General features: G+C 32.8%; 2 protein-coding genes across 2 annotated transcripts; both read left to right on the top strand.

The window, feature by feature from the left end:
- Window positions 1-35,660: 35,660 nt before the first annotated feature.
- On the top strand, window positions 35,661-37,127 carry LOC118071085 (uncharacterized). The gene is made up of 3 exons (XM_035090040.1): window positions 35,661-36,027; window positions 36,463-36,636; window positions 36,838-37,127. The coding sequence occupies exons 1-3, from the start codon at window positions 35,661-35,663 to the stop codon at window positions 37,125-37,127; spliced, it is 831 nt and encodes a 276-aa protein (XP_034945931.1).
- A 719-nt stretch (window positions 37,128-37,846) lies between these two features.
- On the top strand, window positions 37,847-38,731 carry LOC118071083 (uncharacterized). The gene has a single exon (XM_035090039.1). It carries the CDS (start codon window positions 37,847-37,849, stop codon window positions 38,729-38,731), a length of 885 nt encoding a protein of 294 aa, XP_034945930.1.
- The last annotated feature ends 15,399 nt before the right edge of the window (window positions 38,732-54,130 follow it).

Raw genomic sequence — 54,130 nt, 5'->3', positions numbered from 1 at the left:
AACAATGCTTCAGATGTAATTTAGTATGCAAGAAATATAAATCGTTGTCAGAAGCATTGTTCGCAAAAATATTTAATTACAAACTAAAAGAAAATAAAAAGAAATTGTTATTGATTTAATTGTAACCAATCAAAATTAATTATTCAATTAAAAATGTAAAAGAAGGGATGTTGCTACCTGCTAGCAACAACCGAAAATGTCCTTTAAGTGACACTTTAGTTTTATCAATCAAAATATTGAGACGTGTTAATTGTTTATAATAAAAGTTATTTGAATAATTAATTGTGATCATTATTTAATTAAAAGAATACAAATTGGATTTAAAATTATAATTTGGATTTGAATATCAAAAGTAAGTCTTAATATTTATTTTTATTTAAAATTTAAAAGAAAGTGCAATCTCGTTTAAGAAATTATTATTTATATGAATTTAAAATTATAATTTGATTATTAATTTAATAAATTATTAATTGGCTTTAATATTAATTTGTTAATTAAAGAAATATCCCTATTAATTCTATCCCATTTATTAACTTATTAAAACTAAAAGAATATTTAATTATTATTATTAAATCCTAATGCAACAACCTCTTACTCCATCCCAGCTATTGCACTAGGTGTAGGCTAAAAAGGAGTGATCTTTAAGATGTCCTTTTAATAAATTATGACATCACACTTGTAATAAAACACTGTCTGAAGAATGTCTTTTCAAGTTTTTCCATACTCTCAACCCAAAAACATCTAATGGTTGAATTTATCCAGTAGCCCCTTCAGGAATAATCATTACCTCAATTTCTTTATCCGGTGGTTTGGCAGACGTGACAGCTTCAGAACAATGTCCAGACCACGAATCAATCGAATGTAAACTTTTTTTTCCATTATTCGGAATGAATACATCCTTCAACTAGATTTCGAAGTGTTCTAAAAAATATTAGTATATGAACTTCCAGAATATATCATATAATATAATATTTGAATTAAATTTTTTACCTGAAGTAAGTTTTCCAGATTTCGATATTTGTACGTGTACATTATCTGGTTCTTTACTTATTATTAGCGAAATTAAAACAGCAAACACATATCTTATTGACATCACAACATGGTATTCCATAGTACGAAGGCTCATCATCAATCAGACTGTATAAAATAATTTACGGGCTATTACACAGAATGCTAAGTTGAGTTATACACGTAGCTTTGTGCAAAAACGTCTATTAGTAACCGTTGTGTGTAAAAAAATTATAAATATCGACGACGTATTTGATAAACCGCCATTAACTGTTTCGTCAACCGTGGAGATCGTTTGTCCGTGTCACTCTGTCCTGACATACGTGTTTACAGGCCACTGTTTCATGTCAACTGCTTATTATTACCGTAGTTAGCTGCAAAACAATTTGTCAATGTACATTGAATCTACGTCCTTTTTAACAGGCAAGCAAAATTTAAATTGCGACGATAATAAGTACAAAGCAAGTAATGAATAATAATTTTGCTTTAGTAGAAAATATTCCGAAAACGATGAAATTGTAGATGAATATTATAAGACTTTTATGAAAGACAAACGCTTAAAATATAATAAAAATACATTTATGGGTGAAGGGCTTAAATTTAATCAAATATGTTTCAGTAAGAATAAAATTTTATTTTAATAGAAATAATAACTTAATATTGCCATTTCCAACTATTTTCGTCGTCAATGCTTCAAATACCTTATGTTATTTACAATTAAAAATGTACAATTACATTCGATTGAGAAAATTATTTGCTATGAGCACGTTTATATGCGGTGGCCATCATGTGCCGTTGCTAAGCACGGCTTAGCTCATGGAAACAAGCATAAATTTATTTTTTTTCTATACATTGATTAATTGCGGTGTTGTGCCCTCACTTGCACAATGTACTGCTCAAGTGCCACAGCTGCATGTAAAATGTATATATTCAAATAGTAAATAAATTATTAAATTATTATATTCAAAATTCTTTACCCCCCACCTGCGATCTCGCCGCTTCGCGCAGCGCTAAGCGGCTACCCCCACTCCTTGTGAAACTGCTCCGACTGTCATGAATTTATCCCCACTTTGCATAAGCTCTGATGTATTCAGAACATCGATTCTTAACAAGCTCACAAAAAACGATGGATAAAGCGAGGTTACGCCTAAATGCTTTACAAAATATAAACAACAGCAATCAGCATAAACGGCTAACAGTTTTCAATTTTTATCGTCTACGTTATTCGTATACAAATGAATTTACTCAGTTCTTATTCAATATTCGTCATCAATGAATATCTGAATTCGTAGATACGAAATATTAACAGTAAATTTGTGTTTATTTTGAAAATTGAAGAAAAAATTCATTTTCATTAATCAAAAAGAAATTAAATTAATCGAGCTGTAATCATTTGCGTTATATTATCGATTATTAATAACAATGAGCGATCAGTCAGAAGAAATAAAGATTTATGACATATGTGCATGTAAAAGTTGCAATATGACGAGATTCCGTGTTGTTAAAAATAAAAAAAAAAGAACATTTATGTTGTTTTCCAGATCCGAAAAAAGATCCTCACTAAAATCCAACATGGATAATCAGTTGTGGTAAGTAACCTATAAAAAAAATTTTATTTTCGTCCAATATCATTTTTAGTGAGGCCGACTGTATTTTTGAAATGAAGATTAAAATGCTTAATTTATTCTCCTTATTATTAAAAGTATATCGCAAAATATTCTCACCTAATAATATTTTATTTATTTACATGTCATTTCTCGTCTTTTTGATTGTCCTTCACAAATTATATCGAAAATGTTCAGTATATCTCTTTTGACCATTTCTAATGGGAACGAGTATTATTTTAGGATGGTTTGAAAAAATTTAATTTCTTATACTGACGATAATAAACTATTTTATTCTTTTTAAAATTTCATTTATTTTTAGAACATTTCTCGTATGACCGTGTGTTTTCGAGACATGCAATTAACCACACACAATGTCTTCTTTCCATCTGTTGCGAGAGGTTAATCGCAACCTGTCAACTAGACTCGCTCTCGTCCCAGCTCGTGCTCAGTCGAGCTCACCCGATCCGCTCGCCTTATCCTAGCTCTTCTTTTAGCGCTCAACTAATTACAGTTCATCTTTTTCAACCAAGCCAATGATAAGTGTCCTATTATTGTGCTAGGTCTACCGACGCCGGCTACAACGTGTTTGCAGCCATTAACGCTCACGCGACGCTCAAGTACACGGGTTCGATTACCGCTCTTTCTAGTTTCACATAAACTAATTGTTTCAAGCTCTTGATAAATTCTATTCAGGCTCAATAAAGTTTAATTAAGCTCTAACATTGTTAATAAGCTATTGTTAACGTGATAAATCATTTATTTTTTATAATAAAACAATCATAAAGCTTAAGAAAAGTGTCTTTTGTGTGTGTACACCTCTCCTGACCACATCCTACGGCGTAGCTCATCAGTTATCAATCTTTTGGCTCTAAATAATTAAAATAAATTAACTTAAGCAACAACTTTCGATTCTCGTAAAACACCATCATTATGAATATAATTCCATTTTCAAATTGAAAATTAAGTATTGTCATTACTGGCATTCTATTTGTTTTTTAATCTTACTTGCGCAAGAACAGACTAGGTGGATAAGATCAGAATTTCTTTCAACAATAATAGTACTGTTAGATATACATAAACCGACTCAAGTTCGAAAAGTAGACAATTAAAGTACACTTCAAAAAAATCATTTCTATCAGTGAAATATCAACTCGTTCTTCGAGTCACTTCCTGTGACTTTGGATGCTAAATTAATTTATCTGAACTGAAAATTTTTTTGGAAAGCTTCTTCTTGAAACTGTCGACTCTTCGGTCATCCCGTGCGATTTAAAAATAAATAAAATCTAATCTCAAATCCATTTGTATCCACACAAATGTTTGAACTCACAATTTTCACGTCACTCAGAAAAAATAAAATGACATCAATCTACATAGTTTGCAGTACTCAATTAATTGATTTGATTCAATTTTTTTGTCTCTGTCACGACAAAAAACTGTATTCGACCATTTCGTTAGCTTTGTTACGTTATCTTCTTCTTTCTTTTCAAATGTATTAACATAACCCTTTGTTTTTGGCTTCTATTTGTGCTTTCTGCTTTCCTGTCGGCTAGGTGGAACTGTGGAAGTACTCTTTTGAAGCGTGGAAACTACACGGAAAAATTTTTTTCGAAATATGTTCATTAACAATACTTATATCCTTATTGCAAGTAAATTTCTAAATGTATGAATTTATTTCTGAAAATATTTACCAACTAACATGGGAGTTTTTACTACTTGTTCGGTGATTGTTATCAACCAGAATAGTACTGTTTTCAAAATCTTTAGCTATTTGTACTAAAAAAAAAAAAATATTCAATTTTTTCGGCTAGAAAAGTTTACTCTAAATTGATTGGTAAAAATTCCTAAAATTGTTTACTGCTACAGCAATAAATAAGTGGAATGCTGACATATCGCTCTATCTTTTACGCTTTCATCTTGCCACTAGTTTTCTTACTTCTCTCAACATATAAAATTAATACTTTGAAAAGAAGGGAAGAGAATTCCTTCATTCCAAATGTTGTTTAGACATTCTCAACCAACGGATTTAACACCAACAGGAAGCTCAAAACGTAATGGATTCCCAATACCTTATAGCAATACTTCAAGTATCAATGCGCATATATTTAAAAGGCCAACTTATCAAGACGAAATATTTGGAGAGACACAGCGTGGGTCCAATGATGTTAGCTATACAAACAATACTTTCACAATATAGAAGATAATTCCTTACTTATTACTAGAAATTCATCTGATACAACCATCAATAAATTGGCAAGTGTGTCATTAAACAATCAATTAACGTCTACGCAATTACTGTATTCTTCTGCAAGTGCTGAAGCGTTCAATAATATTACTGGAAGGATAAAAAATACAATAATACCACTGAATGTATCCAGTAATACATTTACACAAAATGTAAAAATTGTGATGAAACGTCACATCACTACTCCCAATGTTACTGACGGTGTGAATGCATGTTTATCCACTGATAAATCATTATCTAAAAAAGTAAAATTATTCAATACAAATGATATAGATAGTAATGCTTCACTAGTACTGAGATAATTATTACGAGAAATTGCCGAAAATGTGGTATGTGCCACGTAAATAGTGAAAAATGTATCCTTACCAGGACAACCTTTTAGTACTACAACGCAGGAAGTAGAACTTTTAAGAAAAAATAGTGAGTGTTATAGAACTGAAAATCGAACATTGAAGAACTTCAGTTATTGAGGGAAGAAAACCAATTACTGGAACGGAAACTGCGTAAAATAACTGGTATAAAAACGCGTCAACAAAAGAAAGTTTCGAAAAAGTTTTTCAAGAAATCTGTCTAAGCACTAACAAATACAATAGAAAGAATCAGAGTTAAACCAGCTGCAAAAGCTTTGATTTCACTACAAGTTCATCAGCCAAAAGTGCCATATACTGATTATAAGAAAGCAATAGTGAAACAATTATATTATCAGTCACCAGAATCACAAAGAATCTGTAGTATAATTTTTGATGAAACTGTGATCAAAAGTTTCGAAGAATATTCCGAAAGAAAAGACCTAATTGAAGGATTAGTCGATTTAAGGGAATACGGCCAAACTGATAGGCGTGTCAAATCAGTATTCTTCTTCTGTGTAAATAGTGCAAATACCCAAAATCCATGGCGGCAACCAATAGCATATTTTTGATTTTCCACACCTTATCAAAAGGTTATTTCTACGTGGGAAAAACGATAAGAATACTCTACCCTTTGATTGCGATAAAAAAATTGCATTTCATTTGGATTTTAAAAATAATTGGATAGCTGATCAGCATCACGAAAATGGTTCGAAAGTGCTATCACACATATCATTGATACCTTTAAGACTAAATTCATTTCAAGCAATGAACGTCAAAAGAGCTTTTCAGGTACTAAGCCATACATTAGCAACGGCAATCACAACACTTGGAAAATCGGGGAATTTAGCAGGAAATACTTGGAGAAATACTGCCGCATTCGCAGAATTTATGAATTCAGCCATTGATGCTTCAAATTCATACAGTTTAAACATGAAAGCAGGTGGTAAATTACCAATGTCGAAAAAAAAATCTTGAAATTATTAAAATAGTGAAACATTTAAACATATGGAGTGCGGACTCGAAATTGTTTTATTACTACCAAAATGCCCACTAGGAAGAGAATTATTATAGGAAGTGCATTTCCAACATTTATTTTATGTTGTAAAATTTTGCACTTTCCTGAATCAAAAGAATTTTTCGCACAGATATCTATATTCTCCATTAATAGTCCTGAAAACAGAATTTATCATTCTGATCCACAAATTTTGAAGATCTTTCAAACAAATCTGAAACAAATTCTGAAAGTTTATTCAAAGAAGAACTAATTCTATTAACTGAAATAACTTTATTACCTTCTGAGAATTTTTTATCAAGAAGATCTTTAAACCAAACTCGATTGAGAAATCTAATTCCAGAATACATTCTTCTTCAATTTTAGCAAAAACAACTTCTAAATTAATCTTAATATTGGAAATCTTTATTTCTGGCTTTGACTCTGTTAGGGCCGGACAATTCAGAGCCCTCTATTCTCTGAAGTCGCCACTTTTACTCACTGCGGAGAGTATCTTTGATAACAGACATGTCCTGTAAAGGAGATTGTGCCTGTCCAAGATATCACTATGACTTTTCAGCTTCCAGATGTTTTATGATGCTCCCGTCTGTAAGCTCGACATTATCACTCCATTTCGGCGATCTTCCTTTTACTAAGTAGGCAACTGCGCATTTGTCTAACCAAAACTCCATGCCGATTGCACTGATATACTCGGACACAACCTCTAGGTCTGCTCGAAGTCTCTCAGGACTTGCCGCGTACACTTTCAAGTCATCCATATAGAATAGATGTGTGACTTTGTATACGCGGTTGAAGACTCGTCCAGCTTTATTTCCAGGCGTTCGGTGTAGAGTAACAGATAATGGCAGCAGTGAGATGCAAAATAAAAGAGGACTCAGGGTATCTCCCTAGTATACGCCTCTCCTTAATGGCACTGCTCTGGTAGACATTTTCGTTTTACCAGATGTTATGGTGAAACGTATCCTCCAAAGCGGCATTAGATGTTCGATGCATCTCACTATTTGTGGGGGTACTGAAAGGCATTCGAACAAGTAGAGGAGAAGCTCGTGTGATGTTGTATCAAATGCCTCTCTGTAATCCACCCAGGCCATTGACAAGTTGCGCTTGTGGTAGTATGCGTCCATTGTGACGCATCGGTCTACTAGCAAGTTCTCCTTGCAACCTGTCAAACCACGCTTGATGCCACGTTTGTTTATTTGTCTCCATACAAGTTCTATTGCAGTCAAAATCCTCTTGCTTAAGATCTTCGTAAACAATTTGTAAAGAGTATTCAGACATGCAATAGGCCTGTAAAAATGTCTGGCCGAGGGGTGATCCTCTCGTTACGGTAATGGAATAAGTCTGTACAGCCAGTTTTTCCTCTCCACAGGTGATGGCCTTCTGGGCGTGAGGAACGAAACTATCGATCTCGGTTTCGTTAAGCATCACAACCTTTGCAGTGGGCTAACCACCTCTGCAAAGGACTTTAACAGGTTCCTGGAAATATACCTGGAACGGCCCCCCACAACCGGCTTTCTTCGGATGAGGGCCATGGAACAGTTGGGAGAGGCCGTCCGATACGTTCCACTTTGAACGACCATGGACCACCCCTACAGCGTCTCAGGTGGACAGAGGAGCTAAGACAGGATTTAATGCAGTGTTGGAAAAGATGCAAGCCACAGACGTCAGGCTATGCCAGGCGCCTGCATACTGTGTGGCGCTTGCATCACAGGTGCGGTATACTCAGTCTCGACAGCGAATAGAAGAATAGTCAGACTTTGACTCTACAATATCAGACGCTTCAAAAACTGAGGACGAAGTTTCACTGACACCCGAGACAGCTGCACCAAGGTTAAGCATAATCCGGTTCTGCCCTTCTCTTACTGAAGAACCCCCATCTCCTCCCCCTGGAAGCGTCAATCAACAGGACTCCACAAACAGAGAGGGTAATTTGCTGTGGAGTATATATATAGCATGGATCCCGATATTTATTGTTTATAACAATTCAAAACTTTTCATTTAAATATTACTATGAGCAATAATTACTTGTTAGTAACAATGTTCAATTGTTATGGTCACAATTCCATATTATTGACAATTATTATTGTCTATTATAGCGTCTTTAATGCTGTTTTCTCGATCCTAACACGAGTTTAAAATTCTTTTATTGCTGATTTTGTTTTTTAAAATTTCTTTTTTTTATGAAATATTGTCATCATATTTTCATACAAGTATTTTGATTATTTAATATTCATATTTTTCAAAAGATTTTGAAATTTTGTCTAAAAAATGATATATTTTATAAATCTCGAAATTCAGGTAGTTCATCATTTTTTCCAGTTTTTTGATTTCGCATAAGACACTACTGGACCGATTTTGCTGTAAACTTAATCAGTTCTAAGTTGCGCAATAACGTGTCGAATACAGTTGGTTCCACGTCGATATCATTTTATGTTCTCGAGATAATCGAGGCGAAAAATAATTCCAAACGCACATACGTACATACACACACACAGACGTCCACTGGAAAACGGTCGTATTTGACTCTGGGGACCTTAAAACGTGGAGATATGTCAAAATTCGGGATTTGCAAAATTGGACCCATTACTCTAACTTCCCACTGGAAAGTTAAAAACATTCCTTATCATAATTATTGATTTTACTTCAATGCTCATTGAACTGTTATTAAGAAAAATCTGACTGTCATGGGGATTATTATAATATTGAACATGTTCATATTCAGGAGAGCAGTTGATCTCATTCATTATTGGGTTTTAACAAGAAATTTTAAACAATTCAATTGTTAAGAAATATAATTTCTGAAACATTAGTCCATTATATGAATTGTGACCTTATTCCAACTATTTCCATAAATACTTCTTGACCGGAGCAAATCAATTTATAAGGCCAAAATCAGACTTAATCATCTTAATTTCTACTTACTTGAAGAATAAAATAGTATAACATTGTAAAATAAGACCAAATAACAACTTCGGAAAATTAATAAACAAAGAAAAATGTTTATTAAAGATTGACAGCAATTAATTAGAAAGAAAGAATCCGTGCGGTCAACTCAAGTCTCAGTCAAAAACTAGAGATAAACAAACTCTCCCCTCGTTGCTATAAACAATCTAATCGTCAAGCTCATCAGATCTCATGAACTTCATATTATATTTTGGGAAAGGAACGTTTTCGTACCTTTTCATAAATTATCAGTCCATCTTTACTCTCTGAAATTGATGGTTTTCAAGACTTCGTCACTTTCCATGCTGGTGGAATCAAATGAGGGATCAGCATCAATTGTACAGCTACTTCAGAGGCTGAAATTAATCACAATTAAACTGATTCGTTCTCAAAAAAAAAAGAAGTAAAAATAGACTTTCAATAGATGATTTTAACTTACACTCAGTAATATCAGGTAAATTTAAAATTTGAACCAAACCCCTTGCAATTGTATCCTTGTCATTCACACGATAAATTGATATCAATTTATGGAAAAATGTATTCCATACATCAATATCAACTTTAACAGTAGATTAATTTTTAACAGTAAAATCATGCTCGATTAATATGTATCCTTCGGAATATTTAAGGATTGGCCACTCGTTAATAAAAATATCAAGACTCAGTTTTTCAGGGTTGTTTAATTGTTGAGTTCGAAGTGTCCTTGTTTGATCCCAATATTCTTCTACTTTTATCCAGGTTGAACTATAACATTGAAGCCACTTTCTGGCATTTTCCCGATCATCTGTGATAGCTAGAAGTAAAAATGAATATATTCAAATCACTTTTAATTCAGTATAAGGAATAAATTGTTACTACAAACAAAATACTTACTAACAGCTTGTTGCTTTTAGTTTTTTTTAGATTTTTCCTTTTTCAATCCTTGTAAAGTTCTAGTATCTTGTACTAGATTACGGTATTTATTAGGTATACTTCCACGAGAAGGAATAGATTTGTTCTTTACAGAAATTTGCCTTGTAATAGGTAGTTTATACCAAGTTTCTAATTCTTCAAATGGGAAAATGTTAACAATTCTACGTGCCAAAATTTCGGAACATTCGTTATTCAATCTAAAAACATTGACATTCTCCTAGTAAAGGAGTCAATTATAATATTCATAACATTATTGACAGATTTGAAAAGGATATCCCTCACTGAGACTGAGCTTATAAAGAACGAAGACATATCACCAATAGAATGATTTTGCCGTTCTAAGTAAGTAATTTATTTATCAAGTATTATAAATATTAAAAAATTTTAAACTTGTGTTAGGATCGAGAAAACAGCAATAAAGACGCTATAATAGACAATAATAATTGTCAATAATATGGAATTGTGACCATAACAATTGAACATTGTTACTAACAAGTAATTATTGCTCATAGTAATATTTAAATGAAAAGTTTTGAATTGTTATAAACAATAAACATCGGGACCTTTTCTACATATATGAGTACTTTTAACGCAGAATTTTTTCATTCACTAAAAAAATATTAGCAACCGTATCAGATAAATGAAAACATACTCTTTTCGTTTATAACAATTTCATTCGTTACAAAGAATGGTAAGGGGCTCTATTCGAATTGTTTTTTTAATTGTTTTCACTGGGAAGTTGGTCGTGTGGACCTTTCGGGTCGCACCTAGACCACTGCAGAGCACTGATATTTATTAAAATAAAATTACTTGAATCTTAAAAAATATTAGTTTGAAACGAAGAAAAGTGTAAAATAAAAGTAGGATGAAGCTGAAATAGAAGAAATATAGGATTAGAGTGGAAATAGGATAAAATTACCATAAGTTTAGGATAAAATTGAGAAATTTCCGTTTCACAGTAATTCTGATTTGTTGTGTATTCCGAATTTAATTACAATTTGTTTATCTTAAATTGAACTTCAGTATAGAGTAACCTTAGGATAAAAACAGATTTCATATTTCGACTCGGGCACTACAAAGTGCATAGATATGATGGCTTTGTGGTCGGAGTACCAGACATTTATTTTGCGCACAGGGTTTATTTCTTGTCATGGAATTTTTTTTTTTTCTTATTGGTTACAATTCAATGTAATTTTGATATGTAAAAAGCAGATTTAGAAATTAATTCAAATTTTTTCTTAATTCTGTACCTCATAAATAGCGAGAGTGCGAGCGAAATCTAAACATCGTTAAAAACTTATTACTCACGACTTTTTGATAGGTATATAAAATATTGTATAAAACAATGTATGCAACATTTTTATACTCTAATAGTTTGATACAGTACTTTTAAACATATTGTTGAGAAAATCTCAACTTGTGAATTAACCTAACCGTTTAAGGATAGGGATGATTGTGCCGGAACAGAGCAAACGGAAGTCAGGTTTTATAACAAAAATAAAATATCTTTATTTTCAGCACTAACAGGTACACTAAATACACTGACAAACTTGAGTTGTTCACTAGGAAGACTGAATGTCGCTCAAAATCACTGAATGTCTAATTTTAATTGCTGAATGTGAATTGAATGTCTAAAAAATACTCAACTTGGTGTGTTCAGTATTATTGACCTCCCACACGAGCTCAGCACGCTTCTCAGGTTGAGCAAGAATATGATTGTGCACGTGGCGTTAGCCTATCAATGCAATGCAAAATGCATCTTGATGAAATGTCTTGAATTACAATGAAAAGTCTTGAAATATTACTTGATTCTAGTTTTAGAATGAAGCTTGAATGGCTCTGATAATTTTCAATAGCACTAGTACTGATGATTGACTCAAACTTGTAAGATTTGTTAAGAATGAATAAGAATGGCGTGTACACGTGAACGAGAACAGTGAAAGAATGGCGACAGGAACTTCATTAGTCAAAGGGGACACTGAAAATTAGTCAAATGAGTGACTAGATTAAGAAATATTGATTATTTGGTCGATTGGATATCGACCCAGTCCCAAGATGGCCGCCGAAGTTCCTGTCAGCTGGCAAATTCAAACTGAGAATTAATTAATTCTCAACACATATGATAATGTAATGTTCAATTTTTCCTATGTTACCTGACCGTGCATCGAGATGAATGTAACTCTATTGTATTTTATTATATGTATTTAACATTTGCTTCAACATCTTTCAATTTATCTCACAATCTCAGAAGTATTTTTTGAATTTCATAGCCTTTCAATCTACTGCCAGATAAAAAATATGCTATCGGTTGCTTCCATGGATTTTGAGCATTTATACTATTTACACAGAAAAAGAATACTGATTTGGCACGTCGTCAGTTCGGCCGTATTTCCCTAAATCAACTAATCCGTCGTAGGATCAATTAGACTTATAACTAATTAAATCGTACTTTGTGGAATATTCTTCGAAACTTTGGATTAGAGTTTTATCAAAAATTACACTACAGATTCTTTGTCCAGCTAGAAGTTTCATTAATTGTTCACTAAACTTACTAAAAATCATATCACAATACCCTGGGCTAATTTTAAAGTCTTTTAACCAATGTCTTATTGAACTTTCACTCGGAAAATTACAACCTACTTTCCTCAAACTTCTCATTGCTGCTGGTGACGGATAGTATAATTGTTTTGCTATTGCTTTCTCAGTATATGGCACTTTCGGCCGATGAACTTAAAGTGAAATCAATGCTTTTGCAGCTGGTTTAATTCTATTCCCTTTACTGTATTTTATAGTGTTTGAACAGATTCCTTAAAAAACTTTTTCGAAACTATCTTTCGCTGACATATTTTTACATTGGTTATTTTACGCAATTTTCGTCTCAGTAACTGATTTTCATCCTTTAGTAACTTAAGTTCTGTTACAATACGAGAGCTGATCATGTCCCTCCGAGACGTCTGCATCGTCTCTAGGAACTACAGATACTCTCACCATGCTACCTATGGGAGCGCAAACTCCTTAAGCTGTTGCAGGACAATCTGAACGCCACCTACATTAGCCGTCGAGACAGAAGACTCCTCGATGATCCTCAAAGGTCATATGTTTCAACGACCAGAAGCTTCAACTAGAAAAGCGCTGCGCGAGCAGAGTGGGCAAAGCCTCAAGATGGAAGGGGATCCCGCTAAAACGAAGCCTCACGCACGCCGACCGGAGATCATTCAGTGGTAGTAGCGGAAAAACTGATTGTAACGCCTGCCTGATTCCCCATTGTTAAGACCAAATAATTGTAGATTAATTAATTGTAAATCTTGCCGTCCCGTACCCGGGTCATCGACTTGATTGTCTCTATAAAAATATTATTAAAAAAAATTCAAATAAATTACTATGAAGCTCGCTTCAGGACGCGGGGGGATAACCCTACGTATTATTGTTCGAAAATTAACTTTATAATAAAAGTCTTTTCTATCTCAATTTACGTGTGGAAAAATTATCCCGGTCAATCCCTTGCGTACCTTATTTGCATGCCTTACAGGGTAGGAGATATTTCGAGGGAGACGTGAGACTCTACTTTCCAAGGGCAAATTGTCCAACCTGTATTGCTGTGAATTCTCGTCGTCGTTTTTCGGCACGTTGGTTGTCCAAGAATCTCTTACATTGTTTTATCGATTTATTTCTTTGCTTATTTATTCATTTGAACGAAAGCTGTACTAAAACATCGAGCAGACTATCGCCGAAAGGTAAGTAAGATATTGCATTACATTCTCGAAGATAAATTTATAAAACATACTTCAAGGTCATACAAGATTTTACTCGCAGCAAAAACCTCTTCAATCCCTCGTAAAATAAGATACCTTCCTTACCTGACATTTACTGAAATAATGGCTGATTGGAGACTTGGTCTCTGGTGTAGATAAAAAGTCTGAAAACCGAGCACATCCATAGAAAATCCTTTCCCATCTTATTCCCTTGGATCCCACATCAGAAATATTCCCGGCTGGACATACAATCTTCCCGCGCCTTTTCCATTTTAACCAGCATACCCAACAAATAGTTCTCTAAAGAGCCAATTTATTTCAGTTCATTCTTCAACACTCGATTTTCACTTTTACAATACTTTAGATTTTTTTTGAGCAGTTCTACTCCCTGCAATAATAGTGTACTAGGAGGTTGTGTTGGTGTTGATACATTCTACAGTGTTTCAGTTGTACCTACTACATTTTCGACGATTTCTTTTGATAGCATTCTGGAAGCCGATGAGAAATTAGTATTTATATCATTTTTAATGTTATCATGTATATTAAGTAATTTTACTTCCTTTGGCAAAGGCTCATTCGCAGATAAACTTGCAACCACATCTTCAATGATCTTAGAAATGGTAATGTGATGTTTGTTTACAATTTCTATGCTTTGTGTTGACGTAATACTGGAAACTTTTATGGGTATTGGTGCATTTTGTATTACTTTTATTATATTATCGGATAATTCATCGCTGGATGATTTTACCGGAATTTCTTCCAACAAAGATAAACTTATCGCCATATTCTACTAGTACTTACTAAATTACTGTGAACTAAAGTATTGTTGTGATGTATTGGAATGGTATCCTGTTTTAAGCTCCCTCTTGCCGTAAAATCGGTTGATCGAAAATGACGAATACACACTTCATGACGTCGTATAGATGTCGAGGCACTTTTCAATAATTTATCATTGCCTGGATAAGAACAATTGTTTATTAATTTATCTATGAAGTTTAATTCAATTTGAAATTACTCAATGTAGGGTTAATCTTGGCCACTACATTACTCGAATAAAGAAATTGTGTAGATATACATTTCATTTTTTATACATGAATAATATTTATGGTAACCTAACCGAAGTGTAACTGAAAAGAAACATTTGAAACTATGAAACTAATCTCAGGAAGAATAAAAGCAATGAGTAATTATTATGCAATGAACAAAACAAAATGGAAAAAACCTCTAGGTAAATTTTATGTTGTGATGAAGTAAAATAGTGAAATATTGAATTTCGAAAATGGTGGAACGATACGGCTGAATTGTTACTGGAATAAATCATGGGTTGATTAAAACGATTTTTATGTTCACACGACCTGCAATATAATCAAATCTTTTCAGGAAAGTTCTCTATTGGAAAAACCCATGAAGAGTAAATATATTAAATATAAATATCAATGGTCTAGTGTTTGTGTTAATCATTTTATAAAGTTACTTATATAAATTTATCTATTTTGTATAATCTGTTTGAAATTGCAACAAAAATAACATTCTTTTAGTAACGATTGTTAACGATACTTTCGGTATCGGATCTCTGTAGGAATTTATAATTATAGTTTTAAATATTTTTTCACGACATTCAGCGAGGTCGTGCTTTGCTACGTTGTTAGTAGGACATGCCCTTCCTAAACCCAAGTAGAATTTATCTTGGGCATGCCTAAAGTTTTATTAGGCTTCTATTGGGAATCGTTTAGATCAGCCTAAATTAGGCATTTCCAACTTATGCCTAACAAATTTGTTATTTAGGTATTATAGGAAAAGCCCAAGATTTGCGCAATTTCGCTTCGCCTAACAACTTCCTAATGATAACCTTATTAACTTTCCTAACTTCATGTCAGAGTTAGGCATTTGTCAGGCATGACTGATTAGGGCCAACTTAAAATTACTTAAACTAAACCCAAATATTTGAATATTTTAATATTCTTCATATGAAGCACATTTAAAGTTAGCTTAGATGAAAATTGTGAATAGCCAGTGGAAGCCAGAGTACATTCGAAAATGTCATGAAACATATTAAATCCGAACCAGATGAATATAGTAAACTCTACTGCAATGAAATAATCCGGAGAAATTTCTATTATTCGAAAATGTTTACAAGTAATAAAATTCAAGTAAAAAATAAAGGACAAAAGATGCATAGAAATTCTTTAACCAGCTGCATGCGACATGATATTTTAAATAGAATATCTGGTTAAAATAGATTCATAGTTCATAATTTTGATCATTCTCTTGTAAGATTTCGTGAAGTAAAGAGTACGGTAAAGAACTTCAGAGTGCAGCCTTTAAATAAAAATTGAAATTAATTCGTTGTATTTCCATTACGATGTCAAAAAATTCATCACAAGAAAAACGTCGTGAATTGACGCGTTTACGTGTCAGAAGGTATCATAAAAAACGTCGTGAGTTACTTCTAACGAACGAAGAAGAAAACGTTCACAACAACGATATTGTTCCTTGTGAAAACAATGATAGTGTTCTTTGTGAAAATCGTGACAATAATAAATATTTGACAATTCCATCCGAGAAAGTGCTTCATGTGAGAGTGATAATAGTGTAGAACAAAGAGTCAGTTAGCATATTGAAGATTTATCAGAAGTCCAGCAAGCAGTAATTCAAAATGAAAATTCTGATTCAGAAATAGAAGACGAATTAAATAATACTAATAATTATACTTCAAAGTCGTTAGACGACCTTGATGATATACGGAAATGGGCTTTATTGAATACACCTATACCCCATACTAGATTGGAATCCTTGATAGACATTTTGAGAAGAAGAGCGTGTCCAACTCTCCCAAAAAATGCAAAAACATTTTTAAAAACTGCCTCTGTTGATCATAAGATAGAAAGTTTAAAGGAGCTGATGAATTTGTATATTTTGGAGTACAAAGTAATCTTCAATTATCTGTTGATACTAATATTCATAAAAATGATAAAATGGAGTTAATGTTCAATATCGATGGTCTACCATTATTTAAATCTACTAATAAACGAATTTGGCCAATACGCTGTAAAATATTTCATTCTCCAGACATTTATAAACCATTTATTATAGCAATTTATTGTTGGAATACTGAACCAACCAATATTAAAAGGTATTGAAGGAAATTTATAAAAAAGATTAATGAGCTATTGAATGCTGGAATTAGTATAAATAATAAAAAATTTAACGTATCAATAAAAACATTCATATGTGATGCACCTACAAGGTCTTTTTTAAAGTTGACTAAAGGTCATGGTGGATATAGTGCTTGTGAACGATGTACAGTACATGGGGAGCGATTCAATAACAGAACAATTTATTATACAAATAATGAAACTATTTTAAGGACTGATGAGTCATTTCGCCTCCAATGTGATCGTAATCATCACAACGGAGAATTACCTCTAATAAACATAGAACCAAAAATTGATTTGATAGGGGTAATGAAAAAACTTCTAGAATACTGGATTGATGAAAAATCAACAAGCAACATAAACTAAGTCAAACTTTAAAATCAAGATTAGCGAAATTATTGGAGAGGGTGAAAGTACCTGAACATTTTTTACTTTTGCATGTGACATACAGAATTTTGTCCTCAAATGAGCTAGCAGTAAATAGGTGTCAATACGCTCGATACTTATTATCAATGTTTGTGACTGTTGGAGTTATTTTATATGAGCCTGAATTTCTCATTGGAGTAGTGCATAATCTTCTTCATTTAACAGATGATGTAGAATATATGCATTGTTCTTTGCCAGAAATTTCAGCGTATCCTTTTAAAAACAAACTAGGCAAAATAAAAAATCTTCTTCGCAGTGGCAATAAACCTCTGGCGCAACTATGTAGGAGGCTCATCAAAATATCGGAGATTGAAAGTTATAAAGTTAATGTACAGCCAAATATTGTCATAATAAGGCAATTAAAGCCCGACGATTCTGCGAAAATAAGTATAAAACGAATAAAGTATAAGAACATTATACTTACAACAAAAATGCCTAATAATACTGTGTTATAGAAAGATAAACGGGTATCTCAAATTTCCGACATATATATACCTCCAAATGGTGACATATCATCGATAAGAATTACTGGTCGAATATTGAGAAAGCGGAAAGACGGTTATAAATATCCTTGTTCGTCAAAAGAGTTTGGAATTTGGAATGTCAGTCAACGAAATACACGGTATGTAGATTATATAATTACTGCAATCGATAAAAAAATGGTATGCCTGGACTTCAGCAATGAAATTGAGAAGAAAATTTGTGTTATGCTTTTGTTACACATGTAAAAATCTGAAATAATGTGAGTTGTGTCAGAGCTCTAAAGAAAGAAGAATTAATTTGTGTAAAATTTCATTGTGGTGAGGACAATTCATTTATTAAGATATAATGTTCAAAAAAGTGTTTTATATTTTCTTACATCAATATAAGTTTATTTAAAAAACTGAAAACACATTTTTGATATTCACTGCGTGTGAGATGTAAACATTTATTCCTTTCGTGGGATTGATGGATATCGCTTGCGAGCTAAGTTTTATACAAGCTGTGCTACAAAGATATTTACCGCGCTACAGTTTTTATTCGTCAACTAACAGTGTAAACTATACTTAAGAAGCACGTTGTTCTGTGTTCTATATAATATCATTGCGTTGATTCAAATGTGTTAGAAAACTGCTATTTTGAAACTGATCATTACGTGTTTAGCTATTGAAAAGGATACTTCTTTTAGTGGAGTAAAATAAGTATTGTCAAAAAAGTTAATTATATCTACAAATAAGTAAGTGATAGTGATTGTGCAAATAAGTTGTTTATTATTATTAAAAATTATTGAAATTGAAAATGTCAGAAATAAATACTGGTGCAGAGAACAGTGTAAAAGATAGTATCACTCGAACGTATATATACAAACTGGTTGCATTTGTTAAAAAACAGAAAAAAAATAATGGACATAGACATTATCCCAATTGATTGGATTTTTTATAATGACGAGACAAATACGATGCAATGCAAGTATATGCCTGCTCCTTTAACGGAAAAAAAGAAATTACTATGGACACGAATGATACAGAATTGTGCATGTCCATAAAGTAATTGGCCAAATTTTCTAATTGAAATTAGAGGAAGGGCACGTGAATATATTTTTACGTTTTGAAATTTTTTTAAAGTGTCATGTTAAATTATTAAATAAAATATATAATTATTTTTTTCACAGAAAATTATCATGAAGCTGTAAAATTAGCATCAGAATTAGAATATAAACCATCTGTATATTCAACGGAAAACGAAAGTTCAGCTGAGAAGAATGCTAATGACGATCATTAGTTTTTCAAGAAGCGTACGATACCACAAACTCTTCGCTTCGAGCATCTTGGATAGTGTCAGCAACGATTTCAATGAAGGTCTTCACTCAAATATTGGTAACTAGCATTATAAAATTATCAATTGTTTTTAAACTTTGACTGTTAATTTTTTAATCAATTCATTAGACTCGTAAAAATGAACGATAGTTCAAAATGTTTATTAATTAAACGGTTTAGTTATTTTGTTTTTTCGTCTATACAACATTCTCAAAATTATTACTTTATAGACATGGATCATTCATTATCTGAATGTAGAAGCAGCACACAAGATCATCGGAAAGAAGACAACGGATCTGTAAAACGCAAAAGATCTTATAACAAATGTAAGTTACACTCTCATATATTTCTTCATACATTACATATTCAATTACCTACCTTGAATACAAAGCTACCTTGAATTTAATATTATTATGCACAGCATCTCAACCCTAGTCATCAAGAAAAAGTTCGAGCTCTAATATAAGCAAGTTCAGGGCATAGAAATTCGAAATCATTGAAAAAAAGAGGACAACGAAGAAGAACTTCAAGTTCTGATGATACGAGCGTGGAATATGATAAACATATGAAAAGGTCCAAAAATGATATAAAACAAAATCCAAAATCAACGGAAATTAGAAGCCTAAAAATAACTCAGCTTTGAGATCTATCCGATGAGATCCGATTTTGCTGAGAACCTAATCAGTTCTAAGTTACGTAATTACACGTCGAATGCAATTGGTCCCACGTTGATATCATTTCTTGTTCTCGAGATAATCGAGACGAAAAATAATTCTGAACGCACGTACGAACATACGCACATATGTACGTACACACACAGACATCCATTGGAAAACGGCCGTCTTCGACTCTGGGGACCTTTAAACGGGGAGATATGTTAAAATTCAGGATTCGCTAAAATCGGACCCATTACTATAACTTCCCACTCGGAAGTTAAAAAGACTTAGAAAGATAGATAGAGAGAGAAAGAGAGAGGAATTAACACTCTGCGATGAGAAACGCTGTCTCCACAAGCAGCTTGTTTGACAAGCAACTTGCGGCTACCACTCCCACTTTTTCTACTCATGCTATTGGCTGTAGCAGTAATGACGGAAGAAACGTGGACTTGAAGCAAGTAGCAGGATGAAACAGCTCTCAATAATACATTACAAATAAGCAAAGTGTGAGTAATTTATTTTTCAGATGTAATCAATCATCAGTCATTGAATTTATAATTGTTTCAATCGTTATGTGTTATGATAATAGTGAAGAATAAATTTGCATGATTATACCGTATTTTTTTTTATGGCATATGGCTTGAAAAAGCATGAACTATTTTGGCAAAATTTTGTGTCTTGTGCTAAAATAGGACCCCGATACATGAGTGTACATGATCTTTCATCACAACGCGTACATGAACCAGCTTATATGGAATGTAAGCTACAAATTCAACAACAGCAGCAGGAAGTATTCAATCCTGGATCCAGTAAAGTGTCGTCAAGTAACGGTGTTACGCCTCCAGTTCAACCACCACCAATGCCAGCCATGAATGAAGCTACAACTCTAAGATCACGGTCAAGTCACAATCTCCATGACCCTTCTAGACTGGATACCCTGTCACCTAGTAGACTTTTCAATTAACAACAGTCATTGCCAAACGTGACTCCGAATCAGAAGCACGGTTATATAACGAATAATCTTCAAAATGATGAAGCAGGAAGATTTTTCAACATTTGAGTGTTTATAGAGATCAAGATCTATAATAAAACAACAGCCAAGTTCACCTCAAACTATGGATGATAGATATTTTTTAATGTTTATGTTTTTCTTATTTTTATGATTTCTTTGCATCAATTTAAATTTTTTATTTTAAAAAAATTACTTTCACCTTTATTCTCGACTACGAAGTGAGGAAACTTTTAAATTCACATTGCATGTTTTTTAGAAATTTATTACATCCTCAGAAGAATTAAAGAGGATCATAAAGCTCATTAAATCGTCCTATAACTAATATGAACCAAGCAAGAAATCGTCCAATATCAACATATATACTGCAAGGTCAGCAATCGACTTACCCTGCTAATCAAATACAACATAGTCCACCTTCCAGATCACAGTCATCTCGAGATATAATTCATCAAGAAGCGAAGTTACAAAAACTGCAAGAGGAAGTAAAACGTCGTGAATTAAGAGAAAGGAATAGCAAATAAAGATGAAACTGTTTAATCTAATCAAGAAAAGATACTATTAAGATCTAGTACAAATAATCAATCAATACGTGAATCGGTTCTGCCACAATCAAGCATGCCAATGACTAATCAAAGCTCTAGTTAGTGATTGGAAAATTATGTAGGACAAAGCAACAACTCTGTCCATTTACAGCAAATATCAAGTCCAGTATCTGGACAATCACCACTGTCGCCTCCATTCTCCACCATTTGGACAATTAAAAAATCTTCAGCCACGACTTAATGAAGATCAGAGAAGGATTGAAGAATATAAATGTAGAACAGAATATGATGAAAACCAAGATATGAGGCAATGAATTCATCAACAGCGGATGAAACAGTTGTATGAACAATATCGAAGTAATATAAGAATTCAACAACAACACTTACATCCAGAAATGTTGAGATGAAGTAATTAAGTTATGTATGGTCAAAGTTAACCTCTCTCAAAAACGAGAATAGTGATGCACCACCGCTTCCTGAAAGAGGCTCTATCAATGCAGTTATGTTCCAACAAAGTGTATTACGATCAAATAATTCAACTACATCAGCGAATGTTCTCATTGGATCATCTTCAATCAAACATGTATCTTTTAATAATCATAATGCAAATATTGAACAAATTCCACAAACTACTATACTAAATACTACATCATCTACTACTATGGATATAGAATACGATCATCCACTCCAATCCAATTGGACTATGTCTCCAGAGATTTGGCTTGACATGATGGTGTTATTTTTTCAATAATGAATTTTCAACGTATCAACAAACCTTCTGTGAATATAGTGTAAAATAATCATTCTTTTAGACTGATAAACTATATGAAATTTTCTTAACATAGATATATTTTTTTAATTTAATTATTAATGTCTTATGTGATTGCATAGAGCTTAACCAAATGTAAAGAAACAATTTTTACATTTATACAATTATTTGACACGATTATATTAGCCATTAAAGGAATATTCATCAAAAGTAGTTTACCGCAGATAACTTTAGTTCACATCAAACGTACACCAAATAAGTAATCAACAATTGGCTGCGAATAAATTAGAGCTGATATAAGAAGTTGGAGAAATAGGATACTATCAAAACATGGTATCTACATTTTTTACTTATTTTTTTCTGAGTGAAGATAGTCAGCCTGAACAGCTGATTAATTTCAAATATAATAGGGACTAGGACAAAGTTCATAGTAATATGTGTCTAAGTACATTATAAATTACATACCACAATTAGTGATCCATATTTTACATCTTATTGTATCTTTCTCAGGATCGGGAAAGCGAAATAATCGATGTTTTTTTCCAATGTCATCCAAAGAAAATCACGTATTTGTGCAATTTTTATATGCACATTTATCGTAAATTTTAAGACCATGTAATTGGTTATCCATTACAGTACAAAATTACAAACATTAATGTCTTAATGCTCATTAAAATTTCTTTAAATTAATTGTTAGAACAAAACTTATTGAAATATTTAGAATAAAACAAATTTCTCCGTGTCAAAGCGTATAGATTTGTCAATGTATCTGTTTATTATGAATAGGAAACATGAACTATCGGGCGTTTGTTGATATTTACGTATGACGAAGTAACTCGCTGTGACGATATGTGAAATGAAAATTAATTTCAAAATCATATATATTTCAATATTGTAACAAGACGAGTCTAAATTCGATGGTCCAAGAAGTTGTGCCCAGTTTTTAATTTTCACCACAACTTCAGGGACTATGGCGCTATAGATCCGTTCAGGGTAACGCCACCAACACGTCCGACGGACATCTACTTTCCTCCGACGATTACAAGACTCAAGTGGGCACTTGATGCATTTTACAACAAACGAACTCCACGTTCGATACTAGAACAAGCAGCGAAAGGATCACAAGATCAGTTCCTATATCAAACCTATTACGCTGCCGATCGTTATGTTAATTGTCATCAGACACAACATAATTATGCTCAGTGCAAACATATGGATATTTTGGGTCCATAAATAATAAACAAAATATGTTAATAAACCAATAATATTCTTATTATTCAAACGGTTAATTATTAATTAAACAATTCAATATAATACATATAAAAGTACTAAAAATCCCACAACTGTGGTGGTCTTAGACTCGCTTTTTATTAGCTCGCTTATCGACTGACTGATCCTCCTAGTTGCGCTTGCTGTCCACCAGAGGTTCAATTTGCTCTGCTCGAACCCCCACATCCACTCCCTTCGGAGTAACTTTCCGCGGGACGCTCGAAAGTTTTGTTCTTCTTTTTCCTGGTATATGTTCGGACAGGTCTGTCCATTGACGACGTCCAGTGATGAACCGACATTGGTTGCTCATCTTCCGTTGAGTCTAGATTTGTATTTAATGTCGAGGGTTGATTTTTTTCTGACGTGATCTTTTTTGATGAAGAGTTTGCCGGTGTCCCAGGCCTTTCTGTCTCTTTATCTGTGATACATTCTGGATCAGTTTTACTTATATAGGCTGGTTTTAATCTGTCTATTGAATAATTTTGAGGTACTCCATTCACTTCAAGACGATAGACTCTATCAGAAATTCTATCCAACACTTTGAATGGTCCCATGTAGGGTGGTTCCAACGGTGATTTTACATGATCACAACGTATCAGAACGTGCGAACAAGTTTCGATATCTTTTAAAATAAACATCCGTGCTTTCACATTATGTGCTGTTGCAGTTGGTCGAAGTGCTCGCATAAACTCTCGATGTTTTTCAATGAATGCTTGAGGGTCTGGAGGTAATTCTTCTGATACAAAAAATTCTCCTGGTATTCTAAGATTGATACCATAAAGCATCTCTGCTGGTGTTGCTTGTAGACTCTCTTTAAAACTTGTTCGTAGACCTAACATCACTGTTGATAAGACTTCCGTCCACGGTCTCGGTGAGCACATCAAAGCTCCCTTAAGAGTTCTATGAAAACGTTCTATCATCCCATTCGATTGTGGGTGATATGCGGTTGTTCTGTTTCTTTTAGCTCCAATAAAGTTTGCTAGTGCATTAAATAATGATGATTCGAATTGTGTCCCTTGATCCGTCGTAATAACTATGGGTGTCCCGAACTGAGCTATCCAATGATCGAATAATGCAACGGTGATTGTTTCTGCTGTCATGTCTTTAAGAGGTACTGCCACTGGCCATCTAGTAAACCGATCTATTATTGTCAGACAATATTTAAATCCATTTACTTCTCTCAGAACTATGATATCGATGTGTATGTGTGTGAATCTATTGTCTGGAACATCTATGTGATTGGGTATTAGTCTGTTATGGCGCTGCACTTTGGCCTTTTGACATGCCATGCACTCAAGAGACCATTTCACTGCATCCTTCTTTATACCTGGCCAAACAAATTTTTCTCGCAGTTGTTGTGACGTAACTTTGCGACTTGGATGTGATAAATTATGAATAGTGTCAAATGCAGTCTTACGAAGACTTTCTGGAATGTACGGACGAACGATGTTATGTGTGATATCACAGTAAATCTTTACATTAGGTTCCACTTCAATTTCTTGTAAATTAATTGATATTTGACTTTCAAGTATCTCTGGAAGTTCTTGATCTGCTTCCTGTGCTTGCTGAATTGTTTGTGCGTCAAGAATGCTCGGCATAGTGATTGCATTGATACGTGAGAGTGCGTCTGCGACTACATTTTCTTCTCCTTTCACATAGACTATATCTGTAGAAAATTGAGAAATGTAATCCAATTGTCTAAGTTGTCTCTCAGACGCTTTTGACATTTTCTGTTTAAAAGCATAGGTTAGTGGCTTATGATCGGTTCTGATCTTGAACTTCCTACACTCCAGGAGGTATTGAAAGTGTTTGATCGCTGAAAATATTGCTAAGAGCTCCCTATCGTAAGTGCTGTAACGTTGTTCTGTTGCACTTAATTTTCTTGAATGAAATCCAAGTGGTTTCCACACGCCCTTCTCCAGTTGTTCAAGTGAAGCTCCTATTGCTGTTGTTGATGCATCTGTTGTTAACATCAATTCTGCATGTGAAGATGGAAAAGTCATTTTAGTTGTGTTAGCTAATTTTTGTTTTAATTGCTCAAAACAACTTTCTGCTTCAGGGTTCCAATTAATTTTGGTTCTATCATTCTTTTTGGATGTAGTGATGTACTGATCAAGAGGTGTTTGAAATTTTGCCATGTCAGGAATGCATCTTCTATAGTAATTTATCATCCCTAGAAATCTTCGTAGCTCGGTCACTGTTTCTGGCTTTGGATAATCAATGATTCGTTGAAGTCTGTCATTCGTAGGTGAATAGCCTTGAGCACTGATAGCAAAACCTAAGAAGTTTACTTCAGACTGTAAAAATTTACATTTGTTGACATTGATAGATAGTGCATGATCTTGTAATTTTTTAAAGACTTGACGAAGATGACTACGATGTTGCTGCTCATTTTCTGACATTACCAGGATGTCATCAATGTAGACGAAAACACAATCCAGATCTCGGAAAACTGAATCGATGAAACGTTGGAATGTTTGTGACGCATTCTTTAACCCAAAAGGCATAAACAAATATTCGTATAGACCCCACGGAGTTGTAATGGCAGTCTTTTTGATATCCTCTTCACACATTGGGATCTGATGATACGCCTTTTCCAGGTCCAAGGTTGAAAATACTGTTTTTTTATGCAAAAGAGGAAAGAGGGATTGAATTTGTGGTGGCGCATATTTATCTGGTTCTGTCACTGCGTTAAGCTTTCGAAAGTCTCCACACGTGCGCCAACACCCCTTTTCGCTCTTCTGGACGACATGTATTGCGCTGGCCCAAGAACTACTGGATGGTCTAAGTTTACCTCTTCTTAATAAGTCTTGGAGATCAGTTTTAGCAGCTACGGCTTTGTCCCCTGATATTTTTCTATATCTTTCTGAAACTGGAGGTCCAGTGGTAGGAATTCGATGTGCAAATTCCATTTTGCTAGGTGTTATTGCATTTTCTGAAGGCTTAGTGATACTGATAAACTCTTTTAACAGATCAGAACAATTTATATCTGAGCTGACTGTTGAAATTCCAAGAAATTGTGTTTGACGAAGTTCACCTTTCGTTGATAATGAAGTTGTTGAATCTATTAATTGCTTGTTTTTAAGATCAATGAGAAGGTCATAATGAGCTAGGAAATCAGCACCTACTATGGGTGTGTCCACATCTGCTATTATGAATGCCCATGGAAAAGGTCTGCGAAGATTGAAATTCGGTTCCAATGTTTTTGTCCCGTAAGTGCTAATCTGTGAAGAGTTTGCTGCGTACAATGTAAAATGTGCTTGTGATCTTCCTCCACGAAAATATTCAGCAGGAATTATAGAGACTACGGCTCCTGAATCTATTAAAAATGTTAATTTTGTTGATTTGTCAAAAATATGAAGTCGGGGCTCTGCAGAAGATATGGTGTTATTGTTATTATCGCTACCATCCACTGCCCCTATGGTTGGCAGCGTTGATCGTTTCCCTGTTTTAGTAATGATGAGAATTTACAATTGTCTTCACATTTCACAGCTTTCACTCCATGCTTCAAGTGATACCAACAAATACCATTGGAATGAGGTGATGACGATCGCGTTGTTGAGGCCTTAGAGAACGACCTATGACGGCTCCGGGATCTACGTTCAGCTCGCATATCTTCAAGCTCTTGGAGAACTGATGTAAGAGCTCGTTTTAGTTCATTCACTGTTTCTTTTATTGAAGTTAATTCTAATGAGTCACTTGGTTTGCGAACATGAGATGTTGCCATGATGGTTGGCTCTTTCATACGTAACATAACGCGATCAGCTATTTCAGCAAGTGCATTTAGAGTAATTGTATCTGAAATTTCTAGGAGTGGTGCGATTTTTTGAGGAAGACGCTTCAACCACAACTCATGAAGGACTTCGTCACTCAAACTATCCTTTGCTAGATTTTTCATTTCACGTAACAATTCTGAAGGTTTTTTATCTCCAAGTACCATCTCTTCTAGCAGCGTATGCAGTTCCGCTTGTCGGGTATTTTTAAATCTATCGAGAATGACCTTTTTCAGGTACTCGTACTTATTTTCTGCTGGAGGATCTCGAAGTACATCAGATAACTGCCTTGCTGTTGTTCGATCTAATGCCCTCATGATATCATTGAATTTGATATCATCATCTGTAATTTTAGCTGCACGAAAGTCTGATTCTACCATGAGGAACCAGAAATCGAGGTCTTCTTTATTAAACGCTGGAAGTTCGGATCGTCTGAAATTGTAGTAAAAATTGGCATTGTTCTGCTCATGTTGCGTATGGATAGCCGCGTTGACTCTTGGACCATGTGGTGTGCTAGCTTCCAGCTGCGGATCTGTTAGATCTTCAGTAATCTCCCCATCGAAAGATAATAAATCTGACATTTTTACTTTCTTCTCTGTACCGTTATCCGTCATGATAAAATTTGAAAATGCTTGTTGCAGAAATTGAAACAATATGGCGGTTAGGTGTTCTAACGGTTTTTTCCCAGATCACGTCGGGGTCACCAATTATGGATATTTTGGGTCCATAAGTAATAAACAAAATATGTTAATAAACCAATAATATACTTATTATTCAAACGGTTAATTATTAATTAAACAATTCAATATAATACATATAAAAGTACTAAAAATCCCACAACTGTGGTGGTCTTAGACTCGCTTTTTATTAGCTCGCTTATCGACTGACTGATCCTCCTAGTTGCGCTTGCTGTCCACCAGAGGTTCAATTTGCTCTGCTCGAACCCCCACAAACAACCATTGAGGCCTGACATCTGCCTCGGTTGTGGTCAGCCCGGGATAACCACGACTGAATGTTTTGCAATAACACCACACGGCACTTGCACTGACTTGTTACGGAAAAATGTAGAAGAATTCATCTGTGCACCACCAGGATCATAGCAAAAGTTATGCGAAGATACTACAAAAATTTTGATAGGCGCAATAGTCATTCTAGTATTGATTATCTTTATGCTTATATTTTTGTTCGCTTTCTTAGGGAGCAATAAGGTTGTTGCACTTTCTCAGGAGGATTATCATTAGGTTTAAGAATTAAAGACTCTAGTTATGTTGTTTTTATATTAGTTAACATGTTAAACATTGAGTTAACGTTAAAAAAATCATATTCATAATGGTATTGTTCTTTGTGTTCGTCATTTTGTTATGTCCCCCTATGTCACAACTGAAGGTACAATGAGCTCCACCTAGCACACAAGTACCGGAAGGACCATTTTGGGGAGACGTCAGTCTGAAAAACCCCCTGGCACAAAACGGGCGTCCCGGGATGATTGTGACAAGACGAGTCTAAATTCATTGTCCATTTCGGACAAGTGGCACCATCCATGCCGGTCAGAATAAGCCTGAAGCGACAAATACTTATGCCGTCCTCTCTGGGAGACTTTACTTGCTGTTGCAGCGCCATCATGACTACAGTCGGTATCATGGTAACCCGCTCGACCTGCCAAGGTCAAATGAAGGAAGCAACATCCAGAATATTTCACTGGTCAGCGCTTCGGTCGAGCCAAGAGGTGAAGCCAGAAGATAGTGGAAGATGCCGCCAAAATCGTGCTACTAGTGAATTAGTGAACGCGCACAATGGAAGATCGTCCAAAAAGACATCATCCACGACGTAGCCAGACTCCTAGCAGACGGACATCCGAGTTGGGACGCCAGGGTAGTCCCCCGCAGCAGCCGCTATTCACGACTTCTCCGACAGGTGCAACAGCCAAGGTCATCACGGAACGACGAGAAAGATTTCCTGAGGATTTCCCGGCATTCTCCATCGAAGTATCATCAGGGTGAGCTCGGAATAATTACACTGTACCTATAAAAAGGGCATAGGGCGAGCCAACGTTAATTACTATAACTGTAAATGATACTTATTAGCCCTTCTGGCAATTGTTTTATTTGTCAACGTCGCCTCGTACCCGGCTAGTATTCCAGTGATTGCTGTAATCAGTATTGTTAATTACAAATTGGACCAGTACGATCAATCATTGTAACGCGTGTAATAACAGGTCCGCTTCAGGTCGCGGATTGATGAATCCTGCGAGTTGTACGTTGATATCTTTGAATAAAGTTTCTATAATAGTATTAGTCGTGGAAGAAAATTCCCTAGGGTTAAAATCCTCCTGCCTATTGAATGCAAATTTACAGGAATTGACTTCAGAACCTCCAAGAGATACTGGAGACCTCCGACGAATACTATCAGCGTGCCGACGGATATCTCTCACATCTGCATTCTGCGTGCGTGGTGCAGCTCATCGTCGTTGCCCCAAAATTCATATTATTCGCTCGTCATACTATTCTCTTGCGACATATATATTCTCTCGTTACATATTCCTCTTGCATAAATTACTCTACCACATCAAGTTCGAGGAATAACGTAAGTGAGGAACTACCTACATATATATATTAAGCAGAATTATAAAAATTACATTCCTCACTCTATTGACTACTTTAAGATCCGAGACCCTGGAATACCCGGCTATTCCGTATATATATTGTAAAATATTTGTATGTCACCATCTAATGACTATTAGACTAACGACAGTTTGTTAGTTAACGACGATTGCTTGACGATGAGATTGTTTGTAGCAACGAGGGGAGAGTTTGTTCATCTCCAGTTTTTGACTGAGACTTGAGTTGACCGCACGGATTCTTTCTTTCTTATTAATTTCCATCAATTTTTGATGAACATTTTCCTTCATTTATTAATTTTCCAAAGTTGTTATTTGTTCTTATTTTACAATATAATAGGAAGCTTTCGTTACGACGAAAACTTCTCTGAAGAGGTTAAAAGTAGATCCTGGAGAAGAGAGCCACAGAAAACCCCATCAAACTTTTCCCGCACTTTTCCCAGCGCGCTTCCTCATTCCACAAATACCTACCAGTCCCCTAAGGACTCAACCTTCAACCTCACCCTCAACCTTCAAAATAATACAGGAATCCCTCAATTCCCTAAAAATCCTAACCTTAACCAAGGTTTACCATAATCCCTCGCTTCTCTACTCTCCACTCTCCCATCCAACAAATCTATTTTGATTTCTTCTCCTGGTACGGAAATAACCCTCTTCACTAGAAAAAACCATTTTAATATAAATAAATAAAGTACAGAAGATTATGAAACATTTTGCACTACTTTTATACTTTTTATTGTATATGTAATGTTTTACAGATTTATTAGATCTCGAGAATAAAAATATAATTTTCGTTGATAAGACAGTTGAAAAGAAAAAGAAAAAAAGGTTCCCACTCCTCCTTGCCCCGTACCCGTGATTGGCCACAGCAGTCACGACAGGAGAAACGAAGTAGATGAGAAATGAGTAATTTTTTTCAAACGTACTTAATCGTTGGTAATAAAGACGTATATGAAATATTTTTTTGTTTGCTTCGAGTTTATTGTCATGAACGAAAATAGAGAACAAAAAAATCAGTGCCCACAGCAAAATTGTAAGTAGGAGAAGTCTATAAACATACATATTCTATGAACAATAATAACAGTATACTTAATTTTCACAATTCTGTTCTTTCAGGAGCAGATGAAGCGCTGATGGAAGATAAGGAGGCAATGGCGGCATTGAGTTTAGAGGACTACGATAAAGTTCAACAAGGTAAATGTAATTTTAATCTTCTGTAAAAACAATACGTCATCTATCATGATGGAAAAATACACTTTTTTTGAGACATCAGAGATTTGAAAAAAATTATCAATCGCCTCGTCCAGTACCAACAGCATCCGAAAACTGCAAGAAATAATAAAGAAGAGGAGAGAAAACAAAAAGATGGTGAGTTGCTAGAATTAATTAATTATGCTTTCTTATAAATAAAATAGCAAAAGAAAAATTACATCCTTTGCTTTGTTTAGGAGGTGGTGAAAGATTGTACGGGTGAAAAGGTGCTGGACAAAGCAAAAAGCAGTTGCGGAGACGACATCGAAAATATTCGACAAAAGTCAAGAATCTCAGATTTCTTGAGTCGGCAACTCTGCATCAATAGACTACATATAAGAAAAATATTCTATCCGCCATATTGTATTTTGTCCACAGTTAGAAATTTACATTTTCAAATTTTTCAAGTTAGTAATCGTACATAGGTCTGGAGTAGTGGTAGATACTCAGCGCCAAGTGCACATTCACCTTCTTTCTTTCTCTCTCTGTTTCTCACTAGTGCGCTCTTTCCCCCATGAGCGCCGAGGCAACCGACTACTCTTTATACGAAAAATTTTGTGTGACGTAATCAACGCATCTTTACATACAAATATCTTTATAATTACTAGACATAATGCTTTCATATTTAATAGGTAGTTATCTTATACCATAAGCTTCCGATCAAACGTTAAATGAGCATTTTTCGTTAATTATTGACGGAGTTATAAATAAGCCACGCCCCTAACAGCGATATTTCTGCTATTCAAGATTTTTTCGCTTACTATTTCACTCTAATTCATCGAGCGTGCTATCATGTGTTATCTCTTACTGAATGTGTCTTTTGTCACTCACTTTCATGTTGGAGTTACTACAGTGCCCTCTTTCTTGCCTTATGTATTGTTATCACTCTCTTTTACCTTAACTTTGTGATGTTTTCTTCTCCCTTGCCTAACAAAGAGACATCTATGTTCTAGAAAATGAAGAATGTTTCCCGCGTGTTGCATAACGATTTGAATAAATTTTTCTAGAAATTATTGATAAAAAAATGTTTTCAACAATTGAATGAAGAAATAATTGTTTGTTGAATGATTATAACAAAATAGTACTCGTATAATTGACGTTTTTATGTTGAACTTTTTTCTGTCTCGAAGAAATAAAAAAAAAGGCTCCGCAGAATCATAGAAAAGCAAAAAATACACTTACGTAACATAGGAAATAGCTGAAATAGTTATAAATTATGTTTTTATAAAAACATGTTTCTTGAAGAAAAATTCTATGAATGCATATAAAATTCCAATTTATCCATAGAATAATTTGTACATTCCTATCTTCTATCAATGTTACTAGTCTTTTTCAGAAATGTATTCGTAGGGTAACCACTGTTTCTTCGAATGATAGTCATTTCAGTAACAGCATTCTAAGCTTGTAATGATTCTGTAACATCTTTTATTAATGTGTCTAAGTCAAAAATTTCGATTTTCAAAAATTTTCAATAAGAAATATTTAAATAAAATTAAAATGTTATCGTCGTAGCAATCTCACAGTGAGTTTACAGAAAAAATTACAGGCAATCATAGGGACTGGTTATAGAAATGAAACTTAAAACTATCATATAACAATAGTTTGTTTGAATTTTTGAATAAATTGCAGTATAAAAAATTGAAAATTTATAATTTGTGGATTTAACTTATTGGTATTAGTCCACGTTCTAATATCTATCATAGCTTTAGACATACCATTAACGTTACCATATCGGTCACGCTGAAGATTTGGTGATGTGAACTTACAAGTTTGTCTCCTACTAAAAATTGCTCCGATGCGCCTAAAGCAGTTTTCACTTTAAAAAAAAAGTAAAATCCGAACAAAACAGGCATCTACGAATGCCTGTAGAAATTGGTGCCAAGTCAACATTCAAGTAAAATTAGTATAAATGAAAAAAAGGTACGATCAAAAAAATATGTGGAATCAAGTAAAACGCCAAGGTAGCCGCGTCTTTTTTTTGTAATCTTTTTCGAGCTAGTAACGTACTATTGCTAACTTGGCGTTCTACTTGATTCAATCTACAAAAATAACTGAAATCCTACCAAAACCGACTTCACCAGATGCCGGTAATATTTGCGCCAAGTCCACGTCCTAAGTGACTCTGATATAACAACATCCATATGTGATAGACTATTGGAATGTTTGGATACCAAAAATGATTGAAATCACATGGAATGCTCAGTCATGTATTGAATGGAATAGACTCTTTTTGCTTCCAATTGATAATGAAAAACTTAGGACTTTTTAGAAATCATTTTCATCTTATTAACAAAAATATTCTTCGAATAAAATTTTAAGAATTAACAGCGATTTTCGGAGTGATTTAAATTGAACGAAAATAATATTTATTTGTGAAAAAATTAATGAATTTGCCCAATTTGGATGATGTTCTCTTTTTAAAATACTTCATGAGCATTTATGATTTAAAAAAATTGACAAATATTTCAGTGAAAAAGTATACGGTCATCATATTTTATATTTTATTCCCGGAATTTTTAGAAGATATGTGAATGTTGTTATATCAGAGTCAGTTAGGACGTGGACTTGGCGCAAATTTTACCGACATCTGGTGAAGTCGGTTTTGGTAGGATCCCTACTACAAATATTAATGACTGTGACCGTATTCGCGCTAGATTGTCCCATGATGCTTAAAAATTTTTTCTTTCTATAGTGGACGTATGGTTTTTACATGTAGGAGACATCCAATCAGTAAATAAGTAGCATACGTCGCTACAACCCAGATTTTATATATAATGCATCTATAATTACATATGTAGATAAACAAACTACAATAACATATTTAATTTTATTTTTATATTAAATCACTCTTATCAAAATTATCAATGTAATACTTTTTATGATTAGAATAAGTTATCAATCATACTTGAGAAAATCACTTGTGATTAATAATTATCTCACAGTTTTAAAACACATAAATTGGCTTATATTTTATTTTATTTCCCAGAAAGTCTGTACCTGCAACTTCTTCAATTTCTTTTTGAGTAACATCGTGCATTTCAAATATAAGCTGTTCGTTTATTATTTTTTAGTCTTGCATTTTGTGGAAGAGGTAAAAATTCGGTTGTGATCACATTTTTGTATATCATTTTGTGTAATATTTCTAAAATCATCGAGAAAATGACTGTTTTATGAAATTCTTTCGAACCCGTGATTTTATTGTAAAAAATCACTCGTGACAACTTCCTGTAACTTTTCTTGGCTAATATTGCTCAGTTCATCAATTTCTTCTTGAGTCAATTCATTTACATTTGGTTTCACAATAAAAGGTTCACAATAAAGTGATCCTTGTTTGATTTGATCAACAATACTGCTATATTTATCTACTGCACTATTTTTCATAGAACACTTTGACTTTGAAATAATTGAGGAAGTCTTATGATACATATTTTGGGCATCAACATTCATTTCATTGATATTTTTTTCGCACAATACCTCCTTTTTATTTGAATTCATGGCAGATGAGATCAGTTTAATAATACTCATTTTACGTCTTTTAGAGTCATTGATGTAACTTCCTGCTACGGTACGTTTAAGAGTCGGCAAATCAGCACCTTGATCAACGACTAATGTTGCTATATATTCTGAAGCATTTGGAAAACCCAAGAGATTTGCTACCTCTGTTGGAATACTCCCTAGTTTTCCTTTACCAACGTTCTAAAAATTTTAATTCTGAGTTAAGAAATACTTTTTGGTTAGCTTTCTGATAATCTATAACATAAAAATGAATCGCTAAATGTGTTGGTAAGCGCATAACTCAAGAACGCCTGGACTAATTTGGCCAACTTTTTTTTTTAATATTCGTCAAAACTCAAGGACGGTTTTTACGGCGAGGAAATATCAAATAATTGCCGGAAAAACCCTAAAAACAGTCCTTTTCTTTATACCATACAAACGTTTTCTAACTAATACGTTGAGTCAATTTGAGCTTTATTGCTATTGTAGAAAGTTCACTGTTGTCTAAACAATGTAGGTGTGTTCCTAACATCAAAGCAGTGTGCGTTGGAGCACAGAATATAATAATGTCATGTCGCGTTCTGAAACTCAACAAAAGTGATATCGTGGACCCGACTAAATTGAACAGTCACAAAATGTAATAGATCATTAGTTATTTGGTTGGCTTCGCGATATTATTTCGTTTGTTTTACTTTAAAATGGATATTTTCCCGTCATTACATCAGACAAACACAACCGTTACCAAAAGTCCATGACTCCAAGTCATATCAAATTTAAAAAAAAAAATAGTTGTCAATTTGAAGTGTTGTTTCTCTTGGATTTTCTGTTACGTACTCTACTAAGTTTGCTCTTGTCAACAACACGAAACAAATTCGTATATCGTGTTTAATTACCTATGATCACTAATTATTGCATGTGGCATAATAATTAATAATATAGATATGCCTCCTGTAAGAAGAGGAAATTTAGGTAGAAGAACCCGAAATGCTGCAAACCAAGCTAATTACTGATCTAATCATACTGCACAAGAACGTGACGACCGAAATGAACGTGAAAGAATTCGGATATCACAAATGCGTGAAGCGCGAGCGAGACATTCAACTAATAATCGTGCAAGTTTGAATCGAGCTGCTTTCAGTTACGATGTGTCTATTGACTACAGTAACTATCAATGTGTTGTTATTGGTTCTTTGGACACGGTTTGCTCACATTGTAAAGCATTGAAATACAAAAACGAAGCCAATGGATTGTGTTGCGCAAATGGTAAAGTGAAATTGATACCATTGGATCCACCACCAGAGCCATTGTACTCATTGGTTTCAGGAATAGAAACAGATTCCGTACACTTTTTGACAAATATCCAACAATATAACGACAGCTTTCAAATGACTTCATTTGGGGCAACAGATGTAGTTCGCGAATTTTATGCCAACTTTCAAGGTATGTATTAAAGCAGTTAATCATAATTATTTTAGCGAATAATATTTTCTGTCACATAAGTTAAGATGTGTATGTATCACTAATCTTCAATTTCTTAATCATTAAGATCATAATCATCACTTAGTCATCATATTACTTGGTGATTTAGTTTTAGTGACACTTTCATTATTTTTAAATCCAATATAATTATTTGATGATAGATATTAGTTACAACTAAATATTACATATTGAGGTATGTTCACAGAGCAGGTTCACTGTTACCAGTGTCAGATAACAACTACAAATTCCTGCAAATTTATTTTATGGGCAATTCACCACAAGAAATTGATCTGCGTTGTGAGCATAACAATTTAGTAAAGAGGTCTATTATAGAACAATTACAAACTTTATTTCATGAACACAATCAATTGATTCTATTGTTTAAAACTGCACTAGATCTGATGCCATCTGATAATCACAAAATTGTAATCAGAGCTGATAAAACACCTGCGGGTCAACATGCAAGACGTTTTAATGCACCAACTACTGATGAAGTTGCTATTGTTGTAGTTGGAGAAGACTTGGAATCCTGTGATATTGTTTTACACCGTCGGAATGATCAATTACAACGTATAAAGGAAACACACCGCTCATATGATGCACTATAATATCCATTATATTTTGGAAAGGTGAAGATGGCTATGATTTCTCAATACAAATAAATCCCATTACAAGTAATTAAAATATTATTTTAGCTAAGGTGATATCTCAGTCACTATATTATGTATTTTAATTTTATATTTTAATTATTAAAACAAAATATATTTACAGGTTCTGAAACCAACAAAAAAGTCAGTTCAATGAACTATTATTCGTACCGCCTAATGATTCAGGAAAATGAAGACAATCACATACTGAAATGTCGGCGTTTATATCACAAATATGTTGTTGACATGTATGTTAAAATTGAAACGGAGAGATTAACATTCATCAGGTTGAATCAAACCAAACTGCGATCTGAAGAGTACATTCACCTTCGAGATGCGATTACTACTGATGGAAATGCACAGAATGTTGGTCGGATGACTATTTTTCCAGCAACATACATCGAAAGCCCTTGACATATGCACGAATGTGCTCAAGATGCCATGTCGTATGTTCGTCATTATGGTACAGCAGATTTGTTCATCACATTCACATGCAATCCGCACTGGATAGAAATCAAGCAGGAGTTATTCCCTGGGTAATCACCCATTGACCGTCATGATATTACAGCCAGAGTCTTTAGACAAAAGTTAAAATCTTTAATGGATTTCATTGTAAAACATTATATGTTTGGTGAGACACGCTGCTGGATGTATTCTGTAGAGTGGCAGAAACGAGGATTGCCACATGCACACATTTTGATTTGGTTAGTTGAAAAGATAAGGCCAAATGAAGTTGATGCAGTGATATCAGCTGAAATCCCTAATGTACAAGTAGATCCTGGATTGCATGAGGTAGTTATGAAAAACATGATACACGGTCTCTGTGGAACTCTCAATCAAAATTCACCGTGTATGATGGATGGTAAATGTTCAAAACGATATCCACGGACATTAATATCGGAAACAATTACTGGTAGTGACGGTTATCCACTTTATCGTCGCTGATCGACAGCAGACAATGGAAGATCAACAATTGTTAAATTAAATCCACAAGATATTAAAATAGATAATCGTTGGATTGTTTCATATTCACCCATTTCATCAAAGACTTTCAAAGCACACATCAAAGTTGAATCTTGCCTTCAGTGAAATCTATTAAATACATTTGTAAATATGTAACCAAAGGAAGTGATATGGCTGTGATTGGAATTGGTGCAGAGAATTCCAATGATGAAGTTACCCAATACCAAATTGGCCGCTATGTTAGTAGTAATGAAGCAGTTTGGCGAATATATTCCTTTCCTATTCATGAGAGACATCCTACTGTTGTTCACTTAGCTGTGCATTTAGAAAATGGACAAAGAGTGTATTTTACATTACAGAACGCAGAACAAAGAGCTGCTCAGCCACCATCTACTACATTAACCAGTTTTTTTGAGACATGCCAAAACGATAACTTTGCACAAACATTGCTATATTCTGAAATGCCAAAATATTATACTTGGAATCAATCCTCAAGGAGATTTATACGACGGAAACAAGGAAAACCAATTCCAGGATACCCAGGTGTGTATTCCACCGATGCGATTGGTCGAATTTATTCAGTACATCCAAGCAATGATGAATGTTTTTATTTACGACTGCTATTAGTCAATGTACGTGGCCCAACATCATTCCAACATTTACGAACTGTTGATGATAAATTGTGTGGATCTTACAGAGAAGCCTGCCAACGTTTGCAATTGCTAGAAAATGACGCTCATTGGGATCAAACTCTCAATGATGCTGTAATATCATCACACGCTCATCAAATACGAACATTATTTTCTATAATCATATCAACATACTCCCCATCAAACCCAATTGATTTGTGGAACAAGTACAAAGATTATATATGTGATGATATTTTGTATCAAATACGCAATAGAATGGGAAATTCAAATATACAAATCAGTGAAGAAATTTACAACGAAACATTGATTTCAATTGAGGACACGTGCTCGATGATGTCAAACAAACTATTAATTCAGTTAGGCGTGGCCTTGCCCAATCGTCCAATGCATGATGCTTTTAACTAAGAGTTGCACCGAGAAAAACTGTATGATCTCAACACTTTGAAACAATTAATTCAAATAAATCTTCCACTGTTGAATGAACAACAGAAGTATGTATTTAATACTCTGATGAAAGTATCTGTTCTGACTTTGAGTCGGCTGAGTGAAAAGTCGGGACTTTGTGGACTGTATTTTTTAGGATGTTTGAATGCTAGAACAGTCGGGACTTTTGAACGGTGTAAATGAGTTGGCTGACACTATTTAACAGTAACAGTTAACGATTTATTAAACACTAAAATCACACTAACAGAAAAATAACAATAAAAGAGTCTTTGAATTGTCTGTACAGTCTTGAGTTCACGGAAATTTCACACAGAGTTCACAAATGAGTTGACTGATGAGTAGAGGATCACAGGAAAGTTGTAAGTTTTCCTGTACTGGTCTCTGCACCAGAAGTAGCCTGATTTTTTTGAGTAGTCTGAGTTTCATTGTGTTGGCGTCAGCCACACAGACACAAGCGAGTTGTTCGTGTATGGATCTTGTGTGTGTGTCTGTCCATGAGGCCGTGAGGCGTCGAAGCCGACATCGTTCGCGCCGTTTGTAAGAAGATGCTGATGCGGACCAACATGAGCTTCCTGAGGATGTCTTCTAAGAGGTAGACTGCCTGATGAGTTCATAATCATCACTATAGATGATTAACTGGTGAGTTAGTCCATGTCTGAGGAGTTGTCTGGGTTTTCACTAGAGAGTTCGACTGCGTGAGCTCTTTGCTAGTACACACGTACCGAGTTGACTGTTACAACGAGTTGTCTGTAGATCTGCATCGTCCGATGATGCCCAAGAGTCGTCCGAGTACGAGCTACGTACGAATACTCGTAGTAACCGGCGAATACTGACTCATACATACCGTTTTTCCCGAAACCTCTGCGTTCTCGAAGCTTCGAGGCCCTTCGAGAAGGGATATATACGTCTAGGAATTAATTAGAGTTGTCTAATTGGCGAAAATGAGTTGGCAGGAGAGACCTCGAGTCATCTAATTATTCGGTGGGGAGAAAAATGTTAGGCCGTCGATAGAGTACCTTAGACAAAGTCAGAACAGTATCAAATGATGAAGCTGGAGGGATTTACGCTGGATTTGCCAGGATTGCCACCTCACAATCTTTAATTAAAGGTTGGATCGGCAGTTATAATGTTGCGAAATGTCAACCAATCGCGTCTTTGCAACGGCACACGGTTAGCGAAAAAAAATTACTAAACAACGTAATAGAAGCAACTATACTGAAAGGAAAGTATAAAGGAGAAGATGTTCTCATACCGCGCATCCCAATGATTCCGACTGATGTGCCATTTGAATTTAAAAGACTACAGTTTTCAGTGCGGCTTGCTTCTACTATGACCATAAACAAGTCCCAGGGGCAATCATTAAGTGTTTGTGGTATTAATCTGGAAAACCCATGTTCCTCCCATGGTCAATTATATGTTGCCTGTTCCCGTGTTGGAAAAACCATCAGATTTTCTTGTCTATGCGCCAGGGAATCAAACAAAAAATATTGTATATCATAAAGCACTACAATGAAAATGAAACTGAATTTTGTTAATAATCATGATGATTACCAATAAAGCGATTACTTACTTTTAAATGCTTCTATCTGTTTTATTTAATAATTATTTTTTATTCACAACGCCCTATCACCAGGGTGAAGGTTTTGTTCAGGAGAATTTTTGCCTCGACAGTGAAATAGATAGGAACAAAAAACTGTCATATTACTTGATGACCACATTTTCCATTTCTGTATTGTACGAAGAATCTTTCCATGCCTGGAGGACATAGATTCATATACTTTTCTACAATAAAACTCATTTCTGCGCTATAAAATGCCTTAGTAGCACCAGTTTCTGAGTCTGGGATAAAGATACAATAAACTGAAGCTTCGCGATTTATGTCATCTGACTTTATATTCAGCAGCTAATTCTTACGAAGACATCCATGCAATCCAATGACTAAAGCAACCTATAAAAAGATTTATTTTTCTCACAAGAAATATTTTTATCCAAATTATAATCGAATTTTATCCCAATTTATCTCATGTAAAAGAAATTTTTCATCCGGAGCAGTGTTTAAAAACTAATTTCTTCGTTTGTAAATACTCTTGATTTTTTCACTTTGTGACCTTTCTGTTTTCTTTTGAGAAAACACTACAATTCTATGGATTTGCTAATATCGATATTTTTTTTTAATTAAAGCATCGATTTTAATTTAGTATAAGTTGTCCATAATGTTGTAGCTCTGAAACTTTCAGATAGCATTTGGAAATATGCTAATAAAACTCTCTCATCAATATTTGTAATGTCCATTCGTAAACACCACTGTGTGAATTTAATGTATTGCGTTTCGTATAACCTCTTTGAGTTTTCAGGTATTATAGTTGCTCTTGCTTTATCAGCTAAATTATTTAATACATTACTATTATCATCAGACTCACTGTCAATATCACTATTACTATCAGAATTATTGCATAAATCAATTTTTTACAACTTAAAATATGATAAATATACTATCTTTTCCGCATAACATGCGCCCCGTGTGCTTATCAAAACAACAACAAAACACGTGAACTACTCGACTGTATAAAGTTCAGTACACGCATGCGCAACGTGCTTCTCGACTGTATAGAGCTCTAGACAGCCCAGAAACTACTGGCGCGTACGCGCATTATTTACCGATTGAGTGTCCTCTACATGTAAAAACGTTCATACGATGAAAAAGAGAATACGTGGTAGCTCCATGGTTAAGGCAGCAGACTGAGCCGGGTTTGATTTCGGTCACCATAATTTTTTTTTTCCTTTTTTTTATATTTTAAATTACATGTTATTGCAATCTATACATGCTACCACTTGAAATAAATGATATTTTCGATATTCTTTTTTATTCTTCTCAAAAGTAAGGAAGTTGACCCTTTATGTCATAATAGTCAGATTTTTATAAAACTTCATAAATAACCTAATATTCATATATCGAAAATGCTCTGTAAATTTCACTTAAGTTCAGAGCGTAGTTTAAAAGATATTTAATGATGAAATAAACATTGCTCTTATAGAGATTACGTCCGAATCTACACGGAGAAAATTTTTGCTCAAAATTTACCCTAGAATGAAGGGTAACCGTGAGACGTAGCGTAAATTGAGAGCAAAAATACACCTCCCCAGTATAAAAATTACACCGTTGCAGGATAGTTTTTACTCTTCTCGTGTGGTAAAATTTACCACACAAAAAATTTACGCTTGAATGGCGAGGAATATTACTCCTTTACTGGAGTATTTTTCATCTCATAGTTGAGAGGAATTTCAGATGATCGATAACATTCGACTTCTTTCGAACATCTTCAGCCAAAAAGCTGTTCGAAAATCTTAATGCGTATTTATTCTCGTATTTCCCTTCAAACAAATAAACATTGTACTCCTAAAGAGACCAATCTTTATTTTATCTAGTGGGTACATTTATTTAATCAATAAACCCAACTATCCAAGATCCATATCAATTATATATACACTTTATTTTTATTAATAAAGGATCTTTATTTATTTTTTCAATAGAATTCTTTTAACGATGTTTTCTTTCCGACAGAAAATTTTCAACCTCTGAGCAGGGTAAAAATTATGCTACTCTAGAGTAAAAAACATCTTGCGGTCGTTACGTCCCACGGTTACTCTTCTGTAGAGAAAATTTTACATCAGATTTTAGGGTAATTCTTACGCAAAAATTTTCTCCGTGTAGGGAATCATACAAATTTATATAAAATTAACAGTCATAAAACAGAGAATATTGCTTTAAAATTAAAATAGTTACTTTTCAAGTATTGCAAAATACATATGGGTAATTTCGTATAAATTGAGAGTCCCGATTAATGATTAAAAATTTAAAAAAAACAGTCGAAGCTATCGTTTTTTCCTAAACGCACAAATTAGTTAACGAACGTGGCAACGTCGTACTCGACACTCTGAAGATAACGCGATATTTTCAAATTCAATACAAAGGCGGGAAAATCTAAAACAGTTGAAAATAGGTTAGACCTTATTTATTGAAAACATCATAATGTATATTTATATTCTTATCATAAATTATTTGGACATTTCAACTCATAGTATAAAATATGAAATTTACTATAAAAATAACAGAGATAAATTTGATAAATTGTATAATTGTTATTAGCATAACCACTTACACTTTTTCCTACAAGATGAACATATTTTTAAAACACTACAGATCAACTTTTAAGGAAATAAATAAAAATAAAATACTTCAATTAATTTTTCGAGAAAATTTGCTAATTGCACAATTACTCTGTTAATATTAGTGACGCGGACAATTCCATTTATGTCTTCACCTAATAGAGTTTTTTATCCTAGAACTTTATCTTGTTTATATGCTTTGATTAACATTTCGTATGTGACGTCCGCGAGGATCATCTTTATTTTATAGAATTAGATACGCTATCGCGTAGGGGAATATAATTGCTCATAGTATTGACTATTTTTAGGTTGTTGATTTCTTGCTCTGTTATAGCTTGCCAAGTTTTCACATTATCAATTAATTCGTTCTTCGAAATTGTCATTTTCAATTTTACAACTATTTTATGTAAAATTTCTACGTCATAAATCGCATTATGTGCTCCATCTTTACATATGTCTAAATTTTCAGCAAGCTCACTAAGGGAATTAGCTCCTTTCCCCTTTGTATCTGTTTTTTACCTTATAATGGATGGCGAATCCACAAACCCATAAGGTACTGATTCAAAATTATCTTTTGAATTGAATTGTTTTATAGCTTTCAACAAATGACGTTGATAAAAATGGCTACACTGAGAGAAATTGGAATAGTTGCCACAACTATTTTGCACCAACTGAAAAAAAATAGTTCAGCGAAACCGAATTACTGGTTGAGGGAACTATTTTATCAGTTACGGCAACTATTTTTTAGTAGTTAATTATTTCAAGTTGAATCAACTGCTTTAAAATAGTTGGAACTTAGCATTATAGAAAAGGTAAATTCAACTATCACAGTAGGACTGTTAGAACTAAGAAATATGTGTTACAGCAACCATAATCAAATAATCAATAAGAAATAGTTGGCACAACTACTTCTAAATAGATGCTGCAACTGACCCAGATCATTTAAGCAACTATTTGGAATAGTTGAAGTAACTAAAAACATATCGTTACTGGGAATAGTTCTGCCAACGATATAAAAATAGTTGACAGTAACATTTTGTGAATAATTGCGACAATTATTTTTAAAGATTTATATTAACTTTAAATAAATCGATCGCGTAAATATTGTTGTTCAACTTTTAAAAAAAAGTTGACATAACTACTTCTTAATAGATGCTGCAACTCTTCACATACTTAAGCTTTCAACAAATCGTATAAATTTCTTTTGCTTTTGGTTATTATTCAAAACAGGCGCGCAAGCATCTGGTGGGATATCGTGTTCGTCATGTGATACCGGCATTATTTGATGCATACAGTTAAGACAGATTACAACAACGTTAGACGCCACCAGTATTGTTTGGTATTTTTTTGTGTCATATATTGTAATAACAGTGGAAATAGCAGTAAATTATTGCAGAGTTATAATTTTTTTCGAAGACATTTTCATCGTTATTATAAATCCTTGAAACCCTCATTCAGTATAACGAAATACAGTGAAAACAAATACACGTACGTAGTACGCGTTATAGGTTCTTTGTTCCAGATCATCCGTAAAGTTGACTCGGTTATTAGAATTTATCAACGGAAAAAGATGTTTTTAGGTGTAAATGCTTCTTTTGATTTTCTTTCTTGAGTATGTAATTATTCATTCCATGAATAACCTAACAACAACGACACGTACATTTTGATTTAACCAAGCCGACTGGCTTCCATTCTGTCAGAATCAACTAAGAAACGTTCTATCAACAATTTAATTAAAAATGAATACATTGGAAGAACAGTTACAACGATATAACCAAAAAAATGAGCAAAAATTAAAAGAAAATGAACGAAAAAAATTACGAAGAATCTATCCACCTGCTCCGGCTGAACTTGTTGATGATGAAATGCATGATATTTTAAATAAAAAACCAATCTACAAAAGTTGTGAAAGACCGTACCCTGTACTTTATGATGAAGATAACGAACCTGTTCTACAGTTATTTCTATTTAACTTACCGAATAATGTCAGAGAAGACGAGATAAGGAAAGTCTTAGAAAAAGATGCATCTCATTTTTCTGTTAAAACTTGTAGAAATCAAGCGTGGGTTACTTTTACAAGTTTAAAAGATTCGTTAACAGTACAGTGTAACGCTCGAGATAACCTATATTGTTTACGTTTCAAACGAGACTATAAGGGCGAAATTCGTGGGTTTTTTATTCGAGCAAGACCAGCCTTAAAACGTAAAAATATTTTGGCCGTACAACGTATTCAATCGGTAAAGACACCGAGCCTCATTGATAAGTTACTTGATGCTGACAAAAATATTATAGAAACAGTACTAACATACTTAAAATTTCGTGACATATTATCATTAATGTTAACATCGAAAGCTCTCTGTTTTAAAATATCACAGCTGCACAGAAATTTAATTATCAACAGTAGTACAAGTTCTTTGAGTATTCCATTATCAACAATAAATTTCTTTTTTAAACCATTTGGAAAAGCTAATGAATTCAGTTTATGTAGAATAATAGCTCTCAAGAATGAATCAGAATTACAAAATATACCAGTGCCAACAATTGCCGCAATTATAAGATCTTCATATACATCACTCACAATTCTAGACGTTAGTGGAGTCATCATTTCCCCACGATTGATACGTGACATAGCAGAGAACTGTTCAAAATTAAAAAAATTCATACTAGGACGAACCACGGGAGATTGTGAAACAGATCTTTCATTTTTATTCAACTTCAAAACAGATACACCAAGAACTGGATGTTAAAACATTAGTGAATTTGGAGTTACACAAAACAATTTTTTTATTGGGACGTCATTGTGTACAGTTGAAAACTCCACCATCAAACATTTATATTTGGACCGATGCGAAAAATTATATACCGAGATGTTACTTTCGTTCTTCATTAAAAATTCTGAAGTAACATCACTTATACTGAACAACTGCGATTCCGTTAATAGCAAAGAACTGGATTTCCTAATTGAAAATATTGGCTTCACAAACATCCAAAAATTAGTGATCAAAATTGATAAGGAACATTCCGTCTGTTGGAAATTTAATGAAAATGTTGATGAGATATGCACATCATTGAGTGATTTGACCATCACAGGGGGTAAAAAAGTACCAGCAAACATTCTTGTTAAAATTCTCAACAACGTACCATACTTAAAAAAGCTCCATATTTCACGTAAGTAAAATATGAGAATTTTTTAATTCTTTCTTACTTAAAATTACATTCTCTTCTTATCTTGTTTTTACAGGGTTTAACCTAAAACCACTTGTTACGCAATTTGACCAGCTAATATTGCTAGAAGATCTCAGCCTCTCATACACACATTATGATAATCTATGTAATCATCAATTCTCTTCTTTGAAGTTACTCAAAATCCAAAATTCAGCTACATCGATGGAATTGATCAGGAAATTTATTCAAAACCGCAAGGCTTCATTAACAGTAGTAGATTTAACAGCAGCAGGCAAATTATGTCAATTGGAGGAGTTAATAAAATTGCAATATGCGGACCAAATAACAATTTTTAGTACTATAACTGTATTGTTGAATAGAAAGGTTCGTAAAGTATGTATAGATATTGAACAGAAACTAAGAATGAATTATGAACCTACAGTACCGTTAATTAAAATAATTTATGTTTAATTTTATGTCATATTTTTGAATATTAACCTTTAGTATGTGTAGTATACAATCATAAATTAATATCTTTTAACTCCACTCAGAAATGGTAGGTTTAATTTAAGGTTATATTTTTAAGTCATTGGTAGAAAATAAGGCGCCAGCCTTCCACTTTTTTAATCATTACCAAATGAAATAAATTTCCTTAAATAATAAGCATAACTTGACCGGTAAATATTCAAGAATAATATTTATAATTCGGATTTAGCTTTTGGTGAATGTAGTCTCTATTTTTATTGTTATAATAATAATTAACCACTTTGATTTGAATATATAAAAAAATTATCAATAACTTCCTACAATTTCTATCTAAATATTGCCTCCAATTTCAAAATTAATATTTGTGAACATTTTTATTTTGTATGACTATAAATTCATGTAATTTACAATAATATTTTCCACGTTAATCATAGAGCTTCTTGTTTCTACTATAAAATTCATAGGTTCTTTTTGAATGTAAATGGTTAAAAAAATGTGCCTGCCTTCCACTATCTAAATTGGTATTTTACGGAATAGAGTTGTCATTATATGTATGAATTTTCTGACCACCACTATAAAATTAATATTTATAATTTTAATTTATAATCTAACAATACCACGTCTTTTTTCAAATACTACGATAGTTGTCGACTGTTCAACTTTTAGGAATAAACTAAGATACAATCTTGAATATCATTCTTTTGATACTAATAATACATTTCTTTCAATCATTTGGGAAAACTAATAGAGCCAGTTTAGAAACAGTTCTAGATCTTCTTAAATGACAGAAAAGAATTAATATTTCGGTGCCAATAATAATTGGAACCATAAAAACTTTGTATTTTTAATATTCTATAAAACATGTTTTAAAATGTCAGTTGCAATATTATGTAAATTCGAGAGCTTATAATGTCAAAGAATAATCAGAATCCAGGTTATTACAATTGTGACCATAGTAATTTTTTCGCATTTTTCAATAAAAAGTAGAAAAATGACAATGTGTGGAAGATGAACATCTTAGTATTGTAATTAATCAGAAGACTCAGATGATGCAGGCGGAAATTGTTCCTTTCCAATGCCAGAGTAATACCAAACGGATACAGTAAAAATTGTATCGGGATAAGCAGTATGTAATTCGTCAAATTCCGAGAAATTGTAATGAGTTACTACATTTTCATCTACTTTCATTTGATAGATATTAACTTCGAACATACTTTGAGCTACAATGAAAAAATTATTAATAAACAACTTGAAACTATATATATATATATATATAGTATATTATATATTTATATATATGTTTTTAGTCACAAAAAACAATTGTTATCACAAAAAACGTACCGACATCTCTGAGCTCACGATAAGTGCATTTTTCACCTTCATACATCACTTCCAATTCATGGATATTGTTTTGGTATTTTATTTTAAAGATTTTACTTAATATAATTTATGATAATTATTATTTATTATCTGATGGTCAATAACAACTAACTAATTATTGAGAAAAGTACTACTTTTCGTTCTTTATTCTTCAACGATAAAGCCAAAAATGGAATTTCACGACACTAAATTTTTCAGAGTGGGGAAAATTTGTATGTAAGTGTATCAAAAACATTAGATATAATAAATGTGTGGGTAAAAAATTGACGATCGCGTACTAGGTGATGAGCTGTGAACGCATTTACTGTTTAGCTGTGGTTAGAAGAACATCTTATTTTCATAAGGTTCTAGAACAAAGCATTTGCCGTCTAAATGATTATTTATATAAAGAAGTGACTGTAATTATTATAACCAAGAAAAAGATGAGTAGAGGTTTTCATTTAAAACTCAATTACAGGTATTACTTTTTAATATTATTTATGATATAAACTATATTTTTCAATCAAAGTCTATGCAGTAATAGTATCATTTTGTACATAGAAATAATTTCCATTAAAAATAAAAACTTTAATGCATTATTTATTGTAAAAAAAAGCAAATTTTTTTATAATTAGATGACATGAGTGACAATTAATTTTTAACGAATGGATTTTTCTTTAAATACTATGAAATATATATAATAAATTTTTCATTACATATATAAAATACTAATATTATAATAATTTCGCTCTTAGTCTACAAAATTACAGACGTTGTTCTGCCATCATTTTCGGGAACGACCGAGATGTAGGTATAAAAAACAAAGAAGATCAGTTCTGCGTAACGCTGTAGTCTTTTGTTCGTCACATCGTGGCCACCAAATTTCTACAAAACAAAACCGTTGAAGTTTCTCGAATCGTCGATTTTGTATTTATGTTGAACGTAAATACAACAAGTAAATTATAACGATTGAAAATTATCCTACGGTAAGTTTATTGCAGTATAGATCACTACAGATTATTTTTTTTCATTTTTTGTTCCTATAATTACTTTTTGAATTATGATCCATCTATATTTTAAAAATTCATCTATTCAAGGAATTCCTCATAAAATACAACTTAATTTCTTGTAAATAAATAGTTCAAAATGAACTTTTTTTTTATAATTGTAGATATAATTTTTCTACAAATAGTTGAAACATGAACCTAATATACCACGATGGATAGTCATATGAATAATCCCAGTAATAACGTAGAATCGATTGAAATAGTTCTGGACACATCTGGAAGGATGTCAATTATTCGTCTGAATAATATTCTTTATTATATTTTTATCTCAATGCCAAGTAATATGGTGCTTTAATATAATTTAAATATGTTTAAACAAAGATGTATACGCTTTTTAAATCATACTGCGATAAATGTACTAAGTATATCATTAATGTATGTCTTCGATTCGTCAACTATAGGTCAAAATACGTTGTATGTTCCCTGTACACAATTTCCCCAGGAGGACCGAGATGATTTGATGAGTGATACAGAACTTGAAGATAGTGAAGAAGAAAATAAGAGTAACATTAATGAAGAGTAATTGACCGGAAATAAGGTATTCATTAATTACGACAGATTATCATTCAGACATTATTTATGTTGATGAAGTGCTATCCTTCCACTTTTTTAAATAATGAATTATTTATTCATGTTTGTAAGGGGCCACCCTTCCACATTTTTATGAATTTAATTTTTTTTTATGAATAGCTTATTGCATTTTTACAGAAGTTAATTAGAAGCAATCAAAGATAATTAATAAAAAGAAAAAAAAAAGAAATACCCGACAATGGACAATTCGAAAAATACCACGTTAGAAAATTCCATTACTGAGCCGGTCAACACAAATAATAGATCAGATCAAATAGAAAACATAAATGATAGAGATTCGTTTGTTTGCACAAAATTAAAAGAATGGAATTTATCTGAATACATACAAATTTTGGAAAGTACGTATATAACAATAGTACATCAATAAATGTATGAAAATAAGAAATTATTTTCCACATTCAATTCTCGAACATCTTTGTAAAAATGTATCTTATAATGTTATAAGAAATATTTAATTAAACTATAGAGTCTTCTTTTTATAATTGATTATATATACATAGAATCTTCAATTTACTTATCTTTACACTTTTTATATATCAGGAGAAAAAATAGATGAATACATTTTCTTAAATATGCCTGATGAAGCTGTCAATAAATTGATCAAACCTATGGGACATTTTTATAAATTTATCATCGAAAGGACTAAGATAAAATCATCGAATGTAAGCATAAAACTTCGGAAATTTTTGTTTCTACTCAAATAAAACGAAAATTATTCCATTATACAAACGGGGTTTCATATCAAGGCGCTGTTCTTTCAAAAAATCACTCTATATCACATTGATATAAGTTATGAAATCATTAAAACAACGTAACGTTTTATTTTGTTCAATGAAACTATTGTGGTATCTCGAATAAATGTAGCAAATTTTTTGTCAATAGGAGAATCAAACGACTCAGTTACAAAGCTCATACAGACGTGGTCAAGTAAACGTTTTTATATTTGATGATTGATATTCTAAGCAAGTAAATGTGCACAAATTACATAAGTAAATTCAATTTATTCTATATTTTTATACATAATCATCCTGATAGTATATATACAAGCAGTACCATTAAATCAATAAATAGATAACATAATATTGTACATTTGATAAATAATAGAATTATAATATAAGCCTTTTTTGTTCGAGAATTTTTAAATCTGAAGTATAATGATATTCACATTTACTTGCTGACTATGTATTATTTCAATAAAAGTATTAAGGAATTATTACATATAAAATATCATCTTTAGACATTACGAAAATTACTGATCAATTCGGAACTTGGAAAATATCTACTAAACAAGACTCCAGTTGGTAGTGATGCTACTGAATTATCGAAAATCATAATAAACCATCTGTTACGCAATAATAAGAAATTATCGTGAGTATATTTGTATTGATGCGAGATTGACTTTCATATTGTAGCAAAGATAGAACTCTGTTAACTTTAGATAATATTATAGAATATCCTCTGATACATTTTTAATTTGGACAAAAGAAATACAAGAAATTTGGCCTAATGAAGAGCAGGAAACTTGGTATAAACCTGCTAACGGTGGAAAACAAGCTTCGGGAAAATTGTATTATACGTATGGAAATATTGTAAAGAAGATTAAACCAACCCTTATAAAGATCCAGAAAAATGAAGATAAAAAAAAGCACCAAGAAATAGTACAGCATGCAGAAAAATATATCAAAGAATTAAGTACACTGACAGTTTACGACAGCGATAGAATCTTATTTTTGTGGGAAAAAACACATAAATACCGTAAAAATAAACAATTAAATGTTGATGAATACTTTTCTAAATATCCGCTTCTGAATCCACCATTCGGACTAAAATTAATCAGATTTTAGTCTGTTAAATTTAAAAGTTGACGAAAAATCTTTAGAGAATAAATGGATCACTTTACATTTAAAAATTCTTGAAGTTGCTAAAAAATATCGACAGGCTTCAAAAATTTTACAAGAATATGCCAATAAGAAAGATATAGCCTCATCAGTATTAGCATGGAAAGTTTTGCCATATTTGTTTCAACCTGTTCTAATGAAAACGAACATACCAAAAAATTTTTGGAAACCAACAATGAAAGAGCAAAGTGATGCCTTCATCATATGGACTAATGTAAATTTGCGAAATTATTTTTTCTATATTTGTTAGCTTTTGTTTGTTTTTGACTAAATGTAATATGAAATTTTCAGGTAATTGGTGATCTTGAAGTTCAGCTAGATACTCATAGAAAATTGATGCAGGACCATAGTTTATCTGTACAACCACTAATTGTTGCTGTTGGGCCTCTTAATCAGTTGAATGCCGTTTACGTTATCATTAATGATAAAAAATTTGAATTTCACGACGTCACAAGTGCTGTAGCATTTTGTTGGAAGCTTACATTTGCTCTCAATCTCCAATACTCTGCTTGTTGTGAACAAATTTGGGTATTCATTGAAAAGAAAATTTATAATTATACTAAAAATAATAAGATCTTTCAAAGTGTTCAAAAAATCAGTAATCATCTGAATAATATAAATATCAATGATAACGATTTTGATTTACAACTCGTAAATGACAATCAACTTCTATTAATTGAATCATTAATTTTAACGAAAGTATAATAATAATTGAAGGTGCTTACCTTTCATGAATAGTATCCTATTTTCTAGAATTCGGATAATTATTAATGTATCCAAGGTGTTTACTTTCCTCCAAAGAAAGTTTTAATGTGATACTTATAATCATCATTGGATCCATTGTTATTTACGTTTTATTTATATTGAATTATTCAGAATTTTTTGATTTTCGGAATCAAGTTTATTCATCTTCTAAAATATTCATTTACATTTTATAAAAATTTTTATATCATAATAGCTAATTTAGTAGTGATTTGATTAATCGTTTTAATATTATAATAATTTTCGCATAAAAATGGAAGTTCGCTGCACTGAATGTTCGAAAACGGTATTATCAAAATTTATCAACAGACATTTTGAATTTGTTCACAGTACAAAGTTAGTAAGTTATGGTTGTCCTGTAAATTTATGCAATAGAAACTTTATCAGTTGTAATAGCCTTCATAATCATTATAAGAAGTATCATTCAAAAGTAGAAGATTCAATACATATCGAAACACCATTAAAAGATGACACTACTGTTGTAGCACATACATCAAATGATGATATTGAATTAATGGAAACTGAATCATATCCTGTCACTAGCGATAATAATTATGTAATCAACGATTGTCCATCATTTTTTGAAAATGCTTTAGAAATCGCTGCGTCGTTGTATGGTAATACAAAAATAGACCATAAACAATCTGAGCAGATTATAAATAAATTTGACATTATAATGAACTGTAAATTCATCAATGATTTGAAAGATTTAGTAATGACACATATTGATAAATCTATTGCAGAAAAGGTTGCAATGCAATTTCATGACTTACAATCAAGTTTTTCAAAATTAAATACAAAACAAAAATTTAAAACTCAACTAAAGATATGTGACAAATTTATCGAAACAAAAAATGTAATTTTCGGTTATAGAGAAGAATATAAATCAGGAATTTTAACCTATGTCAAAAATACAGGTTCTGTAGTGTCTCTAGCACAAATTTTGAAACAATATTTTGAAATCCCAAATTTATTTTCTGAAACGATAAATTATATCAAAAAGTTACAGTTAGATAATAATATAACCAATATCGTTCAAACTCAATTATAGAAATCGAAAATACAAAAAGATCCAAATAGTCTTATATTGCCGTTATTTTTATATGAAGATGACTTTGAGTGTGGAAATGCTTTAGGTCGCCATGCAACAATGAATAAAATGTCCGGTATATATATTTCAATACCATGTCTCCCACCACAATTCAGATCGAAATTGAAAAATATATTTTTATTTCAAATCTCATATTCGAATGATAAAAAAGAATATTCAGCTGATATAAGATATAGCGAAGTAATTAAACAATTAAATATCTTAGGTAGTGATGGAATATGTATCAATGTTTCACAAAAAGATATTAAGATATATTTTAAGCTAGCTTTAATTATTGGTGATAATTTAAGTTTAAACACAATGCTTGGTTTCACTGAAAGTTTTAATGCCAGCTATTTTTGTAGATTTTGTAAAGTTAAAAAACAGTTATCAACTACATTGAATGTCATTGAAAATGATTTACTACGTGATAAAAATAATTACGAATTAGATGTGATAGCAAACGATATGAAAAAAACAGGAATCAAAGAAAAATATGTTTGGAACAAAGTTCACGATTTTCATGTCACTGATAATTTTTCAGTAGATATAATGCATGATTTATTTGAGGGTGTATGTAATTATGGTTTAGGTTTAATTTTATATTATTTAATTAAAGTAGAAAAAGTCATAAGTTTGGAATCTCTCAATTTCAAATTAAAGTATTTTACTTACGCAAATCAATCTAATAGACCTGTTTTAATAACTGATAACCAAATTGATGATCAATATATTAAAATGTCAGCTGCAGAAATGAAATGTTTTATTTTAAATG

Source organism: Chelonus insularis, unplaced genomic scaffold, assembly GCF_013357705.1.
Source record: "Chelonus insularis isolate UGA/USDA-ARS -01 unplaced genomic scaffold, ASM1335770v1 contig_71_pilon, whole genome shotgun sequence".
In the NCBI taxonomy this organism is placed as follows: Eukaryota; Metazoa; Arthropoda; class Insecta; order Hymenoptera; family Braconidae; genus Chelonus; species Chelonus insularis.
This window is presented reverse-complemented; position numbering and strand designations above follow the sequence as displayed.

Bases quoted from the DNA above. Each gene is read 5' to 3' on its own strand.
- LOC118071085 (XM_035090040.1), top strand. From the start codon at position 35,661: ATGCGTGAAGCGCGAGCGAGACATTCAACTAATAATCGTGCAAGTTTG. The intron at 36,028-36,462 runs GTATGTATTAAA...AAACTGCACTAG, and splicing joins ATTTTATGCCAACTTTCAAG to ATCTGATGCCATCTGATAAT. The intron at 36,637-36,837 runs GTATAAAGGAAA...ATATATTTACAG, and splicing joins TCGGAATGATCAATTACAAC to GTTCTGAAACCAACAAAAAA.
- LOC118071083 (XM_035090039.1), top strand. From the start codon at position 37,847: ATGGCTGTGATTGGAATTGGTGCAGAGAATTCCAATGATGAAGTTACC.